Source organism: Rousettus aegyptiacus, unplaced genomic scaffold (assembly GCF_014176215.1).
Source record: "Rousettus aegyptiacus isolate mRouAeg1 unplaced genomic scaffold, mRouAeg1.p scaffold_m13_p_5, whole genome shotgun sequence".
NCBI lineage: Eukaryota > Metazoa > Chordata > Mammalia > Chiroptera > Pteropodidae > Rousettus > Rousettus aegyptiacus.
The window spans coordinates 53491399-53563487 of NW_023416308.1; the positions used below are offsets into that span (position 1 = coordinate 53491399).

General features: G+C 33.1%; 1 long non-coding RNA gene across 1 annotated transcript; it reads right to left on the minus strand.

Annotated features, from left to right (window-relative positions):
- Positions 1–28220: 28220 nt before the first annotated feature.
- On the minus strand, positions 28221–53040 carry LOC107520203. Its single transcript, XR_001599269.1, has 3 exons — positions 52835–53040; positions 52625–52694; positions 28221–28296 (listed from the first exon to the last, which is right to left on the minus strand). It is a non-coding gene; the product is annotated as an uncharacterized LOC107520203 (long non-coding RNA).
- Positions 53041–72089: the final 19049 nt, after the last annotated feature.

Here is a 72089-nt window from a genome sequence, read left to right on the forward strand (position 1 = left end):
AGAAAAAATGAAATATTGCCATTTGCGACAACGTGGATGGATATTGAGATAATCATGCTATGTGAAATAAGTCAGACAGAAAAAGCTGAGAACCATGTGATTTCACTCATATGTGGGATAAAAAACTGAAAGCAACAAATGAACAAGGCAAATGAAACTCATAGACATCAACAGTTTAGTGGTTACCGGAGAAAAAAGGGTAAGAGAAGGAGGTAGATAAGGATAAAGTAGGTAGAATATGTAGTGACAGAAGGAGATTTGACTTTGGGTGGTGAATACACAATGTAACATGCACAATGCAAAATGTATTATTGAACTGTACACTTGAAAGCTATATAATTTTATAAATCAATGTCACCCCAATAAATTTAATTTAAAAAAGACAAATTTAACTGCATTTATAAAAAATAGCTCAAAAGATCCATTTGACATCAAGTTTAAAAAGCTTAGTCACATTAAATAAACATAGCGATAAAAAGAGAAAGAAAATTTTTGAGCTTTCAAGCATATAAAATTGTAAATGCTTTTGAGACAGACAACAATAAAGACAATTGCACAAACATGTGAATGGTGTCTAAATAATACCCCAGCAGTAAGTGCTGGGTAATAAAGGCAATTTATGAGTTATCAATTTCCTCTAAAAATTAAACATGGTAGATTGGAATAAAACAGGAAATAGCTCTGCCAAGCTTTCAAAAATTCCGTTTCAAAATCAGTTCACAGAGTATTATTAGTAAGATATACTAGTGATATTAATAATAAAATACATCAATTTATTCTGGTGAAAACAAAACATTACAATATAGCTCTTACTTTTTTGGTCAAAGAAGTTTAAAATCATAAATGTGATCATGTTAGGCACAGAATCAAGCAATTTTATTAAAGAATAATGGAGCATTAGGAGCCATTTATCTGGAGGAAAACAATGTGGCATCATGGAAAAGTCACAGGCGTTGGAGGTAGACATGGGTTAGAATCTTGACCATATCATTTCCCTCAGAAGCAGACTCTAAAATAAGAATTTTAGTGCAAGGGAGATACAGGGGACACTGGTAGTGAAGTGAGGAAGTAAAAGTAGAGACAGAATGGGGCATTCTAGATAAAATGGTGAATTATTAGACCATCTCTCATAGTGGGTAGCTGGAGATTAATCTCTAAGGAAAACTCTGGGTAATGGTCCAAAACATGTGTCTCAGATTCTCTACATAGGAAGGAGGAAGCTGAAGTATTTGATGAGTGCCACTGGTTGAAGATTACCCACACAGGTGTTCATTCCTCTGTACTCCTGTGGTTGGAATAAAAGTCTATAATACATAGATGCAGATTTTTGCAGCTGAAAGGAAAAGAACACACTGACAGGCCCTAGTGTTAAGGGAGCGGCACTGAGAGTACCCTGCTAGGGGGACCTTGAACATTATTGAGCTTCATTGTGTCTTAGTTTCTCCACTATGTAAAGAGACTATAAGATCTTCCTCAATCATTACTATGGTAACTTTGTGACATATGGGAAATATCTTCCACTTAATGTTACCTACCTCCCCCGTCACCTTGCCTCCTATGCCCTTTCCACATGATCTTCCAGATGTTATAATGTGCCACAACCCCTGCATCATCCATGTCTTCTCAATACATTAATCCATCCTGAGATTACATCAGACTTTTTAAGTCATTTTTCACTAGCGACGCACAAAAAAAACCCTTCAATTAAAAAATTAAAATACAGATTTCAAAAAAACATGGTGGAGTGAAAGTCATCCCCAATTCTCTCCCCATGAAACAACAATAAGATGAACATCTAAAACTCAACAAAAACACCCAAACTGCACACCAGCACGTCTGAGTGCGGCATCTGCGCATAAAACCTACCACAGGTCAGAATCCTGGTGTCTGGCAGTGCACTGGAAGAAAAAGAAGCTGCCTCTTGCAGCTGCTAGAGCTCCCTGTAGGAGGAGGGAGGGGGATGAAGGCGTGGCAACCTCCCTGAACAACCCTATCTGGAAGTGCTAGGACTTATATCCAGCCAGCAACGGGGTCCAGCCAGGGAAGAAAGCAGAGAAGCGGGGAGAGACTGCAAAGAAACAACAGCTGATTTTTACTGGCCCCAGCTGCAGAACTGAAGCTGCACCTCAGCCTCTAATCCCCAACCCAAAGGGCCTCTCCACCCATACTCTCCAAGACCGATCACCGTGGAGTCCCAGGGGAATCTGGGCAAATGCTGCCGAGACTGTTGCTGACACTGATGGGGTCTGAAACTGCGGGTAGTGAGCATGATTAAATGTCTACAAGAAAAATTTAAAAGTGTTATTAAGACTTTATAGAAAGTAGGGATCTAAGAGGCTTATACGCCACCTACTGGAAACCAAAAGAAAAGCACCTTCTTTGCAACAGGCTAAAGAGAGAACTTCATAAAATAAATCTTTCTGGAAAAAAAGCAGAACACACTTCCATTAATGCCCAGGCAGAGACATAGCCCATTAAACACCATGAACAACCCAGATGACAAGGCATCTCAGAAAAAAAGAAAAAAATATCCAGAATATAAGATTACAGACAAAGAAATATGCAACTTAAATGACAAAGAATTCAGGATGGTACTTCTGAAAAAACTCAATGAGATCCAAAACAATTCAAATCAACAATTTTAGGAATTGAAAATTGAGCAAAGCAAAGAGATTGAAACCCTCAAAAAGAACCAAATAGAACTTCTGAAGATGAAGAACACACTGCAAGAGTTGAAAAATAAAATAGCAAGCTTGGGAAATAGAGTTAACCAAATGGAGGAAACGATCAGTGATAGCAAAGACAGAAATCTAGAAATAAATCAGAAGGAAGAAGAGAGAGGTCAAAGAATAAAAAATAATGAAAGAGAAATTCAAGAACTAGCTGATACCATCAGGAGAGGAAACAGAAGAATAATGAGCATTATTGAAGGCAAAGAAAAGGAACAGGGATTAGAAAGCATTTTCAGAGGAATAGTGGATGAGAATTTCTCAAATCTAAAAAATGAGCTGGAGTTTGGAATTCAAGAATTCAACAGAACATCAAATTATCCAAAAAAGGACTTCACCAAGCCACATTGTATTAAAATTATCAAAAATCAATGACAAAGACAGAATTCTCAAGGCAGCCAGAGAGAGAGGAAAAAAAAGGTAACTTATAAAGGTAAATCCATTAGATTATCCTCAGACTTACAAGCAAGAAAGGAATGGAATCAAATATTTAAGCTATTAAGTGAAAGGAACGACCAGCTTAGAATAATGTATCCAGCTAAGCTCATATCTAAAGGAAAAACTAAGACTTTTCTAGACGTACAAAAATTGAAGGAATTCACCATAAGGCCTTCACTACAGGAAATAATGAAAGGCGTCAGTTCACCTTTAAAAAATGACCAAAAAAATACATAATTAGGAGTAAAGTGACTATCAGGCAAATAGAATCAGAGGAGTGCAACCCTTACTAAGAACGGGGCATTGTAAACTTAAATAATAAGAAGAGAATTATAATAACAACATAGTAATGAATGTTCAGCATACACAGGAAAAACTGAGGTAACAATGACTGAAAAGGGAGGAATTCATAGATCTAAATTTGCAAAGGGGAGTGGACATAAGGCACATGCAGAAGAAAATGGATGACTATATATATATATATATACACACATACATATATATACTACCCTTTACATATTGATAATGGTACCACATGCCAGAACCAACATATATAACATAAAACAAGAAGAACCAGAGGCACAACCCACAAAAGCCAACCAAAATAAATAAAACAGAAGCACAAGGACAAAGAAGCAATGGAAACACCGAGCTACCAGAAAGCAAAAGATCAAATGGCTATAATAAGGCCTCATATTTCAATAATCACCCTAAATGTAAATACCCTGAACTCACCAATAAAAAGGCCCAGAGTTGCAGAATGGACCAAAAAAACAAAACCCAACCATGTGCTGCCTCCAGGAGACACATCTAAGCTCCAAAGACAAATACAGACTCAAAGTGAAAGGGTGGAAAATGATATTTCAAGCAAATGGCATTTGAAAAAAAGCAGGAGTAGCAGTATTAATATCAGATGAACAAGACTTCAAAATAAAAAAAATATATAAAGAAATATACTGAGGGACACTTCATAATGATAAAGGGAATCATGCACCAAGAAGATGAACACTTATTAATATCTATGCTCCCAATTAGGGAGCTCTGAATTATGTACAGCGATTACTAACAGAACTAAAGGAAGAAACAGACCAAAACACTATCATAGTAGGGGACCTAAATACTCCACTGTTGGATATGGACAGATCATCCAAACAGAAAATCAATAAGGAAATAACATATCTAAATGATACATTAGACCGACTGGACATAATTTTTATTTATAGAGCCTTCCATCCCAAAACAGCAGCTTATACATCACTAGCTATTAGGGAAATGCAAATCAAACCCACAATGAGATACCACCTCACACCTTTCAGAATAGCTGTCATCAACAGGACAAGTAATAACAAGTGTTAGGGAAGATGCAGAGAAAAAGGAACCCAAATATACTTACTGCTGGTGGACTGCAAATTGGTACAGCCACTATGGAAAATAGTATGGAGATTCCTCAAAAAACTGAGAATTGATCTACCATATTATCCAGTAATCCCTCTACTGGGTATTTACCCTAAAGACTTGAAAACCCATATCCGAAAAGATATTTGCACACCCTTGTTCATAGCAGCATTATTCACAATGGCCAGGACATGGAAGCAACCAAAGTGTCCTACAATAGATGATTGTCTAAAGAAGCTGTGGTACATTTATACAACGGAATATTACTCAGCCATAAGAAGAAATGAAATACTGTCATTTGCGACAAAATGTATGGAACTCAGGATAATTATGCTAAGCAAAATAAGCTATACAGAAAAAAAAATTGAAAATCATACGCTATCATTTATATGTGGGATATAAACCTAAAAACAACAAATGAGCAGGACAAACAAACAGAGACTCATGGACATGGTTACTAGGGAGGTGGGGGTGAGGGGGGAGGTAGATGGGGTCAAATATAGGGGCATAGAGGGAGGGTGAAGTGGGTAAAGGGGATCAAATATATGGTAGCTGAAGAAAACTGGACTTTTGGTGGTAAACACACAATAGAATATACAGATGTCAAATGGTTATGTACACCTGAAAATTATATAATTGTATTAACCAATATTACTCCACTAAACTTAATTAAAAAATAATAAAAATTAAAAATACATGAAGTACTATTAAATCAAGTATTAAATAGCTTCCCTTTGTATATTAAATATAGGGTACTATATTTATTCCTATAAAATTAATTTTGGTTTATTAATATAGTCTTTGATATCATGAATATCATATTAGATTTACCTGCAATTTTTTTTGTTTCTTCATTTGAGAGTTTCTTTTCTCCAAATTTTTGCTCCTGCTTCTCCATTGTGATTTTTCTTAATGGGTTAAACTCTCTCAAATGTTTCTCTCATTGTCTTCTCTCTTCTAAAAGAAATGCATAATCAGCTGGACAAGTCAGAATTATATTGCATGCTCTAATTTTCAAAAATTGATACTACTAGTAGCTATCCAAGTGAATAAATCCCCATCACTGCTCTATGTTCTTGCTTGTGCCTTGGTTCCTTTCTCATAGACATCACTAACTGTGACACCAATGTAGGGCAATGGATACCACCGCACTGTGGAAAAGCTCAAAAATGTCATGAGCCCTCGTAACTAGGAGGATGATTTTACAGCCTTGGAGAACTTTCTGAAAGGGAGCAGGTTTATTTCCATACTTCGGAGGAGTCACTTAAGTGTTCAATTAAATTAACTTAGTTATACTTTTTGATCTAAAATGAAAAATGCTGTTCTTTTATCACATACCATAAATATTTTCAGTGTCATTCATAAGATTTTAAAATGTTATCATGTATTACAAAAATGTATATAATTTAATAATAGCCCTATTGTTAGTATTTTAACAGAAAAAAAATTTTAAAGAGCAAATAACTAGAGGCAATTTGAAAGAAAATTAAAAATTTTATTACAGAATGATGTAGTTAAGGGCTGCAAAAGACATCACACATACAAGGGAAACAAGGATATGCTTATACCTAGAAGCTCTCTTTGGTACCCTGTTCGTTCGGCAGCATCCAAAATCTGTAAATATTAGTCACAGAAAGTAACAAAATAGTAAATAGTAACAGTTGGTTTGGTCTCCTGCTCTCTTGAATCTTAACATATTTACTTTTAAGGTTAAGTAAAAAGTAACTAAACAAGAATAGGTAGTTTTGCCATTTGTTCTAACAAAGAGTTTGCAATCATAATTAGGATTCTTGTCATTAGCTTTACTAAGTGAAAGTCTATTACCTAGCAGTATTCAGATTTGAGTCATGAGGGCTTCCTAATAAATCCAACAAAGAAAACTGGTACATTAAAAAGAGATGCCACTGAATCAAGAACTTATTTGTCAAGGAAAAAAACTAGATTCAGCAGGAAATGAGTTGAGAGAAAAAAATTAAGCCAAGTATCTTAAATAGGAGCCTTTTATAAGTGCCAGAGATTTTAGTGTAAATTCAAGGTTACAAGAACATATTACTGTCCCTTTACTTCATGAACACATGTGAGGAAACATACATAAATTTATTTTTGAAGGTTTAAATCTCTTTGACCATATTTCTTTCTGTAAAAAACACAACTGAAGTAGGTGAAAAACCAAAAGAAGAAAATAAAGTGAGGGAGTGTCACATGAGGTTGACTTATGATACAAATATTTTAATTATTTGTTGAAAAAGCAAAAATTTAAAAATATAGATTCTTAATTCAGAATTAAATACATTATTTTTATAACTATACAATTTCTCATAACACTTTATACCAAAAAATCTCTTAGTCTCTCAGGATATAGTCTTAAAATGTGTAAAATATTATCTGCATCATAAATTTGAATAGATACTCTCAAATTCCCTTCCAAAACTGCTATAGAATTTTATACTCTAATAGATTATTTGTGACAAAGTACATTTCTATAGACTTTTTCCAGATTTGGATATGACTTTTTTTCCAGTATAATGGAGAAAAAATACTATGCTATTGTTATTGTATATTTATTTTTTAAACTTCTCATTGGTGATGCTTATCAATTAATTTCTTAATTTATTCAAGAAGCATTTTGGAAACCAGTTTTCAGGCATAACATTTATTTTAAAGGATATGACACAGATGTCCTACACTAACAGGAACTCAATAAATTGTTATTGAATAAATATATAAAGTAATAGGTTATAAAAGATTTTAAATATTAGAGATATATTTTCCCTTGAATAGCTAAAGAATTTTCATTTACATTTGAAAACTGTCCTGATAGCCCTCTGAGCCAGAGTCCAACTTTCTTCACGTTAAAATAACAATAATTAAAAAATAAACTTTAGTGAGCATTCATTAAAAAATTAAACTGGGTGTACTTCTTTCTTTAATAGCAATACAATAAAGTCTCCAGGTGCATTGCATTATGTTTCACTGACTACTAAGGCCATATTAGTAATTACTTACTGATTAATTACTGATTCATTAATTAGTAATTTATATTAGCTCAATATTAGTATAAAATTAAAATCTGTTGTATTTATTGACAAGCTAACTTAGAAAACTATATAACTATGTGCATATGTATATTACAAATAAATATATGCATAGATATATTTAATGAAAATTAAGTAAAATGGGTTTTACTGCTAAAGTCTTCCTCCATTACAGTATGGCCTTTGTCCTAACATCTTTAATCTTTAACGCTCCTAAAAGATATACTCATAAATTTCACTTTCTTTTTTTTCCACCTAATTCTCATCTCCTCTAACTCAACCTATGAAATTCCGATATGTTCTTTTCAAAAATAGATATAAATGACACTTCCTTCATGAAGCAGCCCTTGGTCATGTGGTTAGAATTTATTTCTCTCTCCTCTGAATCTCTTAGTCTTTTAACCATTACTGCTCTCATTGCAATCTATATAAATAGATGCATATGTATACATCTGTCTCTCACGAACATGTAAACTCGCTTAAGAATAAGAATTTTCTTATTCTATGTATACAATTCATAAGATCAAGAAATGTGTTTTATTTTTTAATCACCTCAGCATTTAACATGTGCCTAAACACTTGCAGCTTCCCAGGAATTGTTATATTCATTTAAAGTTCCTTTCAGTGTTTAGCATAATAACTAAACCTCTAGGTGTGCAAAAATGTTTATTTCACCAAGTGATCCTCTAGAAGCTAGCTAAACGTTAACGTTATAACACAGTGCAATTTGCATTGTGTGGTTTCAGTATGTGTGGTCAATAATGCTATTAAGGATTCTCTGTCTTCATAATGCCTTAAGTTGCCTTATTTTAGAACAGATAACTTTTATTTTTTAATTTGCTTCAGGGTTGCTGAAAATAAAAATAGCCTGAAGATTATGATGAGACATCATGTTGAGACATTTACTTCTGTGGCATGAATCAACTGCATTCTTGATTCAATAAATGCTCACAGCGTAAGATTAAAGCAGATAACTAGGTTTTCAATGCGATATGCAAAGAATCTTTAGTCCTGAGAGTGTGCAGCTTAAAAAATGTTACGTAGCTCGTTTGACATTCAAATTAAGTATCTCCCTACTTGATTACAGGAGTATAGTTCTGAGTTCCCAGCTTCTTTCAGAATGTTTAGTTGAAAACAATTCATAAGGAAAAAAAATCAATACATTAGATATAGTGGACATGTATTTATTTGACTGCCCAGCATCATTCCATAAACATTTATCTACCCACTACTCTTGGTGCAGCTAATGAAGAAAATGCAGCAGCAAAGAAAAGGATCAAAGCTCCTACTCTCATGGAGAGTCTCTCATAAAAATAGAGCACAGTAAAAGGACAAAGAGTGCCAGGGATGAGGCATGGGAGTGTTACATTTGGATAGATTCATCAGGGAAAGCTCATTTGATACGATGATATTTGTGGCAAGCACCTGAAGGAAAGGAGAAAATCATGCAAATATTATGAATAGTGTGGGACAGCAGGGGTTTGAGAAACCAGAGATAATTGCAAAAGAGAACATTCATATAATGACTTCATTATAGAAGTGGTATTGACATGTCTGTGAGATAGTAAAATCTGAGTGGCTAGAATGCATTAAGTGGGGAGATGTAAAATGGCAGAATAAAACATCGGAGCACAAACAGGCACCAGACCTATTCAGGTGATATAGGTCTGCTGAGGATCTATGTTTCTTCTGAGTGATATAAGAAGCCATTGGAAGATTTTGAACTGAGGAGCAGCATAACATAATTTATAGTTTCAAAGATCTCTCATATTCCTGTATAGGGTATGTCCTGTATTGGGACAAGAACAGAAGGAAATAATTTTAAAAGGCTATTGGAACTTCTAGGTTGAGAGATGAAGGTGTCTTGGTTCAAGGTGGTAGTAATGGAGGTAGTTAGAAATAGTAAGACACTGAACATATTTTCAAAGTAGCTGAAAATTTTTGTTCCTTGAAAGTTTGAATATGGAGTATGAGTGAAAAATGGAAATCAAGGTCTAGGTGGAGGGCCAGAGGAGGGGAGAACAATTTGGGGGATTGTTTTTTGAACTATATAGATATCTGACCAAGGTACTGTATACTTAAAATTAATTTAAATAAATTTTAAAAAATTGATTTCGAACAGTAAAAAAATACCAGAAAATAAAGAACTAAAAGGGTTTTTAATTGAGCTAGTGGTAGAATGGAGTAGATACAGTTAAAACGAGAGGTATGGGAACAACAGGAGTTTATGGCTAGGAATTAGATGAGTGTTATTGGCACAGTTATGGTATGTAAATATGTGAGACTGAATCCAATCTCCCAGGAAGTGAAAGTAGATAGAAAAGACCGAATGTCCAAGGACTTGCAGCATTGCAATGATTAGAGGTTGGCAAGATAGGAATAATGGAGAAAAGGAGACAAACACTAGCCAGTGAAGTGGAGAGAAATCAAAGCTAAATTAAAAAAAAATGTCAGCAACATATCAACTTTATCACATACTGTGGATGACTTGAGTAAAACAAGGACAGATTATTGCTGATTAGATTAGACAACATGTAGGTCATTAGGAAATACAAAAAGTTTCATGGATACACATGAAAGCCTCACTAGATTGAATTCAAAAGACAAGAGAGGCGATAAAGTGACTACAGATGTATTACAGGTTTGTAAGGAGTTTTTTGTTTGTTTATTTATTATGGTGACATTGGTTAACAAAATCCAATGTTTCAAGTATACAATTCAACAGTAAATCATATATATACACACACACATATACATATACATATATACATGTGTGTGTGTGTGCGTGTGTGTGTATATATTCGCACTCACATTGTGTTCACTGCCCATAGTTAGATTTCTTTCTGTCACCACACATTTGACCCCTTTATCCCATCTACCTCTCCCCTCCCCTACCACTCTGGTAACCACTACTCTATAGTCCGTGTCCATGAGTCTCGGTTTGTTTGCCCTGCTCATTTGTTGCTTTTAGGTTTATATCCCACGTATAAGTGATATCATGTGATTTTCAACGTTTTCTGTTGGGCTTATTTCTTTCACCATGATTATCTCAAATACCACCTATGTTATCACAAATGACAGTATTTCATCTCTTCTTATAGCTGACTAATATCCCATTGTATATATGGACCTCATCTTCTTTATCCAATCATCTACTGTAGGATACTTTGGTTGCTTCCATGTCCTGGCCACTGTGAATAATGCTGCTATAAACATCAGTGTGCATATATCTTTAAGGATATATGTTTTCAAGTTTTTGGAGTAGATACCCAGTAGAGAGATTGCTGAATCATATGGTAGATTAATTCTTAGTTTTTTGAGGAACCTCCATACTGTTTTCCATGGTGGTTGCACCAATTTGCAGTTCCACCAGCAGTGTTACGAGGGTTCCTTTTTCTCTGCATCCTCTCCAACATTTGTTATTATTTGTCCTGTTGATTATAGCTATTCTAATAGGTATGAGATGGTATCTCATTGTAGTTTTGATTTGCATTTCCCTAATAGCTAGTGATGTTGAATATCTTTTCATGTATCTGTTGGCCATTTGTATGTCTTTTTGGAAGAAGTGTCTGTTCGGGTCCTCTGACCATGTTTTAATTGGATTTTTATTTTTGTTATTGAGTTGTATAAGTTCTTTATATATTTTGGGTATTAGGCCCTTTTTGGAGGTTTTGCTTGCAAATATATTTTCCCATTGGAATGGTTGTCTCTTTGCCTTGCTGATGGTTTCTTTGGCTGTTCAGAAGCTTTCTTAATTTGATATAGTCCAATTAAATTGTTTTTGCTTTTACTTCCCTTACTTTTGAGATCAAATTCATAAAATTTTCATTAAGTCTAGGAGTTTAGTTCCTGTGTTTTCTTCTATGCAGTTTATTGTTTCAGGTCTTATATTTAGGTCCTTAATTCATTTTGAGTTAATTTTGGTGTGTAGTGATAGACAAAAGTCTACTTTCATTCTTTGGCAGGTGGCTTTCCAGTTTTCCCAGCACCATTTATTGAAGAGGTTTTCCTTTCTCTGCTGTTTTGGCTCCTTTGTTGAAAATTATCTGCCCATATAAATGAGGGTTTACTTCTGGACTCTCAATTCAGTTCCACTGGGTCTGTGTGTCTGTTTTTCTGCTAATACCATGCCGTATTGATTACTATCATTACGTAGTATAATTTGAAGCTGGGTAGAGTGATTCCTCCAGCCTTGATTTTTCTCAGGATGACTTTGGAAATTCAGGGTCTTTTGAGCTTCCATACAAATCTGATGATTTTTTGTTCTATTTCTTTAAAAAGTGCTGTTAGAATTTTGATGGGGATTGCATTAAATCTGTATAATGCTTTAGGTAATAAGGTCATTTTAGCTATGTTGATTCTTCCAGTCCAAGAACATGAAATATCTTAGGTTTATTCCTAGGTATTTTTATTCTTTTTATTGCAATTGCAAAAGAAATTGCTTTTTTCCACTTTTTTTTTGACAATTCATTATTATAGGAACTCTATGGATTTTTGAACATTGATTTTGTATCTGAAACTTTATTGCATTTGCTTATTATTTCTAGTAGTGTTCTTGCAAAGTCTTTAGTGTTTTCTACGGAGAATTATATATTCTGCAAATAGTGACAGTTTGACTTCTTTGTTCCCTTTTTGAATTTTGAATGCCTTTTATTTCTTTCTCTTTCCTGATTGTACTCACTTGGACCACCAAGTTATACTAAATAACAGTGGTGATAGTGCACAGCATTGTCTTTTTCCTAATCTTAGAGGAAAGGTTTGTAGTTTTTGACCATTAAGTATAATGTTGGCTGAGGGTTTGTCATATGTGGCCTTTATTATGCTAAGGTATTTTCCTTCCATACCAATTTTTTAGGTGGTTTGATCATAAATGGATGCTGTATTTTTTTGAAGGCTTTTTCTGCATCTATTGATATGATCATATGATTCTGATTTTTTAATTTGTTTATGTGGTGTATCACATTCATTGATTTGTGTATGCTGAACTATCCCTGTTCCCCTGGGATGAAGCCCACTTGATCATGGTATATAATCTTTTAAATACGTTGCTTATTCAGTTTGCTGGTATCTTATTTAGGATTTTTGCACCTGTGTTTATATGAGATAATGTTGTATAGTTTTCTTTTTTTGTGTTATCATTGCCAGGTTTTAGTATCAAGGTAATAGTAGCCTCATAAAATTAGTTAGGAAGTATTGCTTCCTCTTCTATTTTTTGGAAGAGTATGAGGAGAATATGTATTGAATCTTCTTTGAATGTTTGGTAGAATTCAATGGTGAAGTCATTTGGTCCTGGACTTTATCTTTTTGGCAGGTTTTTGATGAATGTTTCAAGTTCTATACTCCTGATAGGTCTGTTGCGATTTTCTAGTTCTTCAGTCTAGAAAGGGTGTATATTTCTGACTTGTCCCTTTCTTCTAGGTTGTTAAATTTGGTGCTATATACTTTTTCACAGTATTCTTGCATTATCCTTTGTATTCCTGCAGTATCTGTCATTTCTCCTCTTTCATTCCTGGTTTTGCGTCCTTTCTCTTTTTTCTTTAGTGAGTCTAGCCAGGAGTTTGTCAATTTTATCAAACTTTTCAAAGAACCAGCTCTCTGTTGCATTTCTTTCTTTCTGTTCTCAATTTTATTTAATTCTGCTCTAATTTTGATTCTTTTCTTCAGCTAATTTTAAGCTTCATTTGCTCTTCTTTTTCTAGGTTTTTTTGTTTTTTGTTTTGTTTTTGTTTTTAAGATGAAGTGTTAGGTTGTTTATTTGGGCTTGTTATTTTCTGAGATAGGCCTGTATTAAAATGAACTTTCTTATTACTGCTTTTACCATGTCCCAAAAATTATGATACATTGTACTATCATTATCATTCGTTTCTATGCATCTCTTGATCTCTCCTTTTATTTCTTCTCTGACCCAGTCATTCTTCTGTAGCATGTTGTTTAATCTCCATGTATTTGTGGTTCTTCCTGCTTTCCTTTTATAGCTGATCTCAAGCCTCAAAGCATTATGATTAGAGAATATGATTGGTATGATTTCAATTCTCTTATATTTGTTAAGGCTATCTCTGTGTCCAGTGTGTGGTCAATCTCTACGAATGTTCCATGTGCACTAGAGAAGAATGTATAAGCAGTTGTTTTAGGATGAAAGGTTCTGTGTATTTCTATTATATCCAGTTGATCTAAACTGTCACTTAAGGATATTATTTCCTTATCGATTTTATGTTTGGATGATTTGTACATATCCGATAGTGCAGTATTTAGGTCCCCTACTCTGATAGTGTTTTGGTCTGTTTTTCTCCTTAGTTCTGTTAGTAATTGCTTTATATATTTCAGGGCTCCCCAACTGGGAGCATAGATATTAATAAGTGTTCTGTCTTCTTGGTGCATGATTCCCTTTATCATTATGAAGTATCCCTCAGTACCTTTCTTTACCTTTTTTATTTTGAAGTCTATTTTATATGATAATAGTACCAGTATTCCCACTTTTCTCTGAATGCCATTTGCTTGAAATATCATTTTCTACCCTTTCACTTTGAGTCTACATTTGTCTTTGGTACTGAGATGTGTCTCTTGGAGGTAGCATATGGTTGGGTTTTGTTTTTTGATACAATCTGCAACTCTGGGCCTTTTTATTGGTCAGTTCAGGGCATTTACATTTAGGGTGATTTTTGACACATAAAGTTTTCCTGTAGCCATTTTATCCTTTATTTTCTGGTAGCTCGGTGTTTCCATTTTTTCCTTGTCTTTGCATTTATGTCTGTTTTTTTTTATTATTTGGTTGGGTTTTGTGGATTTTCCCCTTGTCCTTCTTGTTTTACTTTATGTACTTAAGTTCTGGATCTTTAGTGTGTGGTTGCTATTAAGAACATGTAAAGGGTAGTTTTACCTCTATCTATCTATCTATCTATCTATCTATCTATCTATCTATCTATCTATCATCTCTATATATATTAGTCCATTTTCTTCAATGTGTGCCTTATCCCCATTTCCTTCACAAATTTAAATCGATTTCTCCCCTTTTCTGTTGTCGTTGTCCCAAATTGTTCCTATGTAACTGAATGTTCGTTTTTATCTTGCAATAGTAATTCTCTTCTTATTGTTAAACTTATAATACCCGATTCTTAATAAGGGTTGCACTACTCTGCTTCTGTCTGCCTGCCAGTCACCTTACTCATAGTTGTGGTGTTTTTTTTTTTTTTTTTTTTGTCATTTTGTATTAGGTGATAAAGAGTTTTATAAAAATAAAATACATAGAGGCAGAGAACTGTAGTGACAGGTAGTTCAATTGGATGTTTAGTTAAGAGATTATTTTTTTGTTTGTTTCAATATTTCTCATAGATATTATAACATATTTATACAATCATAGGCATTATCCAATTCAGGGGAAATAATGGTAATACAAAAAAGATAGGGAATAATTATAACTTCAGGATCAAATTCCTTGGATAATTGAGACAGAACCCAATGCTCATTCGAAAGGGCTTGCTATAAACAGAAGAACAAATAATCCATACATCAAGACAGGAAGCCAGAATACATGGATTCAGATATAAGTATACAAGCAGATTCAGTGGTGTGAGCTCATCTAAGTTCTCTTCTGATTGCTTCTCCTGCTGTTTATTTTTTTGTTTTGTTTTTGTTTTTTGTTCTTCATTTTTAAACTAGTGAGATTTGAGACCAAGCTATCAGGTGAGAATAGAAACCAGGGTGTATTAGAGATCTGAAGACAGGTTATGTTGTATTAAATAGCTGCCTAAATAAGTGAGCAAATCAATGAACCAGAGTTAAATCTTCAGAGAGTGAAACAAAAGTGTAGAGGGTCAGGTACAGATTTGTTTCATGGGCTATAGTGGAAACAAGGCTTTTAGCCCCAGTGAGTGTTTAGGGATTACTGGCTCCAGGGACCTGATAGTAAGAGTGTAGTGTTGGCTTCCTAGGCAGGACAACCCTCTGGCAAGATCTTGGTTATGCCTTTCTTCCTTTAGGAACCCCCAAACCTGATTCTCCAGAATTCAGGCAAAACCCACGATTTACTGAACACTCACACTCAATGTCTTCTTACTCTTTACAAAAACCTGAATTACTTTTCGTTATTTGCAACTAATAACCTTATGTAAACTTGCTTATGTAAAATCTATTTCACAAAAAAACTATTTTATGTAAAATCATTGAGGAGTTACTCAATAATTGTGGCAAATATCTGGGTCCCTAAAAGGGATTTTATCATAAACTAATAAACCATAATTATCTGGTCCTTTACAATATTTTTTTTAATCCAATTAACTGGACATCCTTTTTCAGTTAGATAATTTTCTAAAACAGTTTGTGTATGAGTGACTCTAAAACTATGAGCATTACAAAGATATCAGGTGGTATGTTTAGGAAGTTAACTATCACTGTCAGGCATGAAATGAAATTTTAATCAAATCCTACAGAGAATTTTGTAAGTAGGTCAAGAAAGAAACATATTTCCCTCTAATGAGCTGTATCATGTAAACCACTCCCAAAGAGCATACAGGGAAAGGCACCCTGGGTATAAGTATAAGTATTAGTTATTACTATCTAAGGTAAATATTTCAGTAGGGAACTCCTGAAAATTGCATCACTTATAGTTTAAAACTGAGAAGAGTGAGAAAGCTAAATATAATTCAAGCCCACAGATGTACTATAAGCAGGAACGATAACAATTTTTTAAATACTAGATTGATCTCCAATTAACCCACATAGTGTTTTCATTATATGGAAGTGTCAGAAATTGGCTCATATATCACATTTCCTTTATTTTCCAGGACAATCCAGATTCCCTAAATTTTATCCCATTCCTGCATTTTTCCCCTTTCACAGCACGAATTAAAAGGGTCTAAAAATTTCTATACTTCTTATGCCAAACTATTATCTCTAAACAGCCTGTAGAAAACAGAAAAACACCACATTTTTTATCATATTATCATCTAGTTTAAAAATTTATAAACTGTGATTTTTCCCCATAAAAATGTATTTTAAAATTGCACAGGCACCGTCAGTCTAGTATTCAACAGTAGTGCTGTCACCAGTTGTCCATAGTAGAATTCACTGGCTCTTAAGTCATTCTTGAATAAATACCTGCTTTCAGGCTTCTCCAAAAGGAGGATGACCTTTTTAGTTCTATTTAAAATGTTTTTTCACTTACTTCACATCCTTTTTCAAAAAAATATTCTATCTAATTATAAAAATGTTTATTTCAACAAGAAGGACATCTTTACTTGAAGTGTAATCAATAGAACATTAATTTGACTTTCTAAGCAAAAGTCCTGATAGAAAAAGGGAAAAGTGGGCCCAGGCAAAATTGTTAACTGGAATGCAATTTGACTTCAGTGTGGGGCCAATCTTCTATCTGTGGCTACCCCACTGTTAGTGGTTTGAGGACAACTTCTACTGTACTAAACTAAAACTTGTCACTCTTAGAGTGGCATCTCATATTCCGAAATTTATATATTCCATTCTCTACCCTATTCCCATTCATTAAAGTTATTTCAGCTGACTCTTTAAAATAATAATTGCCAATATTGCCTGAGTTCTTATCTTATGCCAGATAGTCTTGTGTTTTACATGAACCAGATAATTTAATGACCATAACCATCCTGTGAGTAGCTACAATTATTCCTAGTTTATACATGAAGACTCTGTGTTCTAGTTTATAAAACTGAATTTGGGAATTTAGGGGGGGGGACCACACTTCTATAGTGTTTCTAAAGTATAGTATTTTTCATATTGTTTGTGGATTAAAACTTTTGTGAATAAATAAAGATACTAGATGAATGTATGTGTCTCAGCTTTTTTGCCCAAAACACATGAAGAGGACTTTAAAAACAGTTAAAATTAAAATGTTTTTGTTAAGACTACTTCTTTATAGAAATAGCAATCTGCATTTCTCTGAATCATTCTTTAAAAAAAAAATATGTTGCTCTTTTCCTAAACTTCTGTTGTCAAAAGGTTCCAAGTATTCAAATACTAGAATGCCATGTTCAGATTGAAATGCCCTTGCAAAGCACTTTCTGTATAGGGTTTATGTGGTTTGTAAATAGGCCAATGTAGAGGGAAAATTCACTTTCTAGCCAGGATTTTTCTCCAAATGAGGTCACCTTTCTTTAATTCTCTGAAGATAAAATCTAAGAAAACTATATTTGGTCAGGCCAACTCAAATGGCAGACCAGAAAAGCAGCTGTAAAACTCAGCCTGACAGGGTTGCCACAGTTCATTTTAGTTCTGTGTACCTACTTTCTACCCACCTGACTTTATCACAGAGAAAATCCACAGGGAACCAGGTGGGGGAAAAAAATGATATGGTCTCTGATCATTTGATCTATTTTGTATTAGCCTAAGCTAAACTTTATATTTTTACTCCTGTACTAAAACCCTTATCAGCAAAATGAGTTCTACATTTCTAATGTGCATTTTTTTCTGGCAAAATATAACCTGATTTTATCTACTCCCATGATTCAGTCTCATTTTGACTATAAAAATTTGAAAGATAAAATAATTTATTATTTTCTCTAAAGGTACAACTGCTCAGTACAAAAAATAATCAGCTGCTTCATACAATCAGTTCAAATAATTTAAATAAACAAGACTAAAATCTGAACATCTTCTGTTTGTAAATTTTCTCTATGAGTTTTTAAATTGGCATATTGTGTGATAGAAAACAATCTAAACATAATAGCTAATATCCTTTCTCTTTATGTCAATCTGAGAAAGGAACTATGTATATGAATAAAGAACCAGCTATTGTGTAGCATGAAAATGACAACAAACCTCTTAATACTGATCTGGACATCTGGTCAATTGGATGGCTACAGGAACAGAATTTTTAGTGTATAGGTACAACCTAAGGGAACTCTTTATATATATCATTAAATACCACACATTGTTCTTGAAGGGGTTCTAACACAATAAAAACACAAAAATAGAAACATTTCCGAAAATTACCAATGTGAAGACTCAATATTTTTTGGTAATTTCATAAAACAAAGATAACTTGCAGTAATAATCCTGCCCTATAAAGACAGCTTAGATGTACCATTAAAAAAAAACAATTATGCTAGGGTATTTCCAGTGAAGGAAATGGATTACAAAGACTTTTTGATGATGGACTTATTAGTTTCCAAAATGTCATTTCTTATCTTGATTTGTGGTTTTCAGAAACATTTTCAAGTCAGGATTAAATGCTTGTGTAGTATTTGCCTATTCTCTAGGAATGAATTTTTTTTTTACCCCCTTTACTATATAATAATTCCATAAAAATGAATGTATAAAATTATATCTTAAAAGTCTAAATAATTAGGGACATAGTTTGTTTGATTCTATTATTTGGTGGTAAAAAGACAACCTTTATGAAGTAATCTTTCCATAAATGCACACACTTAATTTTACGAGACAGCTTCCCTTTTGAAGAGTTTGAATAATCTGAGAAGAATGTGTAAACTATAAACACATCTATATTTGTATATATTTGTACATATTTTTATTTGTAATATCCCCTTACATCTTGATAAGTTTTTTTCTCTTCTCATAATGTACCTTTTCTTTACTATACACTATGTCTCTACAGATATACCGAGCTTCGTTTCCTCCCATTTTTGAATTAAGTAAAAATAAACCTAATATTCTTTATTCCATCACAAAATCATTTATTTAAAATCTCTTGTTTTCCTCTGTGAACCACTATTAAAATTGAGCAGCAACACTAAAATATAAACTAAATTTGTCAGTGGGGAAAGACAGTATTTTTTTATGATTTTACTTTTCTCTTTAACAAAATCACTCTTAAAAAGAGCTATGGTCTCAATTCTGGTTGCAAATTAGATATATCTAAAAAGTTTATTAACTGCTATGAGCCCCATCCCAGAAAAACCCCAGAATCTTGAGGCATGAAGCCCTGGCATTGGTATTTTTAAATTTCTTCCCAGGTGGATAATAACATATAGGCAGGTTTGATAATCACAAATAAAGATATCAAGCATACCTAGCTGATCGAAATTATTATAAGTGAAATCAAAGATCTACTTGTCACATCTATATTGTCTCTATATCATAGCTAAGCAAGTTAAAATTCATTTCATTAGGATTTGTAATTATAAGTCAGCACCAAAATTTAAGTGCCCATGAATTTTAACATACCTTTGTGATGGGCCACTGTACACCAACATATGTGTAAAATCATAGAGAAGGAATTCATTTGCTATGATTTTTACCTTTATTTTCTCTCATTAATTCTTATAATCTATACAAATACATCAGGAGGAAGAAATGTTTCCATAATGTTAAAAACATCTTCTAAATTTCTTCTTTTTCTTTGAATAAATTTCAGAATATAAATAGCAAAGTCTCACTTCAGACAATGACTTCTTAATATAAAAAGAAATCTTTATAGAATTTTTGTGTTGATAATCTATACCACTGTTGCTAAAGCTGTTGTGCATTTTTGCTCATAATTAAAAGTAAGCATAAATTTTATGAACTACAAAACACTGTTGAGGCTTTGAAATCTGATTTATCAATCAAACCCTCTCTCAAACCTCTCAATCTCCACAAAATTTCTCTCACACACTCGCCACACACACTCACATCCACAGCCACTCACATCCATACATCCATACACTCACATTTGATTTTCTTTTTTTGATTCTAACTTTTTACCTGGTAATTCTGAGCCAGTCCTCAGTGTAGACAATCTCTCCTCTTTTTACAATATTATTATTTTTCTTAGTTTAATTAACGTAGGTCAGAATTTTCCAAAGGAAAAATAGCTATCAAGAATCAATACAGTGCAATGGAAAGAGTATGTAATTAAGTCCTTGCTCTGAATTTTCACTTTATGATCATAAACAAGTCAAATAAAATTGCAGAAACTCTATTTCTTCATCTATAAAGTGAAGCTAAAATTAAATCTCCCCTGTCTGCCTTATAGAAATTGTGATAAGAACAAACTAAATAATTTCCCTGTGAACATCAATGTGTTGGTGAATTTTTATTGTGATTTAATTATTTTTAAAAGATTTAATAATGGAGGCAACCTAAATTCTAATTTCTTAATTTACTTCATTTGTGTGTGTGTATACACACAATAAGAAGAACACAAAAATTTAAATCACCCACAGCTTGTACCTATAAGTGTAATTGGGAAAAAGTTCACTGTGATAGTAAATTTACATGTAACTGGAGAGATAAAAACCTAAAAGCAAAAGAGCAGACTCAAGAGATCGCAACAGAGCAGAGAGTCAAATAGGACTTGTCTTTAAGACAGGAAAGTATGTCAAGGTTATGGTTTTATAAGAAACACTAAGAATTTGTTCCCAGAAGTGAGACTATAATATTGAGTGGCTTCCCTAAATGTGAAATTTTTCTCTTTATAAGATACTATGATAAAAATAAAAAAACAATTCAGAGAAGGTGAGAAAATATTCATAAAATATATCAAAAGATTAAACCCAGAATGTGAATAGTAATTATAAGACACAAACCCAACACAACCATGAGCAAAAATTTCAACAGATATTTCATCAAAGTGGATTTATTAAGGGCCAATAAACACACATAAAAAGCTGCTCAATATCACTGGTCATTGGGAAAATGAAAATTCAAAGCACAATATGACACTATTCACACCTATTAAAAAGGTTGAAATTTAAAGGCCTAACAATGACAAGTATTGATATGGACATGATAATTGCCTTACACTGAGAGAAATATAAAATATTTCAAAAACTTTGGAAAAAAGTTTGGCAGTTTCTTATAAGTTAAATATACATTTGCTATATAACTCAGAAATTTCACTCTTAATTTTTAACCAAAAAAAATAAAAATTCTCATAAAGATATATAAATGAATGTCATGGCACTTTTATTCATAATAATTAAACCTTGGAAATAACCTAAATGTCCATCAACAGCTAAAAAGATAAACAAATTAAGAGTATTTTCATACAATGAAATACTATTTAACAATAAAAGGGCAGGAGACCGCACTGACGTGAGCATAGTATTAATGAATCTTGAACATATTATTTTCGGTAAAAAGAAAAAAGCAGACTTAAAAGACTATATAACATATTATTCCATTTATATGAAGTTCCAGAAATGGCGAACTAACTAGAAGCAAACTGGTGTGGGCTTGGATCAATCTAAGGGGAACAGGGAATTTTTTTTGGGGGGGGTAAAGGGGAAAGATAGAAAAGTTCTACAGTTTGCTTGTACTGGTATTAGCAAGTGTATAAATCTGTCACAACATATCAAGTGTAAAGTTAAAATGGATACATTTTATTGTAAATAAGCTATGCCTCAATAAAGTTGATTTATAGAACTCTTTTTTGGAAAGAAGTAAACAGTACTATAATTTTATTATCTAACAAATTAGAACTGAGGCCAAAGACATATCAGTTATCAATATCTATGAACCAAAACACAACTTTTATAAAGCAGAAATTACAAGAGCTAAAAGAGAAAATTTACAGAATGGCACTAATAATTGGAGTTATGCCACTCTCAGTTCAAGACTCATCATATGGACAAAAAACTGTAAAAGATATAGAAAACTTAAAGTACATAATCGGTAGGATAGATATTACACATTCCTATGATGAAGTATATACTTTTAAGTCCACGCTAAATATTTTTTTAAATTGAACACTTTTTTGGTCTTAAAAAACTCAAAAAATCCCATAAATTAAAAATTGTAGAAGTCTAATCCAAAGAAAGAAAAACTAAAGAAACCATTTTTCTTAAAAATTTATATGTGTTTTTGGAGTGTGTGTTAGCTTGATCCACAGAGATATAAAAACTAATATTGTAGCCTTTTTAGAAAATAATTTTAAAGATAAAACAAATAACCTATGAAATAAAATTAAAGTGGTAATAACAAGACTCATAATTTTAAATACTTAAAACAAGTTGGAAAGAAATAAAAATGAACTAAATAATCAGTTAAAATTTTTGAATATGAAGATAGAAAACAATAATATGAACAAAGAAAGAGAGCAGAAAAATAGATAGAAAATAGAAAAGTGGTTAGAAATGAAAAAATCCAATAAAATAATCAAATCACCAAGTTGTTTCCTAGAAAAAGTCACTGAACTAAGTAAATAGGTAGCTAATCTAATTAAAAATAAGTAAAAATTAATTAACTTAAAAAATTGATGAGTAAAATAAACATTGAAACAGATTTAAAAGTCTATACTGTGTTCATCTATCAAATGTACTTGAAAACCTATAAAAATGGATAAGATTAAAGAAGATAGAAGATTATAGTTTACCAGAATTGAACAATTGTAGAAAGTAGAAATTGTAGAAATTTCTATTAAAAAATAGAAAATTTCTAAAAATCTACTGCAACACCTGACCCAGAGAATTTCATAGTGGAATTCTATGAAATCTTCAATGACCAGATAGTCCAAGGACTCTTTAAAATCTTCCAACAAAAGAAAAACAAATTTTCCAAAACTTCTCGGTTGGTAACTAACTATAACACCAATACTCAAATCTGATAAATATTGCTCAATATAAATAAAATAATTAAAGGGCCATCTAAATAATAAAGGTCTATGTAATAAAAATATGCACAATTTTAAATAGAATATGAGCAAACAGAACTGAATAGTGTATAATAGTACACCACAAAATGATAATCTTGATCATGTGGAGTTTATTCCAGAATTACAAGGTTAGCTCAATACATATTAAAAAAAAATGATTAATATACTTCTGAAATTAAAAAATAATATGACAAACATATTAAAAGGACATTCAACAAATCCAACACCCGTTCTTGATTAAAAATAAACAAATTTTCTTATTTAATGGCGAAACACTAAATTTCTTTTAAATCAAAAATAAGACAAGAATGTTTGATAACATTGTTCTTAGACATTTTATTGAAGATTTTAGTCAAAGCAATCAGTCAAGAGAAAACGATGAGAACATGTATATTGGAAAGGAAGTGGAGCACTAAAGCTTTCTCCATGTGCTAGAGTTATGCTATTACACCTGGAAAACCCAACAGACTTAGCAGAGAGAAAAAATGTACGTCCGTTCTAATTGTTAGTAAGTTCTTTATACTGAGAAAAAAATTGTGTCTCCTTAACAATTGGCAGTAGTCCTCACTTTGCTCTATGAATCTATATAGAGGAAGTCTCAATAATCTGTCACATGATAGTTTAAGAATTTGAAAAAAAAAAAAAAGTGAAAATCTTCACCTTTCCCCAAAGTCTGTTGTTTTTCAAGGATGCCTGAATCTTTCAAACAGTACTTATATAGTTATTGGTCTCCTGCTCCTCCTCCTCCTTTTTCAATGAACTATTTTGCTAAGATTCCTCTTAAAGTATTGCCACAAGCCTAGGACAACATTTAGTGAGTATGTTGCTCAGCATGCACTGAAAGCTGGCCTGTTATCACTGCTCTACTGAATCTGAAAATGAGCATATAACTTATTCAAACTGTGGCACTTTTAGGAGTGAAAAAGGATGTTATTAATAATTATGCTGGAACAATGGGAACAAAATGAGTGTCTTTTCAAACAGAGATCTATGACTCCTCCCTTACTAAGCTGCATTCTGTATTTCTATTGATGTATCTTTCATTAGCCTTCTCATTTCCTGGGAAGTATGCTATGTATAGGCTAAAAAAATCCAATCTGGCATATTTTGTATTGACAAGAATGAGTGACCTTGAAAAAATTTCATTTATTTCAGTTTTCTTATCTATAAAAACTAAAATAAATTTTGAAGCATTTGTGAAATAGAAACTTCATGTAAAAAATTAGAATGTCACAATTATTGAAGGCCTTCAAGTGACAGCCACTTCACATTATCTCTAGTCCTCACAAGGACACTGTAGGAGATTTACAATGAAAGAACTGAGGTTCAGAGATAACAGGCTCAAGCTACAACTGATAGAAAGTAATGAGAGTAAGCTATGCTTGACTTTTTTGTCTCTTTTAAAAATTTTAGGATAACTCAAATATTCAAAAATAACAGAGAATAATATAAGCATACATGCACTGACCATTCATCTATAATAAATCATAATATTTTGCTATGATTGCTTTAGTTATGTATTTTTTTTAAGAAACAAGCACATAAGAACAGGTGAAATTTCTCTGAATTTCTTTTCAATTATATTCACCTTCCCTAGAAGTAACCACCAGTGGTTCCATAAACCACTATACAGGTCACTATGCAGGTCACTTGTTTTGTGACATTATACAACTGAACGACACCTTATCCATTCTATAGTGATTTGCATTTTTTCGACTTTATACTTTTACATTTATCCACTCAATAGATGAGGCTCTAACCTAATCATCCTTTTTCTGTATTTATCCATTATCTTGTTGAACATTTAAGTTGCTTTCAGTGTTTAATAACTGAAACAAAAGACAGATGAATACTCATGGAAATGTCTCCTCTTGCATACAGGTTCAAACCTCTGAGCCAGCTACTTCCCTCATCCTTCATAGAACTGAATCTGAAACTTCCACCCATTTCCCCAGTTCGAGATAGAAACAAACATTCTGCAGGGAGTATATGCTGGTTGTAGGTAGCACAAGTCACAATTACCCCTACTCGACATGGAAGGAATAACAGCCATGCCATAATCTCTACCATAAATCCTTACAGAAAATGTCTCATACTGAATAGAAGTCATTCCAAATGTACATAGATCTGCAGACATAGACATGTATACACTCTTGTCCCTTACTAGTTTCTGTAGTTCTCTGTGTTTCTACCTGGTCCTTATTAAGAAATAAGTAAATTATCTGATCAAGGGAATAGTCAAGATGGAAAATTACAGGCTTTGGTAAAGAAATAACCTTAAAATTCAATATATCAATTTATGGAAATTGCCTTTTCTAGTCATTGCCTGAGCTCTAATGAAATGCAACAATGATTATTTTTATTTATTTATGTTCCTAATATTTCACATCCCTTGATCATATTTCAGAATATTCAGAATATGACAGGTACATTAATTATGATGGTAGAGAACAGTTACTGCATGCTGATATTTTAAAAGGACTTCACATCATGAAATGTATGTTATTAGCTTTGTAATGGAAAGAACCAGAATTAAATTACTATAGAAAAAAGATTGCTGGACCCAAGAGTACTATTTAGTTTTCTTGAAAAGTAAGTCAATCATGGAATGAATATAAAGTCTAGAGATGAGTAGATTTAAATACAAAACAAAATACCTTGCAAAAATTTATATTTTTAGTGGTTTTGTTATTACTTCATTCAGTATGCCATGACTGCTAAAGTCTGAGATGAGCTTTAATGCATAACGGTAGGCAGGTCCTCACATACTAGTCATGGCAGAGTGTAAAGCTTACAAATGGTAGTAGCTACTCAAAAGAGGTGTAATGAGAATGACAGAGCAAAACAGTGATAAGACTTCAAAAGAATATAAAGCTCCTATGAGATTTTGGATCTTTGCAAGGGGATTAAAGGTATGCGAACTAAAAAAGTGGCATAGTAGAAGACATCCCTGGTTTTGCTACTCTAGGCAGAAACATTCTTTTACATATTGGATCTTTAATCATCCACATAAACATATCTGTTCATAGTTCTGTAATCTGATCATAGTCCTGTTTCATGTCTGTCTCTGCTTTATAACTCTCATTCCCTAAAGAAACTTTGGAAAGTTTGGATATTTAGATCTCATTAGAAGATATCGGTTATTTGAATAGGTTGTTTGTCATGTGTAGGGTTTTGGTTCTGGTTAATGGTGGGGAGGGGGAAGAAAGAGAAAGATGAGTTTAATGTGTAGTATGTTAATTCATGTCAGTTTTCTACTGACAGATAATGATAGACCTGGATGAACATATATTTCTCCACAATGGTTAACAAGATTAACATGTAAGGAACATCTATTTATGACAACAAAATAAAGATGTAGAAGACTCGAAAGAATAAAAAAAAAATATTTGCAGATTGTTCTTTTTACAAATAGGCTCTTAAAGAATATTCATTCAATGGTAAAAAAAAAAAAAAAGGGGGGGTAATGACCTGTAAAAGAAATAAAATAGAAGAGAAAATGTCCTGATTTAAGAGTGTCCTGAGTTCTAATTCTAGTTCTACCTTCAAATATCAACGGAATTTTGAAATGTCACTTCTTGGGGTCACCTTCCCTAATCTGAAATACAAAGCTGCTAAAAAAGATGGTTTCTAAGATTTCTCTACTCTGACACTATGATACTGTGAACACCCTGATATGTCTTCGTGTGTTTGGTCTCAAGATAAGAGTTTATATACAGGACATTTGATGAAACTCATGTTTTATACTTTGTCAAGGAAAGGATAAGTAAAACCAAATAGGAAAAATCTAGCTGTAACAGGCTAACTACTAATGAACAACCCAGAGACAGCTACATTTTTATATCCACGTCATTGACCTCAATAATGATTTTTTTTTGTTAAGTTCCTAACTTCTTTTCTAATCAATGTAAGGGAAGAAACAGAGGCCTAATATTTTACTTAGGTCCTAACAAACTTAATGCAAGATGATATTTGGATTTTCCCTTATCATATATCCTTTTTTTAGTAAAAACTCATGAAACTTGGAAAAATTATTTCAGTGATTTATTTCATATTAGGTCATAATAAACTAAGCTTAACATTTTAGTTGATTTATGAATATAACCAAATGATGTGAGAAAATGAAGTAGAGATTGATGGTTTTGAAATTTTGATGCTAAAACACTTTCAATGAAATATTATTCTCTCCTGAAAAACAGCAGCCCATAAGAAAAAAAATATATATACTCAAATTGAGAGATCTTTAGGTTTTGATAGGAAATCAATGCTACACTTTAAATTAACTTATAAAATGTTTTAAAATAATTTTCGTGCTCTTTATTATAATTTCATTACTATGATCTTTCTTTGCTAATTATTGGAATTTCTTTTAGGTGATTAACAGTTCTTTTGAAAAATTCTGGCCAACTTGAGTGTTTCTGAAAATGTGGTTATATTGTCCTGACTAATGTGCAATGCAACGGTGGAAAATACGGACAATGTCCTTTGCACCATCATAAAAGTTACACTTATAATGTTAGACTTTTTTCCTTAATATCTGAACTTAGTTCTTTATGCAAAGAGATCATGAAGCTTACCTTAAGATAATTTAAAACATTTTTCCTGTAGAAATGTCTTACATATACCAAGTAACAATTTTATAATGAGCCCCCATGTATCTATCAGAGATTATCAATGTGATTCCTTACTTTATCATGATTATTCTTTAAATATGAAACATCATATGTCGATTCTCATGAAGAGAAGAATATATAAGATTTTGAAAGAAAGGCAGAAGATTTCTCTTAGATATGCTCAGGTTTAGGAAATTAACATAGTGAGTACAACACAGTGAAAGAACACTGGACCAGAAACCATGAGACTGGGGCTCTGGGTTTAGGATAGTCATTTGACAGTATTATGGACATGAAATTTCTATAACTTCTCATTGTTCTTATCCAAATAATGGAGGTAATATTAGCATCCTACTGATCTCACAGAGTGTTGTGAAGATAAATAGACTTCACAGCATTATGGAAATATCTCCAAAATAGCACTTAGCAAACTGCACTATATTCATTTACTTACCTGCCTTCTGCACTAGACTGAAAGTGTTCTTGATCAGGAATTATGTCTGATGCTTCTTTATCTCTCAATGTGTTGCCTGAAACACAATAGGTTTAATAAATCATTGTTGAGTGAATAAGTACTTTAACCAAATGAGTTCTATATAGCAGGCTATGGAAATGTTCAAAGAATATCAAATGATCACCCTCCCCCCGCCGCAAAAAAAAAAAAAAAAAAAAAAAAAACTATCACTGCTAAAACTTGCATATTGGGTGGTCAGCCAGGTTCCCTCTCATATGAAATTAATGAACCCAAAATGAGGACATGCAAACTAATAAATAAGCAATTAATTGGTGAAGAAAGAAAATCAGCAGCTCAATGATGTGGCTATAACTGGTGAAGAAAGAAAATAATAGAATTTTAAAATATTTTCATCAAAGCTATAAAAATAGTGTTTCTGACATTTAATATTCTGATTGAAATTTGAATTTTTGTATTTCAGATGAACATGTCTCAGAAAGAGTGGTCATTCCTGAAGCTGCAAGTACCTCACACTGCCACATGTTTTCAGAATATTGTCACACATTGTAAACCATCAAATATATTAATAGATCTTTTTATCAAGTTTAAAAAAATCAATCCTCCAAAAATAGACAATTAGCTTTATAATAATTTTACAAAGAAACTATACATTAAAGATAATTCCTATAATGCAAATGAAAGCAAAGAGGAAGAGTTGATGTTTCTCTTTGTATCAAAATGAGTTTCTTGCCAGCCACATTATGAAATAAAAACAATAAATACTTAACCATTCTATAAAGAAGTTAAATAAAAAGGTTCTAAAGTATCTAGGGCACCATTAGAAATATAAATTTACAAATACTAGTATTGATTATGTATGATTAACACATAAAAATTCATTTTAAAATATTGTTCATATTTTTATGCATTTGTAATGTATGTAAAATATTGATACAATATAAATTTTACAATAGTGGCAGTAACATGATTTAGAGATAAATACATGTTAGGACTAAGTGTAAAAATTCTTTTTACTGATAGAGTTAAAACTTGTAGACTTCTGAGAAAAAAGTGACAATGACAGCTACCAACTGTTGGTCATATACTGATACTATAAAACGGTGTCCCCCATTATCTTAATCTTCATGATTTTCTATCAATATTATCACTTTATTTTTTAAATGCATAAAATTTGATACATCATAATCATACTTATACCAATTAGATAAGTTGTTATAATAATGAAATTAACATTCATAAACTCGTGACCTAAAAAAAAGAATACTACCCATAACTTTTAAGACACTACTATGCACCTTCCTCCCTTTGTGTCAAACCCACAATGACCACAATCATGAAATTCAGTGCTGGTAATTACTGTGCCATCTTTAAAACCTGTATGTGTATATCCCTAAATACTGTATTTCATTTTATATGCTAGTATACTGTATCTAGGCTTCTATAACTTACCTTTCACTTGTGTTCCCATAATCATTTCACAAATATTTCTTATTAATTTGTAGTGTTATATGTTATATGTGACTGTAAGTACCAAAAGGAACTGCTTCTATTTTTTTCCTATTTCTATTTTTTTCTGTTACATTCACTGCTGCTCTGAACGTTTTTGCGTATTTTTCAGTACATAAATGTGATAGCAAATTTATGGTATATTTCTAGTCTAGTAAAGAAATGACCAGAGAGTAAGAAATAAGCACGCTCAATTTTACAAATAATGCCAAAAGTTTTTTTTTTTTTTTTTCCAAATCGATTAGACCACTTAACACTCTAACAAAGTCAGGTATCTTTATTTTTGCTTACTCAATGGGTTCTCACATGTTCTTAATTTCATTTCTCTTTGTACTAATAGAGGTTAGGATCTTTTCATATACGTCTCATTTCTTTACCATAAAAATTTTTAGAGAATCTAACTTTTTAATTTTTATTATATCGGTAGTCATATTTGGTATTGTTTCTCTGTCCCTTCCTTTCTCTCTTCCCGCCCCCACCTTAATTCATTTTACTAGTTCAATTTTTTTCTTATTAAACATTGATTTCAATTTAATTGACCTCAGTCTTCAGCTTTATAATTTTCTTTCTTCTAATACTTAGGCTTATTATACTATATTATTCTTGTAAAAATAACAATCTAACAGACTGAATATATTTTATGATTACTAGAAATATCCAGAATTGGTAAATCCATTAAGACTGAAAGTAGGTTGGTGGTTTCCAGGGACTCAGTGAAGGGAAGGGAAGAATGGGAAGTAACTGCTTAATATGTAGAGATTTTCTTTTAGAGGTATTGAAAATGATTTGGAACTAGATAAAGTGGTTGTACAACATTGTGAATGTACTAAAACGCAACTGAACTGTTAACTTTAAAATGACTAATTTTATGCTATATGGTTTTCACCTCAATAAAACATAATTTAATTGAACTATTAGTTTATTAATTTTCAACCTTTATGTTTTCTAATAGAGCTATTACTGCTATATATGTTTCCCTAAAATATTGCTTTTGCTGTATTACTGTAATTTTAAAATATATTGATATCATATAATTCTAAGTATTTTCAAAAATTCCATTGAGTTAATATTTGACTCATGTATTTAACCACTGAAACTCTATGTACCCCTTTAAAATGCTTAGTGATTTGTAGGCACTGGCTATTTAATTCCTGAAAGAATATGAGATAAGTGTTATTTCCCCCATTAAGTTGCCTATATAAGAACCTCCCATGCACAAATGTTTAAATCCAGCTACTTTGCATCATCAAATCCAGAGTTCTGTTGTACATACATACAGAAGTTACTGAAAGGCTTCAATGTAAAGGAGTATCATTGTGTAATCAGAGTCCTGTTCTGAGGGAATTTGTATTTTCCAGGCATAAAACTGTAGTGCCATCTCCTTAATATAATTTTTAAAAGCTATCAAAGATACTTACAAAACATTTCTCAGCTATCTTCTTTGATCCTTTGGATTCATCTTTTATCTAAACCAGATTAAAATGTACCAAATGCAGTGTTGGTTTTTAACAAATATGCACTGAATATATTATGTAATGGAGAAAGGCTTAGAAATGATTTTATATTTTGCAAATAAACATGATTGTTCTGTGTTTAAAATGTAAGATCCTTAACAAAAGTAAAAATAAAATTGAAAAAGTCCCTTAATTTTCCCTTTCTTCCACATATGCATTTTACAGGACATTCAGTTTTCTTGGGAGCAGAAACTTTCAGGATTCGTCATGATTACTCGGAAAAACTCCAACAGTCTCTCACCCTCTCCACAGATCCTTTGCTACCGGTGTTGGATCTGCTATGACTGAAGACAGTTTGATCCTAAGTTTACGTTACATTTACTCCTTCTGACTGTTGTTTCTTTAAGTGCAAATTTTCTTTACCAGATCAATAATTTCAATGGGAGCAGTGCAAACATGTGAAAGAGAAGACAGAACTAAAGTAATTAAATAACTGACTTTTTTTTCTCTACAAAGTGTTTCTAAAAGTGTAGATGTTATCTTTGGATATGTTTATGCCTCATTCCTATTCACAGCTAATAATGATATTGGATTGTTCACTGAATGAGGAATATATAAATTCCCTATTAAGTCAGTCCAGATTACACTAAGAAGAGAATCATCAAGATGATTTTCTAAATATTCCGAATTCAATGTTAGCCATTACACTATATGTTAGCCATATACTAGACAAATTAGATAATATCCATTCAAAGAATATAATTTAACAAAAGTTTTGAAAATAATTAGTTAAGTTTCATTCATAGCCATGTATCTAATTTCATTTATTTACTTATTATTGCTTATTCAGTGATAAATATATTGTTCTAATAGAAAATAAAAGCTATTGTGAGAATTGCTTATTTGAGAAACCAGTTTTTAATTGCAAATCTATAGTTAAAGTTTGCTAGTCTGAAAATAATGTTTAATAATGACTAATATTGATTTTGCTTCTAGAATAAATCAGTAAGAAACACAGATTGCATATTCACTTCACTGTGCTAAACACTGCATTGTCCAGTCAATTCTTATATTCATTTACACACAAAAAAAAATCCTTACCTGGAAATATCTTATTCGATACAGCCTACATTTTCCAGGGCTTCACATTTTACAAACCCGTTTATGTGGAGTCATGTAATAAAAAACATTGTTTGCTACTGCTTGCTCTTGTTTCCCTTGCTTTTTCCAGTGTTTAAAGAGAAAACATTAGCAGTGCATGAACCAGCAAAAGAGAGTGTTATTATATACTGATGTATTTAGTCTCATAGTCATGCACTTGCAAAAGTAACTCCCAGGAATAAATGTTTCTAAAATGAACCCAACATGAAAAGAACATTAAAGTGCTATCAACTTTAAATTTTGGAAAATACCTTAGAAATGATCACATCAAATACTCCCTCAATTTATAAATGAGGAAACTCATCTATATCATGCATTACTGGTATAGCCAAAGTTTTTGTAAAATTTATTCAATACGCATCCTGTTACCTCATTTTAGATAGAAGCAGAAGGCCTCATTCAGACTTTTTAACTCTCTTTATTCTTACAAGTGAAAATAGCTCAATACTCAACAAAAATTTATTAAGAAGCTCTTTTTTATTAAATTTATTGGGGTAATATTGGTTAATGAAAATACATAGATTTCAAATGTAAAATTCAATAATTCATATGTATATTGCATAGTGTGTTCAACTGCCAAAGTTAAATTTCCTTTTGTTATCATATATTTGAATATAAATTCAGGAATATTTTGTTAAAAAGCTCTTTTGTGCCAGCTTCTAGAAAACAACGAGAAAGTACCACATCTTGCCTTAAGAAGAGTTCATTGTGTGCGGCATACAATAGTTACTGAAAATATTATAAGTGATCTATAATGAACTTGTACAAAGTGCTATGAGAACAGTGGGTGTTACTCCTTTTTGAAGGTAAATTGCTTGAGGGCTTATATCTTTTCATATTCAGACATCTAACAGCGCCTGTTACATACTTGTTACTCAATAAATATTTGGGCATTTAACAAATCTGAAGGTTTCCCTCTTGGTAAACTTTATGACATGTAAACGATATAGGACAAAATCTTGATTTGGCTAAACAAGTTTATAGTTTGAATAAACCAAACTTTGTAAAGTATAAATAATTTCATGTGCTTGTTGAGATTATGAGCAATGAATGCATTTTTGTAAGATAATAATAACAACATACTAATCTTTTGTCTTTCTTAAAACTAAAATTTTAGGATTTAGCGTTTTAATTCTTTGAAAGCTTTTAAAAGCTTTATAAACTTTTTCAATTTAACTGACAGATACAGTGAGTTAGTTGTTACAAAGCATTGTGGTCCTATTGACAAATGAAGGTTTTCTTTCCTTCCCTACCCTGCAACCTCAGTTTTCTTTACAAGTAGAAAGGTCAATATACTTTTAAAGATCCTCACCTACCACAGTATTCCCTAGAAAAATGTCACTCACACAAGTTGGATGAAAAAATTTTACAAATATCAAGACTCGAATAGGTGGTCTTATTTTATAGATCTTGATAAATCTCTCTAGTCAAACCTTCCCCTCTCCATCTTTTATTTTTCATACAGGCACTCAGTTTAGGAGACACATCAAGGCCTTCCAAGAGCAGAGGGTGGTTTTGCCTAACAAACTTTCTGGGATTCAATGTTTAAGTAATGGAGGATTTCCTTAGGCACCATAATCATTCTCATACCTCATTGTGTTTGCTCACTTACCATGTTCCATGCATATGCTGAGCATTTTGCATGGATTATTGTATTTCAATCTCGTAACAACCCTATAAAGTTGCTATCATTATTATTTGGGGTTCGAGGAGTTAAATGTGTGCAAGTCAAATGGCAACTATTAAACTGAACTGGAATACTCAAACTCTCCAGCTTGGCTTCAATGTCAGTTGCTTAATCCCTACATTACACTGGCTCCTTTCTAGATTATGGAATCTAAGCTATAGAGTTAAGAAAATACCAGGGATTATGGAATAAACTTTATTTTAGAACAATGCTGGGATATTTGCCTATTTATTCCACATGCGATATTCCTCAGGAGTGATGGTGACAGGAATGGAGAAACTTTCATTAGTCAATGCCATATGACTCCCTTCCCCTCTTATCACTCATGCTGTTTGCTGTACTAAGTTGGTTAGTACTTTCTTAAGAGGGCTATATTAGTGAATACTATAATAAGAAAAGAGAAAAATCAACAGGTTGTTCTAGGAAGGTGAATCTGACAAGTGCCTGAAAATTAAACCAATTAAGCCTATCTTACAAGGTAAAAATGATATAGTGGTGTGATTCTTTCAGTTAAATCAGGATTTCAACCAAAAACGCTATGAGTATGTGCTGGCCCCCTACATGAAAATCCAATTTTGAAAGGAACCATGCGTCCTTTAAATTTACTTTGTAAATAAAAGTATAATTCTTAACATAAGGAAAAATCATTAAGGCAGCTGTGCCTTACCTGTATTAAGGACAAATAAGTAAATGTGTCTGAATGTTGTTCACTTAATAAGCAAAATTTATAAGAATATGTGTAGTGTTGAGTGGCTGTAATATCAAAGTAATCGTGATTTTCAATTATCTCACTTACGAGGTTATTCCAAAGCATACTGTACAATTTTATCATAAACTAAGGACAAATGATTCCATTTAGGTATAGTTAAAAAATATGAATGATTTATTTCAAGAACATTAAAACTTTTTCAATGACCATCCTTTATATTTTATTATGCAATTGTGCCTCGGTAATACAAATCACACAGAATGTTACCCTAATTCTCTATGAAATTTTGATATAGAATGGATCATATTTATTTTCCTGGCCTACCTGTCATATACAAGCAACAGGACCATAAATTTCAGAATCTTTACACTAACGGTATATAATCAAAGAAAATTAAATTGGAGGTACATACACTGCACCTAGAATCCAAAATCGTTAGGTAAGATCAATTAAAGACCAGGCTTTGCCATTTAATAGATCTGTGATTATGAATATGTACACTTTCCTCACAGGGCTCTAGAATGGGTAAATAAATTTGACGATCTCTTATAACACTGGAATTCTACAAACTCTGAATATTTGGAGCTTATATAACTGAACTCTGAATGTCAAGTTATAACCCAAGTCTATGTGTTACAACATATTTTCTAAATAGTCTGTTTTCAGTAAACAAGACTGTAACTGTGAAATCTACACGAAAATCAGACTTGTAAACCAAACACTTAACTTGTAGAATTATCATCAGACAGTAGATAAATAATCCTCACTGGCAGAACAACAGTAATTGGGTTAGCACCTACATTTTCAGGTGGAAACTAATCCTGCCCTGACATTACTGAGCAAAGTAATTAGGAAACCTCTCAATCTGCACAAAATCTACATCATGTATGTGGAGTACTAGAAAATGAAAAGTTTTTTAATTAAACTTGGCATTTATGATCTTGCAGCTGCTCCTTTTCATTTCCTATAAAGTGCCTTGATTTTGATACCAGGAGGGATAGAGGTCTCTTAACATAATTCCAGAAAGAAGGTTATATTTGGTTACAAACAAAGGAATTACTAGCTTAATCAGAATAAAAGCTTCCCTAAGGCACAGCTCAGGTAAAACTTTTTGGGGAGGGGGGAATTCAATTAAGTTCCGTCAAGGTTAATGAAGTGAAATTATTTGCATATATTGTAATAAAAGAAGATAAATCATGACCAAGACCATAGAATAAACAGAAAAAGCAATTGTGGACTTTCCAAATACGCGTAGTCCAGAATCTCAGAGACTTTGTAGGTTTTGCAGTTGTTTTAAAGAGGCTGAATCAGGCGTTAGCTAAGTATAGGCTTTTTGCTACTACCTGCGCTGGTTAATAGAAGGTGAACTGGCCAGATCAAAGACACCCATTCAGGTAGCCAGAATCGCAACTAAAAGACAGTTTACACAAAATTTCCAAAGAGAATCAAAGGAAGTTAATCCTATTTGGATGGAAGAGGCAAGGGAACCAAAGGAAATGTGTGAAAAACTTGCAAGCAATGTATCAAGTCTTTGTTACTACATTATCAGTAATTATGTTGATGAAAAGGTAAACCCTAAATTATGCTGTGAAAATGGTGAATAAAAACAAAACACTGACTAGAATGCTCCTAGGTTAATGATTAATGCCTATTAAATGTAACCAAATACTACTGAATTAACAATGTACAAATATATAAAGGGAAAGAAACATTGTCCAATGAAAAGAAGTACACAGAAATATTTAAGTGTCATTCTGGAGTATTAGGAATGGGATTTTTTACTTTTTTCTGTAATTTCCAGGTTTTCAAACTTTTGTTTGCAAGATCTTGTAATATGAAAATATACTTTGCATTTCAGAATACGTATGAGCTATTTACCCAAATAGAGGAGAGAGTGCAAGAACTAAAAACAAAACAAAACAAAGCCTTTCTATGACACATTATGTTAGGATGAAAAACATTTAGGTAAGGAAAAATTCTAAGAATAAAATCAGGAAGAATGATACCTGGGAGTTTTCTTCAGACTCTGATACACTGCAAAACTTATGATTTTATTGCTGAATTGTTGAATCTAAAAAAGTATGCTTTATTTAATCAAGACTAGCTTGTTTATAATTTAAGTTTCAACAATTTCTCAATCTCTGTGGTTTGTTATGAGCAATGCACACATACAAGATCCAGATAAGATTTTCTTTTGCAATTCAAAAATTCATATAAGTATATGATTAGAGGCCCCAAGCAGTTTTATTTTGGGTTCTAAGCTGCACATTTTTAAGTTCCTTAGGGGTATTTAACTTCAAAGACTTCAAAAGCAGATCACTGTGGTCTAATAAAATCTTGGTGGTACTTTTAAGTCTTTCTCAGAATCCCTTTAAAGGCGAATTCAATTACTTTATGCTTTTACAATCAAAATTGCTATTTTCTTTCTTATTCTGTTATGTCAGTATTGGAAGTTTTACCACTTTATCATTGTATTTTTCTGAGATTAGAAAGTTCATTCACTTAAAGCTGTTCTTTGAAAAATGTCTGTAAAATCACTATGAAACATCAATAGAAGGTCAATTAACAATTTATTTTCTAAACCCAACAACAGGAAAAATCATTCATTCACAGTGACATGACCAAAGTTACAGACTTGAAATTTTTATGCTGTTGAGAAAACGACAGCTGTATTTTCAACATAACTATGAAGAATAAGAGTTTCGAAGTAAGACAGATCTGGGTTCAAATCTGTTTCCAGTTTATAAACTGCATGACCTTAGGCACATTTCATTATTGGTAGACTAGGAGCAATGGCGTTGCTTCATTTATTATTTTAAGTATTAAATGAGCTAATACATTTAAAATAATTATCAAACTGCCTGATACCCAAATTTAATAAAGGGTCACTATCTTTGTTGTTATTATTATTGTCATTAATATTGCTGAGTGATATTTTATGCATATTTGCTTCACATGAAATGGCACTAAATAACGTTTAAAGTAAAATTGCTTTACACTCCCCCTACTTATATAGCTTCTTTCCACATTCAATGAATGGATGTGGCTGCTTTCCTGCGGCTGGAATATCATTTACATCTCAGACAATGAGTCTACTTGGAATCCTAAGGAAATGGCCATCCTGGCTGGGAATGAGGATTAAGGAACAGGGTGTCCTACTCTTTTGTCAGGAGGACAAAATACCTTACCACCTACCAAATGTAAAATTGTTAGGTCAGTAATCCTAAATGTCAGCAAACACCTGAGTATCAGAAAGAACTGCAAAAGGAGCAGCATCAGTTGCATGTACTGGCTACCTCAAAGTAATAAAGATAAAGAGAGATCGCAGCACACAGAACAAAATCAAGAAAGAATTAAAACTCCATGCATAAATAGAGTTAAGAAAACATAGAGCTATCCCTTGGATTCAGGAAAGATTGTCCACTGTAATTAATTTATAAGGAACCAACTAGAATTTTCGGAGTAAAAGTATGCTTATAAGGATTTAATCAAGGGCAGAAAAACCTTAATGATAAAAGAACTAAAAATTGAGTATCAGGATATACAGATAGATATATAGATATTCTCAGTTATTGTTTACCACAATCTTATCAGATAGGTAATTGAATTCTAGCTTTTAAATGAAGAAAACAAGTTTCCTAAAAATGCAAGGTATCGTGCAGTCTCCCAAGTGAAAAATGTGAGAAACAATATTTAAATTTCATTTCTTAATTTCCAAACCATCACCATCTCTAGAAAATAACTGAACAATTAATAAGAAGCTGGAGCATTGAAGGGCCCTGAAACATTCCTAAGAGGGATAGAGAAAAACAATTTTGACTCTAGAGAGCCCATGATAAGACAGAAATTCCTCTTATAATCATAGACTAGCACTACCTGATTACCAGCTCCTCAATGGAAGAACTGAACAGGAATGGGTGGTTTTCGGCATATTGGACCCAATACCCTTTACCATAGCAAAGATTTTATATAACCAACCTCTTTCTTTTACTGTGCTGAAATAAAATTAGTAGGTAACTTCTCACTTAATTTCTTAAAAGGAAATTAATATTATGTTCTTATTCTAACCTACAGGAGAAATACATAAAAATCATTTAGAATAAAATAATATGTATTATATTGTGTGAATCATCAGACATGACTATTCTACATAATATGATGGAATAGTCACAGGGGTATGACAGCTCCAAATACAGAGTGATAAAAATTAACTTACTGACAAGTTAAATGGCACACGTGGCTTGCTATCTACCCATAGACAATTCTTAGAAGAATTTCAACCACTAAAAAATTTTTGCTCTTTCAATCTGTATGGTGACTGCATCCTTGAAAATTTAGTGTAATTAAAACCACATAAAACAAAAACAAAAACAAATCATTGTGTACCTATATGTAAGTGGAGTTAGGCTGTTAAGCTCAGACAATAGTGAAAAAGTTTTTCACCATTATGTATACCTCAATTTCAAACTTCATCAGGTTACATGGAAATTCTTTGTTTTATGAAACTGCCACAAGAATTGCAGGAAGTCAAAAACCCTTGCCAAACATTCCCCTCTACCTCTGCCAGCACCAAGAGCACCAAATGCTAGATGTATCCTTTATAATCATTGTTACAACTAAAAAGTCATTCACATTTCTCTAAATCACCATCTGGTGGTAGAAACTGTCATTTTATTATGTCATGAAACAATTCATATGGCATTGAGGTGATCTGATTTGCCTAGTTTAATATCTCATTGATGACTAACTGAAAGAAATGGACTTTGAAGTTATACAGCCCTGAATTCAAATCCCAGCTCTGGAGCTCACTGTCTTATGATCTTAGGCTAGTTGTTTTACCTTTCTGAACCTGCTTCCTCATTGAGAAATGAGAATACAACCATCTCACAAAATTTTGTGATGAAATAAAATAATAAATAATATAGGGATTGGACAATGCCTACCATGATTGCTCAATAAATCATGATTGCTGATATTATGTGATATACCATTAACCATTACAATAAAATATTAAAAATATCTTCAGTACCCTAGAGAGTTTGGAGTTGCTTCCTAGGTTGGGCCTGGCCGGGTGACCTGACATGAAGTAGGGGCACCTGAGGCACAGTAATGGGATCATTAATTTATGTTAGGAAGTTATGATAAATCACTCTTGTCTTTATTCCGTAATTTTTAAAACCCAATATGACTGATAGACTTCCTATAGACATGAACCCCTCTCTTCAAAAAGAAAAATTACTTTTGTAATACAGCTGCTGCTTCTTTATTTTCGTGATTTTTTTTTCTTAAATTAAAACAATTCAATAGGGGATTAGAATACATTTTGAAGTACAAAGTTATTTCCAGAAACAGCAGGAGTGGATGTGTAAAATCTATGAACCATGGACATGCTTATAGACACAGTGAAATACCTAATAATACTGCAATTGTTAAAGCTTTCAAAATAATCTGGCAAAATATGCTATCAACTTTGTTGTTTTACTTTGTAATTGGCTTTAGGATACCAAAGACTTTATTTCTTCTTTTCTCATTCTTAGGAAGATTAGTATTTTTTTCATTCAATAGAATTTCCATTATTTTTATTTTAGGTCTCCACAGTAAAACAATAGAAATAAAAAAATTATTTTGGAGATAATGAAGAAATAAATGAAATAGTCATATCTGACTAGGTCAAAGTGATTTTTTTAAGTTAATTTGCATTTCAATAGAATAGGCAGTCTATGGTAAAAATGATTTCCATTCAACAGAATAGGCAGGGCATGATAAAATGATTTCTATGCAATCCAATATCTTACAATATTAAAATACCTGAAAAAAATAAGCAACATAGGATGATATTAATTTCCTAATAATTAATTTTACTGTTGTTTTAACAAGTAAAAAGCTAATCTATGATGGGGAAGTAACATTTTAGTTAAATAAGCCATATGGAAAATATTTTCTTGAAAATACCACCAAACTATCCATATGAGGTAATGCCATCACCCTAGTTCATTCACAGGAATGAAGGGTAATTTGTAGGACTAGGAGGGTAAGATTGAAGGCTTTTGGAGAATCATAAGGATGGTGCAGAGGAAAAGAAGGCATTGAGCTTTGCACTTACCTCTTGGGAGTGTTTATTAACCAGAGCATATATCCTAAACTAATTCCCTATTCATCAAGCTGTAGAAAACTGTTTTTCAATTAATGTCCACTCCCATGACATATTGTTTTATAATCAAAGGTATAAGCATAAAGGCAGTATGAATGGTTATTTTGTGTTCCACATAAGCAGAAATGTAAAACATATATTTTTACTTAATTTATTTGTATAATTTAACATTTTTTATGATCGTATGTGAAGCGTGTAGACATACCAGTTGTATAGCATCAGTAAGAGAACCAAGTCCCACACTACCACATCTGCCTCAGACTAAGGCTCCGAATAAGATATAAGTACTGTAATGCCCAATAACGCATCACAATAAAGCAGTCTGCCCTCCTATTTGGTGCTTCTTTTGTCCAACCTTTGAAAACAATAATAAAAATTATGAAAGGCAATTAAGAAGAGAAATAGGTTAAAATAAAGATATGATAGATTCCTTTTTAATTGACAATAATATAAAAATTAAGATAATTTAGCAACTAGTAATTTTTTTTTCTTATTACAGCTTGATGTGTGATTATTTGGGCATTGTTTTCCCAAGATTTTTTCTACATAAGTGAATTAATTACAAAACAGAAATTTCTAATGATCTTGGAGCCTATCTTCAAAAGTACTATTTTGCTTCCTAAATTACTTAATTAAAATCTCCACAATTTCCTAAAAGGCCTTAAGAAGCAATACAGAAATGCATCCTAGTATACAAAACAAATACTTTAAAGCTCAGTGAGGCATGTGAAATCCAAGAATGTTATAAAGCCCAGGGGTTAGCTTCAAAGATCAAGCCTACTGCAATTGTGCATGTCGGCTGGCAGGTAACCTAGAAAAATTTTTACTTTTCACTGTATCTGTACTTTACCTTTTATACTTCTGCTCTTGGAAATGATATATTTTCTACAACTGATTCTTAGAGAGGCAAAAAAAGTGTAACATTACACAAAAGAAACAAACTCTTTCATTTAGAAGAATGCAATTCCTTTCACACTATCAGTTCAAACATACAAGGCACATATAAAGAGACCCTGGCTATCTCTCTGGTTATAGAATTTGGAGACAGGAACCTGCTGTCTCAGTTTGCCTTTACTTCTAACTGTTCAGTCCAGGAGAACTCAATTAACAAATTTGGGCCTCACTGCTCCCCATGGAGAAGGACAAGCTTTTTAAAAAGGCTTTTAAAAACCTAGAGAAAAAACTCTTCTTTTTTTTTTTTGTACTTATTTATATTAAGTTTTCAGTGAGTTTTGGGTATATAGAGAGAATTTTTCAGAACTTATCAAAATATGAACTATCAGTGATCAATCTAGATTCAATGAAATCAGTAATATCCCAAGATTCTCTTTAGTTAATAAGTTTTCCTATTCTTCCTAAGGAGGACAGCTTATACAAAAACAAGTACTTCTAGAACATTGGAGAGTGGTAAAATAGCAGCATTTATTTACTCAATAATTATATTAAAATACTGTTAAACAAATTAAAAGTCATCCTGCAGTCATCAAAAGATTAAAGAGTAAAATAAAATTAGATTCCCAAAAGATGTGAGGAAAATTTGGAGCATGAATTAGAATAGGGAGAAAGACTGAAAAACAATGTAATTTAACCATTTAAGCAATAAGAATGATATAGAAACTAGAGCAATAAGAAATGAGGGTAATATGGGTGAGGGGCTCCCGGTTTTCAACAGAAACATGGGAAAACAATAATTTTATGTCCTCTTATAGTTAGCATCAAGTTCAGAATATTTCTCACACATTTACCATAAAAGGTGATGTATGTCACAATGTCCTCTCAAAGAATCTGCATAATCTGGCTTTGAATCTAATTGAACTTTTTCATAATTCCTTTAAGAAACCCTACAAGGAGCAAAGGGATATTATCTGTAACTGTGAAACATAGCAGTAGAAGCAGGTCCGCATCAGCTGCCACTGTCACCAGCACATACAGAATCAAGCTTTCCAGTTGTGTCCCTTCTTGTCTCTCTACCTATTCACTCCTTGCATTATCAAGAGTCCTACTCACTGTCACAACTCCAGCAATGATTTTGTACAGATCCCAAGAAAATGACCATCAGAGAATTTTATCTGGACCCTCAGTTCCTTCGTTCTACCTCCCAGTATAGCCTTACCACACCAGTCATTCAATTCTGCAATGGAGCCCTCAGCATGGAACTCTATGACTTACTTCGGCCCAGTCCGCCCCCTCCTCCTGATTCTGGCATACTCCAGACTGCTATGATCCTGTAACAGTGAGGCTCAAAGATCACCACAGTTTTCAACCTCATAGACCCTTCAGGATCAGGATACTAGTCTTTCAAAACATGCTCAAAAACATGTTCATAAAATTGTATTGAATCCGCACTGTATCAGTTTGCTACCTAGCCATCTACATCTCCCAGTTAACTACTGCCAGATTTTTAATTTTGAATTTTTGAAGAGTCTGACTCTCAGTTTTTATACACAAATGAGGTCCCAGCTCCCCTATGACTATGACTATATCTAGATCATCTTTCTTAGTATTTGACTCTCATCTATACCTACTTATCTTTAGTAGTCCCTTCTACTTATTGATAAATTATGAAGACCTTTTTCTGCTATGTAAGCATCATACCTTGATGTCTCCCTGATGGATCCTTGGGATCTGATTGGTTAAGATAGAACAAAACACCTCCTTTCTCTATTAGGTCTCCAGAAATGTTTCCTTGAATATTCGAGTTGGAATTCCTCTTGCATTAGGGGCTACCTAAAGTTAATGACTCAACAATTATCGAGCTCTACTACTGTGCCTAGGATTCTTTTAGGAAGTAAGAGTTAGAAATAGGAATAAGATACAGACTTTGACCTGGTAAAGAAGAAAAACACATAAAAAGCAATTATACAACAATTATAAAAAATAGCGGTTGAGAACCAACTGTTGGGTTAGGAGAGGACATACCCTATCTTTATGGTCACAAAGGCTCCTGTAGACGACAAACTGAAAGAATGAGTAGGAAAAAAATGACACCCGCAGGAGAGGACAGGATGATCATCAATACTAAAGCAAGAAATAGCATAGAACTTATGGAAACTTCTAAACAGTATTGCTTGGAACATAAAGTGTGAGACAATGATAAGTGATGGGACCAGAAGTACTAAATCATGGAAAGCCTACAATACTATTCTAGAGCCTCAAATGGACTTTAGTTACAGCAACGGTAAAAAATTAGAGGTTCTGCTTGATAGGGTTACTTAGGTCAACAGTTAGTTTATCTGTAGCCTCAAAATTCCCCCTCTGATAATTGTTAGTTTTGGTGAGACAAAGTAAGAGCTATAATTTTAAATCCTGTATTTTTGTAATTGTCTTTGTTTATTAAATTCAAGATATGATGTATGGTTTGCTAACAGTAACTATAATGATTTATAACCTCCCCAAAGGCGTGAAGCAAGGTTGTGTTAAGTGAACACTTTATGCAATCTATTTTACTCAGGAATGCATGACAAACCACAAGAACCCTAAAAGCCGGTTTTACAATATACTTCTAGTCCTCCAGGAAATTCTTCCAGCTCATTTAGACAGTCATTTAGGGACTGATTGCTTATGACTATGCTCTGGAAATGCAAGCTCAAGCAAATATCAGGCCAAACATATGTAAAAGCTTACTAAATAATGACATGAAAGAGAAGAAAGACCTCTATGCTAAGTCAGCATAGTGCTATGAACTACAGTGAACCACAAGCTAACTAAGGTCAAATAGTAGCTGAATAAAAAATGTTTCATCTAAAGATCTTTACCATGCACAAGGATCAGAACCTTCCTCTGACACATTTACAATGCACTGCTGAAAAACCCATCCTGGATCTATTCTTTCTCATTAAATATCACATCTTCAGCTTAGAATTTAAGAGCTATATTAACCTTTCTATATATCCATAATACTTCATTATATGCCAACTGGATCCTCCTTGTACTCTAATCAAACATTTACTTACCCAAACCAACTCACTTAAAATATACATGAATGCCTACATGTACATACACACACACACACACACACACACACACACACACACACAATGCTAATTCCCACCACTTTAATACATTATGTGTTCTATAGTTTTGTGTAATCACTTGTATAATTAACTCATACAAAAGATTTAACTGAGCTCTCCTTTTTTATATGAAGCCGTTTTATGTTATAAAAAGGACATAAGAAATCCTGGATCCTATTGTCATTTTTATTTATAAATGTACCCTACTTTGTGTTCTGGGGGATGTTATTTAAAAATGTACAGTGTATTTTTCCCATTCTATAAAAGGAAACTGATAACAGAATTAATTAATAGGAAGATTATGATGAGGACTGAATGGGTAAATAAGTGAGAAATTGTTTACTACTGGGCTTGGAAAATGGCAAATGTCCAGTAAACATTAGATGAACAGGAATAAATTATCTTATAGAAAACTTGCATTCATTCAAATGATAAGCATTTACTGAGTGTGCCTATTCTATGCCAGATACTGTTCTAGATGCTAGAGACAGGGGAAATAAATGGTATGATTCCTGTCTTCAAAATGATTCACCTCTTTTGGCCCATTCAATTAGGGGAAAAAAGCATGTGTGTGGGTGTGTGTGTATATGTACGTGTGTGTGTGTGTATATATATATATATATATATACACATGTATATGTGTGTGTAGATATATATATATATATATTTAGATGAGAGAGATTTGTAACATTAATGATTTTTTAAATTGTATTTTCAATTCTGACCCATTTATACTGAGAACTAAGATATATTGAATATAATCAAGGAGAAAATAATCCAAAGATAATACTGCTTGCTTTTGATTAAAATTGTTCCACTAAGGAATTATCTATTATTGTTTTCCACAAACTACAGCTATTAGAAATTACAAGTCAACATAAATCTCTTCTATTGCTCTGTTCATCCTGCATCACCCTATTCCAATGACTACTAGGAATAACATCAAAGAATCTTCTTCCTAGTGGACCATGAAATTAAAGCTCAGTAAACTGAAACAGCCAGTGGGTTTCTTTGATGGGTAAGGCCCAGTCTGTGAAGTCAGCAAAAACTAACACCTCTAGCGAAATAATATCGAACTCATGATATAAGGATAGCCTAATGCTAAGGAGAGGCGGCCAAATGTACTCAGAGTAAAGCCTGAGGGGTTTGAGTAGGATACTCAGAGAGTACATGAAAGAAAGCATACCAAGAAATTTACCTGCCATTGTAAATACAATTTTTAAATAATAAAAAATATGGCTTTTTTCCAGAAGAAGAGCTAAAGAAAGCCTTCTAAATACAGAATTGCTACTTGTCGTGGTCACAGGAAAATCTCTTTAATAGTCCCATGATACTTAGGACTTAAACTTTTGGTATTTATGTGTACAATCATGATATTGCATATCATTTTTCTTTATCGATTCAATTTTACAATAATAGAGAATTGGTTTACAATTTATTATTTACTGAGCTCTCAATATATGCCAAACCCCGCCTAATGACTGTATGTGTGTGTATTCATTTAATTTTTATAACAACCCTATGACATAGGCATGTAATTATCTTTATTCTACCAAAGGGAAGACTAAAGCACAGGAAAATTAAGTAATTAAGTAATTAGTCTATGGTCACACAGCTAATATATGACCAAACCAGTATTTAAACCAAGGCAGTTCTACTCCAGAGTTTTCACTCTTAATCACTATTCGCCTATTAAGCACCTACTGCTTACTAGGCTATGTCAAATGTCAAAGGTCCACAGATGAATAAATGTAATGTTTTCCCTTGAGGATATGCAGTCTCATAGAATAAGAGAGTAGGTAATTTTGAGGTGTATTAAAATGTAAAATATGCTATCACAGCAGTATATGCTAGGTTCGACAAAGCTACAAAGGAGAGAGCAATTAATTCTACCTATGGAAGTACAGATGGTCAAGTAAATCTTGAGTTAACCATCGAAATAAGTCTTCTTATTAAAATAGTTCTGCCTTTAGTAAGAAAGAACAACATTTATTGAATGTGTCCCTATGCCACACACTATTCTAAGCACTTCACATAAAACAGCTTACTTAGTGCCCATAAAAACCTTATGAATTAAAAATTTTTCCAGGTACAGAATTTGAGGTACAGAATGCCAGAGTAACTTGAACAAAGTACAAAGGTTTAGGTCCTAGACTGAAACCCAAGAAGTCTGATTCCAGCATCTGAGCTCTTAAATACTATCTTAACTATACCTTTAGAACAAAGAACATACTGTATAGAGACTGTATCAAACTGTAATTGACAACATTGGTTCTAAGTATTCTTGTGACTTCAAAGAGAGTAATTAGAATACATAAGATCTAAAATGCCTGCTTTCCTTCATGCTAGAATCTATTTTAAAATAGCCTAATATAGTATTGAGAGATAAAGCCAATTGTTGTTTTTCTCTAACATATAGTAGAACTGATAGGCAACTGCTAAGAATCCTAAGGAGTTATAAATGAATAAAGAATGAAGAAGATAGTACTTCCTGAGCATCAATGTTTCAGGTGCTGTACACATTTAATCAATCTAATTTAATCCTACAAAGAGCTACCATTATGTTATATATATTAAAAACAGAAATCAGATTATTTACAAAGGATCTTATACCTAATAGATCCAGAGTTCAAATACAGGTTCATGTTACTCATAAAAAAAAAAAAGTTATACATTACTGCTGTTTATCTGGAAATCTAAATGCTGAAAGCATCAGAACAAAGTCCAGAACTGTTACCCAAAAGTTATCATAAGCTGTGTTTAAAATCATTGTAAATTAAAGCAGAACTTGTTGTATTTGAAGCATGAAGTAATGGTACAATCTACCTCCCTGGGAAGATCTATCAGGGACAATTCAGTATCTCAGTCGCTTCATGATCATCCATGTAATAGACTGGATAATGAATCAGATAATCCATTGTAATGAATTACTGCAATGATGTCACAGAGGCATCACTAATAATTCACAGGTTCAAGGTTATTTAGTACTCCAGGTTCAAGGTTATTTGTTTTCACTAAAAGCAGTGTTATTTTATCATTGTAAATCTTCGGGTTTGAGATGTATGAAGTCTAGTTACATCATTTATTTCAAATAGGCCAGACCCCAAGCTATACTATAACAATGGAAAATTAAAAAACAAAACAAAACAAAACAAAATGGGGGAAATAACTAAAAGAGAAATAAAATGGGACTAAAGATGGCAAAATAAATTAGTATTACAAAATTTCCCTTCATTAAAACATAGATATAATTATTTTTTACATATGCAGCAATTAAATAAGGAAAAGGAAAAAATCCTTATGACAGGAGGTTTATAATCATGGCCATGAAAAGAATGATAACACGGCCATTTCACATTTCAACATTCTTGTCCCTACTTCCAGAAGCAATGCTGAACAAAAAGGTTTAATAGACAAAATTCTGAGAGTTTTAATGAATACCCTCCAATGTGTAGATATAGGCCAAAGGAGAAAATAGGAAATTCTAAAAACTAAATAAATAAGGCAAATCACTGATACTGGAAACCCCTACATGTCACAAAAGAATCTTAGTAAAAGGAATGATAACTAAGACTTATCGGCTTCCAGGCCCCAGTTTGTAGAGGTGTACCCTCATGAAGCACTGCCTGGAATGACAGCAATTAGGATCTCAGAACAGAGAGCAGATGCTAGGTATTCAGTAGACCAAATACTTTCTTTCCATACTCATTTACCCTCACACTATGAAATAGTGTCTTCGAAGTAGTCAGATTAAGCACAAGCGAGATGAAAATAAATGTAATGCCAACTACACACATGCCGCAGCAAAAATGCAAAATAAAAATATAACAGCAGACAAATGAAAAAAGAAAAACCAGTTGAGAAAAAAAGATAAACAAGAGAAGTAGATTTTTTGCAATTGTCTCATGTTAGATAAATGCTCAAATACATAAATATATATATTTAAAAAAATCTCAAGAAAGAAAACAATAAAATGTGACGAAGTAAGTTGTAGACTAAAGGAAAATGTTGAGAACAAATACAGCACCATTTCTTACTTAATAAATTAGAAACAAAAAGAAACAATAGACGTTTCTAAAAATCAAATTAATAGTATGGAGACTAGGTAAAGTTAATCTCAGTGATTGCAGAAGTAAAAATAAATAAAAAAATAAAAACAACTAGAAAGATGACTATTGCTAGGCAGATAGAGTGAGGATGACTAACATGAAGATAATTATTATATTTTAAATAAAAGGTGTCTAACACATCTAATAGGAGAAGTGATCAGAGATGCCCACTGAAACAGGAAGAACTGAACTGGCAACATATGATAATAGAATGTACCAGTCAAAGGTAGATAAGTTAATTTCAAGATAAATTCTGGTTAAATTAATGAAATGCAAAGATAAAGTGTTAATGAGCAAGAGAACTATAAAAATGTATGAGGATGTTAATTAATTCACCTATCATAACAAATATTTAAAGCATGAGATTAAAAAAAAAATGATCCTCACTTCTTAATGATTTTTATAATCTCTTTTCTTAAGAGGGGTCCTTTATAAAATATTAACTTGGGTTGAATAAACATTTATATGAACTTCATTAATTTCATCAATTATACTTTGGTTTCCTTTCATCCGTTAGATTTACATAAAATCAAATCTATTGCTTTTTATTTTAAAACCATATGAAATAATTTCTTGTAAGATTATTTTCCTTTCTAGTTATTGATCCATTATTTCTAACACATATTCAAAGAGAGAATTCTGAAATAATATTCAAAAAATGTTAACACAGTTATTTCTTGGTAATGAGACTTTTTGGTGTCTAAGACTCACTGCTTCCCTTTTTACAATTTTCAGTATTATAAAAAAAATACATTTCACTGAGAATTTATTCATTTGTTTATTTTAAGGAAAACATTTATATAGTGCTTACTATGTTCCAGGGATTATTCTAAGTGCTTTATAAACATTAATTCAATTTTCATAACAAAATTATAAAATATTATACCCATTTTTTTTATGAAGAAACTGGCCACAGAAAGGTTAAGTGCTTTCCTCAAGGTCACCCATGCAGAAAGTGGCAGAGTCTGGATTCAAATCTAAGCACTTGGCTCCAAAGACTATACTACTTTTACATACTATTCTGTGCTGACTCTAATAAATCATTTTAATAAAGCCTGTAGTTTTAAAAAGTGGTTTAAAAGGCTATATAGTACAGAAAGTCAGCACTTAAAAATTCTGAATACAAGAATTATAGTACTAATCAGTCATCTTCAACATCTAGTGACAATTTTTGATTCCCTCAGCTTAGTCTTTGTGAATAATTGTTACCTATAATTCTCAAGATCTGAAAAATTTAAACCCCTATCAAATGGTAATAAGGTGAAGACACAGTTTGGGAAGTAATAAAGTGATTTAATAACCAGATGCATCTTATGAAGACAAGTATTCCTATATTCTGGAGATGTCTACATATACAAATCAATTTGACTCAATTCTGATGAAATAAAATAACTTATTTTTATATTCATTTAAATTTAACTTTCTGCATGGGTATTATGTAATAACTGAATGATTACATTTTTCCATTGGGCGTTTAAACAGATACAACCTGATTCAGGAAGGAAAAAAAGTTACTTTGACACTTCATCAATCAATTACTATTTATTAAGTTTTCACCAAATGCTGAGTCTTCTACTGTACTAATTTCACCCATGGCTTCAGATCCTGAAACAAGAATGCGCTCCTTGGAATAGTAATAAAGGGAGTGACTTTATTGAGAATTATTCTATGAATGGCATAAAACTTTTATCATTTAAAATATTTTATGTTGTTTTAAAAATACTTTATGTTTCTGTGCAAAATTAAAGCATATTGTCATAATTTATATTTCATTCTGGTATTTCTCAATTAGCTATAATTTTATTGATTGTTAACAATATCCCACTTTTAATAGGAAAATAATGTATATTTCATTCTGTGAAGTGTTAAAATGCTAGAAAGTTATTTAATAATATAAAAGATATCACTGAATATAGTTCTTTAGATGTCACCTTTGATGCTGGAATTATGTCTAACTTTTAGGGGCTTTTGATCTCCATTTTACTTCAAAAGCTCACATTGTTCATAATATGCTTTTGAAATTTCAAAATAAAAATGGATAGAAAAATAAGAATACTTAAAATTGAAAATGTAATTTAACATTCGGTTGTAATGGCCCAGTATGCTACTGGCATCCATGAGATGAAAAACATAGTAACAATTTTAAACATTTGTGTATACATCAGTGCCAAGTGCCTTTGTCATGTTCAATGCAAAAATAAATAAGTAAGTAAATAAATAAATAAATAAATAAATAAATAGCTGACAGATAGCTAGCTAGCTAGCTAGCTAGATAGATAGATGATAGATAGATAAAAAAGAAAAAAGCTTCATAATGGTGAGTTACCAATCTTAAACTTCGAATGGGCAAGAGCAGCCCATAAATACCCTGAATCCAGAAGTTTCATTGGACTACATCCAAAACAAAAACTGAGAAGAGCAAAAGGATTAAAATGAGAACAGATGTTATACGTGTTAAAAAATGAGAGAGTGGAATCAAGAATCAATAACACTCAGCGGGAATAAAAGTGAAATGTGTATAAGTTAGGAGTAATCAAAGGAAGCCAAATAAATTACACAACTACAATGAAACATTAGTTATCCAAGGCTTGTTTAAAGGATTATCCATCATGTAATGCATGAGTTTCAGGATCTTTACAGATGTAGAATTGATACAGATATCATAAAATCTATCTTCCACAGGTTCTTTGTCCCTACCCCCACTCAAATCACACAAACATGCAAATTGTATAAGAACTATATTGAAATTCATTGCATTGGACTAAAGAAACTAGTTGTTTCACATTTTAGACATGTTTGTCTTCCCAGTTTAAAATTCTCTACCTCATCTTTCTGGGAAACTGCTGATCATCCTTCAACCAGTGCAAGTGCTGCTCTGTAAAATCTCCAAAAGTTCTCTACTCCTGAATTTGAAATGATCTTTTCTACTTTATGGATCCCACTGTATCCTGCATGTACCTTTTTTACTGTATACATCATGCCATGTTCACGATTATTTATAATGTGTGTTCTCTACTGGGTTCTGCAGTTAGATGTCACATATTTGTATAATTTTCCGACATGCCAGGTGCCTGTGACACATAAGACACATTAGTTGGCACATAAGAGTCTCTCAATACTAGAATTAGTAAACTTGATAAAAATCTATGGGGAATCTCTATCGATAAAATAAAAAGGAAAGTATGTTAGCGATCAAACCCTGAACCAATATCTTTTACATATCTTGATAACTTATTTTGTATTTTAATAGTATAGGAACAAACAGTAGAGTGAGGTTATTGGAGGAGGTCATCAAAAGAATGTGACTGCAGGTTGACTAGCAAGCTGTACCCACGCAGTTAGAGGTTTTTCACCCTCTCCCCTGTTTTTGGAATTTATGTTCTGCCCACCATTCTCACACTAGGAGCTGTTTTAAGGAGACAGCCTTAATAGAGTAAGGTGTTGAGACCATCTGAACTGAATACGTGATTAAACTCAGTTAAGACCTCTATATAAACTTTCGAGGATTCTGACAGTTGGGTGCAGAGACCTATTCCTTTTTCAGTGTCCAAGATAAGCCTCATATGTAAGTTCCCGGTGCTTATTAAACCTACCTCTTATCCATCAGGAGTGATCTGCCTCTTCCCTCTCTCCTTGTTCCAACTTCAGTTTTCAGCTGGGAAGCTTCCAAGATTTCGAATCAACAGAGGTTAAAAAAAAAAAGAAGTTATTTCAGAGTTCCGCATGAATAAACAACTGGAATCACACACATACACACACACACAAAATCACAATGAATATATGTTGAGGCCTACGTAGCATACCTAGAACAAGGAGAATTAATTACTCTGCTCTTCACGGCAAATGTTCTAGGGACAGGCAGAGATGTTATTCGCGGAGAAATTTTTTGACTCTTAAATTGCTGAGAAGGAAAACTGGCCCCAATGATAGCAGCATCCACGATGAGGAGTTCTTGGTGTCTCAGAACCAGCTGTGGACTGTGTACGCAGAGGAAAACCACGTTCGAATTAAATCGGGGACCCAGGATTCCTTCCCAGAAGCCCACGATGCTGCTCCGGGGTTTTTCGAGATCGTAGGCGGCTTGAGTTTTGCAGCTTGAGCATGCGCTCTTCGCTTACTAGGGCTGGCTTCCGGTGGTCCTCCCCTAGCACGGCGTTTGGGCCTAAGAAATTCGCTGCACCTGGCCCAGCCTCTGGGGCTCAGTGCTGCCAGAAAGTTACTGTGATCGGGGAAGGGTATGGATGGGCTACGTGTTATGAGCCAGACTCCTTAAGGATAAGACCGGGAGGAGAGGTCTTTGGCACTGGGACACGCAGGTGTTTCTCAGCCGAGGCCTCCCCTGCCAGCACCCATGACTCTGTGAGATTGGGCTTCCCCTGGAAGTGGGCAACAGCTACCTCGGCTCAGGCCAGATTTCCTTGATTTCGCTGTTTTCTGAGATGCAGTCACAGTGTATCCCAGCCCATCTTCTCCCTGTTGCTTTATCAGAACCCTCATTCACTCCCGTCGCACACCAGAAGTCACAAAGCACAACCTGCAGGCTCGAGCTGTGCCGTTTGCTTCCTGTGAGACCCCACACACCACCCACCACCCACCTCCAGGCCTTAGCCCATGGGCATCGCCTCTGATCTTCAAAAGAGACTATTTTCTGATGAAGAGAACTGGGTGAAGGAGCCAGCCCACCCATCAGAGGGTGCCAATATGCCAGCTGCGTCAGAAATAGTAATGACCCGAGGCTGCTTTTTCATGGCACATGTTTGCAGGAGAAGCAGACTTAGTTTCCTGGGATGAATTTTAGACACCTCTTAGCTGCTAAGAAAACGACTGGCCCGGATGACATTTGTATCTGTTGTTGTTGTTGTTGTTGTTTGTTTGTTTCTTTGTGTGTTTTTTTTTTTGCATTTGACTAAAGAAAACATTTTCTAATAGTTTCCTAAGGAAGGATGTATGGATGCTAAATGTTTTGAGGCTTTGCTTCTCTGAAAATTGCTCTTCGTCTTCACTGACATTTAATTAATAGTTTTCACTGGGTAAAGTACCATTTTGAAAATAATTTGCCTTCAGAAATTTGTCTCCTAGCTTCCAGCCTATAGTTGATCTCCGAATCCATTCTGATCCTTGACTCATTGTGTTGCAGCCTTCTTTTTCCCTTTCTGGAACGTTTTGAGAGTATTTTCTTTTTGTTTTTCTGAAATTTCTCTGTAATGTGCCTTGGTGATTGTTTTACACATTATGCTGAGCCTTCAATTGGCCCTTTAAATCTAGAAACTCTGGAAATTTTTCTTACTTATTCGATGAGTTCTTTTCTAAAATTTAATGTTTTTATTATATTGCTTTTTTCTTTATTCTGATGACTTTGGTTAATGAAATCCAATAAGTTTCAAATGTACAAATCAACAGTAAGTCATGTGTATATTGCATTGTGTTCACCACTCATAGTTAGATATCCTTCTGTCATCACATATTTGACCCCTTTTACCTCATCTAACTCTCCCCTCTCCCCATCCTTAGGTAACTGTCCATGTCCATTATTCTCTGTTTGTTTGATGCTTTTAGATTTATAGCCTACATTTAAGTGATAGCATGTGATTTTCAACTTTTTCTGTCTGGCTTATTTCGTTTAGCATGATTACCTCAAGATCCATCCATGTTGTCGCAAATAGCAGTATTTCATCTCTTATAGCTGAGTAATACTCCATCATGTACATGTACCAAGTCTGCGTTATCCAACCTATTGTAGAACATTTTGATTGTTTCTATGTCCTGGCCATTGTGAATAATGCTGCTATAACCAAGGGTGTGCAAATATCTTTTCGGATATGGGTTTTCAAGTCTTTGGGGTAAATACCCAGTAGAGGGGCTGCTGGATCATATGGTAGAACTATTCTTAGTTTTTTGAGAAATCTTCATACTGTTTTCTATAGTGGCTATATTAATTTACAGTCCCACCAGCAGTGTATGAAGGTTCCTTTTTTCTCCACATCCTCTTCAACACTTGTTATTACTTGTCCTGTTGATAATAGCCATTCTAACAGGTGTGAGATGGTATTTCATGCTGGTTTTGATTTGCATTTCCCTAACAGCTAGTAATGTTGACCTCTTTTTTGTGTTTTCTGTTCATTCTCCTCTTGGAATTTCTATCACTTAGATATTCAACCTCTTAAAATTACCAACTTTCTTATATTTCCTTTATCTTTTCCATCTTTATATGTTTTTTTTCTATTTAGAAAAATTTCTCAACCTTACTCATAAACTTTTTACTTGAGGTCTTTTTTTTCATATGTATGTATGTATATATAATTTTTTCCCACAAGTTTATTTTTGCTATCTGATTTTTTTGTTTGTTTCTATTGTTTTAAATTACACTCTGTCCTTATTTTATAATTAGAATAGCTCCTCATTTCTCTGATGAACTAATGATTTTTTTTCCATGCTGATGAGTTTCTGCTCCTCTGCTCTATACTCTCATTTAAGTAATTGAAACCCTTTGTACAAGTGTAGGGCTTTTGAATTATGGGCTTCACTCAAAGTCAGTAGTGCTATGCCATTTATTTAGGGACTCCAGTATATATCTTTCCTCTTGGGCTGGTTGGATTGATGAGAGAATGGTATTAAAAACTCTTGCCTAAAGATATAAGCACATCTGCCAGTGTTTTAAATAAGTGATAAGTTATTTTAAGAATAACACTGCAAATTGTTACAGAATTCTTATTGTTCACAATGTATCTTTGCCCTTTTATGACTATGACTCCACTTTTCATTATATCAAAGTCCAATGTGTTGTATTCTTGAGAAAAAGAAAAAAAAATTAAAAAAAAACACACAAAACAACTTCTGATCATCTGCTTGGTACAACAAAGGAAGATACTCATGGTATGTGAGGGAAGTGATATGGGTGTCCAACTCTTTTGAACAGTACACAATAACAGTCACACAATAAACTTGTTTCCAGAGGTATCTGGTTTTCACCAGGTCATAATTATTTAGACATTTCTGTCATGCAAGTTAGGTTGTCCTTCCATTTTCCTCATTGGGATTCAACTTGCTTTGATCTGCTACACCAGTAACCATTCTCTTTAGCTTTTACTTCTAAAGAGTACAGTGTAAACAGAGAAGAAAGAGTAATTTTACAGTGTAGAAACTTGACAAACAATATTTAGGCAAATGATAAAGGTCAATATCAGTAGTTTAAGTCATGTTGATAGTATGAACTGATAAAATATGATGAAAATGACTCTTCTGTGGTCTAATATTTAATATTAATTCATCTGCTCCATGGATCTGTGATGACCCTATGACTATCACTGGAACTTCTTCAACCCACACACAACCTCTTTCTGTTTCTGTGAATGATAGCAAAGCAGGTGGGTGAATCAGAGTAATGAAAAGAGTCATAGTCCATAAATGGGCCACACTAGGACATAATAAACCTAGAGTAGCCTACTTTAAATTAGTTAATGAGAATTCTGCAGAAACTGGAAATCTAAGCAAGAAGTTACTGGGTGAACCAAAAATAGACATAAATTTTAGAATGAATCTTGGGGAACGATATTACATTTTAAATGTACATTTACTATAATTTGACTAGACTTTGAGGGTGAGGGTGACCTTGCTTAATTGAGTGTACTGAAGTCTGTCATCCTTAATTGTTGTAACACTCAATGGAATAAACTTTTTTGAATAACCACTCTGTGTCCTATTTGTTTAATATGATCTCTACTATACTTGATACTAAATTTACAAGAAAATGCATATATGAAAAATTCTTTCGATTGAGTGGTAAATGAAGAATGCTCCTAAAATTAAGAATGCACTGTGTACTTGTTCTGCCTTAGGCCATAGGTAAACATCCTGACTCCTCAGTTTTTGCTAGGAGTACTTCCATCCAATAAAAGAACACATGCACCAATGCCTTTTAAAAGTACTTCCTTAGTGGCAAATAAATACTGATTGTCTCACTGGAATCCAAAAAAAAAAAAAAAAATTATTCCTATATATATAGTGCTAAATAATGCCCTTAGAGTAATTTGGTAGAGTCACTTAGAATAGCCATCAAGACTACAGAATAGCAATTTCAAATATCTTTCATCTTAAAACAAAAAGACATCAGAATTCCACATTGTACAAGCAGTTGGTACCACTTCACTGTAAAAAATAGTAAGAATTCCTAAGGACACGTTCTATATTTAACTTTTCATTATTGAATACTTCTGTTTAACTTTGCTGTTTCATAATGCATATGACCATATTATCCCTTTGGGTCCCGCTGTGGTTCCCATCTCATCTCTCCTCTTACTCTAAAAGTTAGTTCTCTCCATCTGTACATCTACATATAAATATGCTTATACATCACATATTAAGACCTTTTGTTTCCCATTGTTCAGTCCTTCTTTTACATCCACCAAACCATTCTCTATATTCAAGTTTAAACTCTTATTTTCACCTTTTGGAGACTCTAGCTAAATAAATTGTCTCAACAGAAGTTAAGATTTTGTCTAATGAAAGCTCAAATTTACTTCATAGTTTACAGATAATAAAGGTTATACAGAATGTTTTGCTATTTGGATGCTTACATTTGTAAATAAAGTGAAGGAAATAGACATTTTTGTTCAGCGTGTGATCAATTTACTACCCGACAAGTTATAAATACATAAAAGAATTTCTATAATCTCAAATACTGTGTTGACATTGAGTTCAAATTTACTGAGTATATGTTCTGCCCTAGGCCATAGTTAAATTTATTAATCAATGCTTTTCTCTAAGGAAAGATATACCTTAATATGTGTTAATTCAGGAAAATTCCTAAGACTGAAATAAAATATTACTGTGTGTGTGGCCATTTAATCCACTGACCAAGGTCACTTTATGAAAGAAGAATTTTTTGAAATAACTTAAAAGGCACTAAAAAATTCTTAACTTAGATGGAATACTATCTGATCATATTTCTTTTATGTCACTTTCTAAACTATTCCCAGCCTCTTTCATCCCAATCTCACTGGTTTAATAATTCCTGAAATCAGTTCATACCAAGAGTTCAGCCAGATGCTGATCTCTAACAAATCGCTTCTCAAAGGAATGGTAGGTAGGAAATTGCTCTTTATTTTAGCTTTAGTACTAGTCTCATCTTTAGGGATTGTTAGGAGTTGAGTCATTATTTTCCCTTATCTGCCCTCAGACACATCTGTTACTCATCAGCCAGACTGGCTCCCATTGTAACAGAGTTCACAATTGCCCACGAAGAAGAAAGTCATTCTCAGCAAATGCAAAGACTGAAAATGTGGCAGAATTTTAAGCATAAGGAAACGTTATTGACAAAGTTCTCCTTAAGAGACAAGCTGTCAGGAATATTTTCCTAAATCCAACATCACCTTTACTGAATTAAAAGTAAAATCCTACAATTTTCACAGTATCTGACATTACAAACTGTGGGAAGTTCTGTGAATGTGTGAGGCTTCAGAGCTTCCAACAAAGATAAATGCTGTTGGTAGCAATTATATAGAATGTGAGTATGTAAAGTTAAAAAAAAAAATCACCAGTATAAAATGACAGTGTGAGGGGTTTTAGGAAGGGGGTGAGTCAAGTTTCAGATGAGCTCAGTGTCAGCCATATAACATGGACTTTTCATGTACAGTGTCATTTAATGGAGCAATCCTATAAGTACCACTATAGCCATTTTGCAGATATGGAAGTAGTCTTAGGCTAAATAACTAGAAGTTGTCAAGTCAGTATAATTGATTCTCATTATTCATAATAGTCATGTTCTGTAAAGTTGCTGTGACCACTACATTAGCAAATATGGAACTCTTACTCCTAGGGGAAAGACTGGGTTAGGTTCCTGCAAGCCTCTGGTCACAACATTTTTGTCAAATGATAAATACATAATTTTGTCTTAGGTGTGTTTCTGTTTAAAGATAACTTATTTAATATACATTGTTGATTTATTAACATTTAATTTATGGCCAACAGTATGAGAACTCATGCCTGAATTAAGCTTATCTAACACACTTATTTTTCCTCTGTGAGGTACATTGCAGCCTTCTTGCTCTTAAGAACACCAGGCAGCACTTCAGCACTATGCTCAGGGCCGAACAGAGAAGTTACCAACAAAAACCACAATATAAGAAAGCCATGGCACTAAATAGACCACAAAATGGACATTTGTTTACAGTTTGAGAGCTGAACCAAGAAGGCAAATTATCATCTTGTTCAACCTTAGCTAGGAACATGCTCTTTAGGCAACTTTAATTTTTCACTCCGCACTTGTTTGTTAACGGCCGCGAAAGTGCCATAAATATTGATTTGAGGGTTACTTATCAATTTTAGCAAGTAGGCAAATTTTAAAATACGGAATCCACATATAATGATAATAACTATATTTGACATTAGATCTATTGAACACTAGTGCACATCCGCTTTTTTTGGTTCCCCATCTGTCTTTTCTTGGTTATAAAAGTAACGAACTTGTATGTAGAAAAATAAAGCCATACAAAAAGTAATGTCAAGATGTTCTTTTAATCAATGAAAATTATATCATCACAAATCAGTGTCTTTCTATGTATATGTATATATTTGCATATATACATAATGCTCATAAAACATTTTGCCTTAAGAATTCTGAAAATAATTGTAGAGCTCTGTTTCTTCAATATTGAGTATAGTTATGTATCATCTATTTAAACGGTTGCATAACATGTTTTCACTAATCTGCTAATGAACATACAAGTTGTTTCTAATTTTTATGTATTCTGATCACTATGATGAAAATTCTCAATATCTCTGTATATATCTGATTATTTTTACAATAATTTCCTAAAAGTGCAAGTCAGATTTAAATACCTATTAAACTGAACTCAAGAAATGTTTTCCCCAGTTTTAAGCCATGCTCTATCTACCGTCCCATGCACTGCAGTGTCTGTTTTCCTGTTTAACTTGATGTTGGGAGTTCTTACCTAAGTGGGCAGCATACTCTATAGCTCTATCACAGGATTCACAACCAACTGTCCATAGGTAACACAGTACTGAGTAAATAAGCACCAGAATAATCACAAGAATATTTCAGTTAAAGAGCCAACACTGATGGATTGTGGGAAGGTGGCAGTGATGACAGCATAACTTTTGAATTTCTCCAGATCCCCATATAATATAACAGAGAAGCTAGGTTACAAAATCAAAACTCCATGGAGAGCAAAAACAACAAAACTAGGGGAATAAGTATCAAAATCCAAGCAGGTTCTCTGCTTCAATACTTGAATGCCGTTAGTATATGTGTGTAAGAAAACAAGAAACAAACCAAGGAGGCTTATAGACCTCAAATAGAAGAATCCAAAAAAAGCAACATGTATTCCCTGCAAAGCATATCAATTCAATTTGAGAAAGGCAGCTAAAATGGGAGGAACCTTTCCCATTCTTATGTCAAGTGAGTTTCAGGGGTCCACTGTAAAATGGGAAATGAGAATTCTACTAGCATTTATGAAACTTCAAAACTGGATTTTTGCCTTTTTTTTTTTTCCAGGGCAGGACCTAACACTGGAGAAAGCCTACTAGGAGTAGATTCAAAATCTAGCTCATCAGGGACAATGGAGATACAAGAAAGAGAATGTCCAGGAAAAAGAGGGGGAGATGAAGGTAAAACAGTTTGGAATTCTCACAAAGAAAATCTCCATATTTCTGAACACTATACCAAACAATGTAAGTTCTATGAAGTTTGAAAAGCTTTCCTGAACCACACCCCTTTCTAAAGTTGAGCAAAAGTAATATGGTAAAATGAACAACAAAAATGCATGAAGGTTAAATCCCAGACATAGCATAAAAATAAAGGATGCAAGACAACTAGAACTTCTATCAATAAGCACACCTAGCATCCAGAAAAATATACTAAAAAATCAGACCAAAAGTGTAACTATTATTTCAGAATGAGCTAAATTACGACTTATAAACATATATGAGATGGCAGAACACAGGAAAGAATAGATAAGAAAGCAAGAAAAAACACTTCTGGTGGAAAGAATAAAGTGGAAGGAATACAGTAATTAATGCATCAGATAATACCTTAAGAAATGAAGAAAATAATTAAAATTTAAAAAGCATGAAATGATAAGTATTTTTAAAGAAAGGTACAAATACTAATGGTAGTTCAAAATGATTCAACATACAGAAAAGTCTCTGAAGAAGGAAGCTAAAGGACAAATACTAAACACTATAATTTAAAAAATTTTCTTGAAATATTTTAAACTATGTGTTAAACTATGTGAAAGACTACACCACATAGCTGAAAAATCCATGGCTGGTCAGAAAAATATGTGTATATTCTAGTAAATTTTTAAAATTTAATAGAAAAAAAGATCTTAGGGGTGAGGGCATGTGACTTCTAAAGGAAAGAAAATGAATTGATTATCATCAGACTTTTCATCAGTCTTAATTTATGCCAAAAGAAAATGGGAGTTGCATATTTTAAATTCTCAGGGGTTGTAGGAGGAGACAGCATGATCCCAGGATGTCATATTCTGAAAAACTCTTTAATATTAAGAGCATAATGTTATTAACTTTCCAGGATTCAGAAAACATTATTGCTAAGAGCCATTCCTGAGAAACCTGTTAGTAGATGAGCACCAGACAATCAAAACTACTAGAGAGTCAGTGACGCAACTGGTAGTAGTAATTGTTAAACACACAGTTAGTTGTAGATTAAGAAAAATGAAGGTTCGAAAGGAAAGAGGTTGCCTGGAATGATAAACACAGAAAGTGTAGCTCATGAGAGCCATTTGTGCACATTTCTTTGCAGCTCTTTTTCAATGAATTCACCTTGGTAGCTTGAAATTAGCCATTCATGGCAAGGAGATTGGCAAATGCTCCAAGATCAAGGTGCCAGGATGGTTAGTGTCTGATGAAATCTCTTTCCTTGAGTTACAAATAGCCACCTTGTCCTTTCATAATTGTATTATCTTTCTGCAGTGTGTAAGAGATGAAAAGGCTTAAGAGAGAAGGAGAGGGGAACAGGATGAGAGGGAGAAAGAGAGAGAGATCATGCCAATATATCTTGTAAGGACTATACCATGAACGTACAACTTGTAGGTAAAGAACAAGATAGAAACTTAATGGACACATTAAAGTCTAAATTTTAAAATGGCAAGTTTAAAGTATGATATCTAGGAGTACATGCCTGGGTTAAAACACACACACACAAAAGTGATTACGATAAAAGTCAAAATGCTGGTTATGTACGGAGAGAAGGAAGGTTAAAACTAGTATGGATCTTAGGAAAGGGACTTCTAGAGTGACTGTCAAAGTTACATTTCTTTTTTTATATAAGAATTTATTAATTTTTTATGGTGATGTTGGTTAACAAAATCCAATAAGATTCAGCTGTATACTTTAACTGTAAGGCATATATACGTATATACATATACATACATACATACATTTACACTGTGTATTCACCTCCCATAGTAAGATTTCTTTCTGTCACCACATATTTGACCCCCTTTACCCTATCTGCCTCCCCACTTCCCCCTACCCTCTGGTAACCACTAGTCTATTGTCCATGTCCATGAGTCTGTTTGTCCTGTTCATTTGTCGCTTTTAGGTTTATATCCCACATATAAGTGATATCATGTGATTTTCGACTTTTTCTGTTGGATTTATTTTGCTTAGCATTATCTCAAGGATGATTCATGTTGTTGCAAGTGGCAGTATTTCATCTCTTTTTATGGCTGAGTAATATTCCATTGTATATACATACCACAGCTTCTTTAGCCAGTCATCTATTGTAGGACACTTCGGTTGCTTCCATGCCCTGGCCACTGTAAATAATGCTGCTATGAACATGGGTGTGCAAATATCTTTTTGGATATGGGTTTTCAAGTCTTTGGGGGTAAATTCCCAGTAGAAGGATTGCTGCATCATATGGTAGATCAATTCTTAGTTTTTTTGAGGAAATTCCATACTTCTTTCCATAGTGGCTGTACCAATTTGCAGTTCCACCAGCAGTGTATGAGGGTTCCTTTTTCTTTGCATCTTCTCAAAAATTTATTACTTCTTCTGTCAATAACAGCCATTCTACCAGGTATGAGATGGCATTTCATTGTGGTTTTTATTTACATTTCCCTAATAGCTAGTGATGTTGAACATCTTTTCACATATTTGTTGGCCACTTGTGTGTCCTCTAGGGAGAAGTATCTGTTCAGATCCTCTGCCCATTTTTTGATTGGATTGGTTTTTTTTGTTGTTATTGAGATGACAAAGTTACATTTCTTGACCTATTGGTTTCAATATACATTTGATTTGTGTGGTTTTCTGTATTTTTGTTTTATCTTACAACAAATGCTTTTAAAAAGGAGCTAATATTTCCAAGTGTATGACTAATCTCCCAAAAAATCTTGGCAAGAATATGAAGAAATATGAATATCAAACTAGTAAAATATGAATATCAAGCTAATATTTATTGCAATAATATGCTTATAAAATGCAATAATTGAATTAAACTATTAAAATGACTCTTACAAGATGACAAAACAATTAACTGAAGTGTAAAATTTTCCAGCAGAGATGTCTTTTTAAATGCAATCTTGCTAGATAGTAAACTAATCAAATTTCATTAAATTGACTTTCTTTTTGCTGAATTGATTGAATTAATTATTGTTTAGCATATTTGATACAAAGAATCAAAGACTTGACTAATGTGCCTTTCGTAATATTGTCCACACTCTGGTATTTTTTAAATGAATAACACCAGAAATATTATGGAAATTAACATAATCACACATATAAAACTTAATAAAATATAAAACACCCCTACTATAAGGAGAATTCTTCTCAGAGGGGTCATCCAATTAATATCATAATCTATAGTTCTTCAACTAGGTTTATCCACACCTAGACAATAGACTAAGCTGAAATGGTTTCCATCCCCAAAGTCTGGGGAAAATATTTCCAACTGCAAGCTAATTTAGTAACTGAGATAATGTTATAGGTCAAGTAACAGAGGAATTAAAGTGTTGGCTTCCGTTTCATTCTTCACCACTCACCATTTCCATTGCCACCTGCAGTGGACCCAATGCCAGACTGTTATGGAAGTTGAATCTAAAGTTGTGTTTTATAGGTAGGATTTTGGGAGGAACGGCAGGGAGACAATCAGATAAAATAATCACAGCAGCCAAGTCAAGAGCACAGCAGAAGAAAGGCATCTTGGCCTAAGACTGGTAGCCTCCAGTAGAGCCTGACTACGCCACCAAATTAACGGCTTCAGTAGATCATTAGCGATCTACTGAAGCCCTAACGAAGCTAAGGAAGCATATTGGCAAAGAGATTCCTACTTAAGGTCAAATTCGTGGAATCTTACCAGTTTTCTAGTGGTCTCACCCTGGAAAATGCTGAGATAATTTATAAAATTCTGAGCTCTCCAGAATTTAGGACTTTATATTACTGTGGAAGTTTGCCTATTTTTTTTCCTTCTAAATATCTATTCATTATATCGTGCTTTAGTCCCCACCACCACTTATCTATTGCTTATTCATTCTGTGTTTACTTAGCTCTGCTGCTTCTAAGTCACTCTCATTGCCTTAATCATGGCAGTCTTGCTTCTGTGAATCACCTTCCTACCAATGTCACCACTGGTAGTAAAATGCAGTATCTCAGGGATAATTATTGTTTCGCATTTATATTATTATAACTTTGCATTTATATAGCCTCTTTTATCTGATACTTTATTCACAACAAGCCTTTTCTGGTGATTCTTGCTAAGCATATTTTAAAAATCAGAGCATTGCATAAAGAAATGCAAAAACGGTTTTCATGGATCATTTCACTGCATCTCTTTATTTTCAGATATGGAAACTGAGTCCAAGAAAGGTTGACTGAATTTCCCAAAGACACTTGTTTTGTACCAAGCCAAAATTAAAGAATAATTTTCTTGACTTTGCCACCACAAATAAATTTTTGAAATAAGGCAAAATACAAATGCATTAATAAATAAATGAACCAATTAATAAGCTAATGCATTATGACATAATCTAGAGGAAAAGATGTATAATTGTAGATACAGCTTACTGAATAAGACGTTAAAATGACATCCTCTGAGGACAGCTGTTACCTGAATTTGTTTATTTTGAGTGCAAGAGGCTTAACGGATAAAGTCTCCCAGATAGAAATCTGTACCTATAACATGTCTCAGGATGGGAGACAACGTGGAGAATCTTTCACTTTAAGGATTGCCAGACCAAGTTTTCTCTGTTGGCCCACAGCACTATGTCCTGCATTCATCTCTTTAGGGTTGTCTTCCTATTATAGAGCTGTTAATACTCAGTTAGTCAAGGTATGTACCAGTTTTTAAGTTTTAGTTTTTAAATGACTTTTTTGATGTCTTCGATGTGTTATTTGGAAATGCTTGCCACCTGCTTTGCTTGTTAACTTTTGTAAGTGATTTCCTTTCCTTCTTTGTGTAATTTTCCACAATTTTTTTCCTGGCAGACAGGCTTTTATTTAAAAATAAAAGTTGCTGAAATGGCAAACTGCTCATTGGCTCAAGTTGCAAATAGTTTCTCATTGGGCAGAAATATGACCTCATAGTACTTTTAGTGTAAAACTTTAAACTTATACTTGGTTGCAACAGCTAGAGAATGTCTGGTTATTTCATTTCTTTATATAGCAAGCATAAGAAGAATATTATTATAAGTGTTGTTTTTTCATTTAAATTTAGAAATGAAAGAAAATGTACTTGATCTCTTTAAGAGTAAATACTAAAAATTCATCAATTGCATTATTTTAGGAAACATAATTTGTGTGATATACCATTTTAGGGTGCTGAATATTTATATACCATCCATAAGTCGAGACACAGCTCAAATCTCACATACTCCAAAAAATCTCTCCCATTTTGGACTATTCCAATCCACAAAATTTGACTGAGTTTATCCTCTTACTACTAGTTCATTTTTAATTGTTTCAGTTTTGTTTCCCCAATTAGATTGTAAACACCTGTAGGTCGTAAATTATATACTATCTCTTTTGCAGATATGCAGTGCTTACCAAAGAGTTAACTACACAACAGATATCTAATAAATACCAATTTTAAGTGCTTAGTATATAATTTACAACCTACAGGTGTTTACAATCTATTTGGAGTAGGTGAGATTTGAGCTGTGTCTTGACTTATGGATGGTATTTAAATATTCAGGTAGTAAGCATGCTAAATAAGGAAGATTATACGGGGTAGGGGGGGCAGGAAATCACAGGAAGGGGAAACAGGCATGTTGAATGTTGGAGATGGTGAGATTCTCCAACTGACTGAAGCTGCATTTCATAGAATAATGGGAAATTATTAATGTCCTTGAAAGCCTGCCTATGACTTAGAGAATTCCACCTACTTTTATATCCTTGTCACCTAACTATTCAATACTCATTTAGTTAAAGTGATCTAAGAGATATGTTAGTTCTATTTGTTCATTTTACAAAAAGTGGAATTGAGGACCAGAGAGGTCAAGGTATTTGAACAAGATCTTACTCATGGTAAATTTTACACACTCATCACTCTCTCTCACCTACACTACCATTTCCAGAACCAGAAAGTTCCAGATGGTGGAAGTCATTTTTAATTTTACTCACCCAAAATCTACTAGAAGCTTGTTGTGAAGTTTCAGTTGAAGGTAATATATAGGCAGAAAAAAGTTAAATATGTTTAGAAATCCTTGTTCAAAAGGAAGAGAACTGCTTCAAATGAGAAGATACGACTGACTTAATTTTTTGCATGATCTACAGTTCAAAGAAGATGATAATGTTAAAGGACAGAGAGTTCAAGCCCCTCTGGCAGCTTTTCTCCTAAGAAAAAGAGGTAAAACAAATCAGCTCAACTAGCGTATGCTAAGTAATGGGATGAAAATGTCAAAGATGGCCAGACTGACCACTTTCTGTCCTTAAAATCATATTGTTTATGCCCATCAGAGTTTGGAGGAGGAAGCTATTCATTGTAAACCTTTATGTCTTCTCAAAGAAATCCAAGAGTATTTATGTGAAATGGAAAATACCCTAACATCATTAGCTAATTGCTCCACATCCTTCCAGAAATCTAGCTTTTTTTTTGTGAACATAGCAGAATGTGATGAAAGCAGTAGTTTCCAGATCCCTTGACATTTTTATGATGACTATCAGGTTGATGAACTGAATTTCTTTATAGCCACATGTTTGTTTTTCATATTGTACAAAACAGCTTTTATAGTATCCATTTTTTTCAAGGTAAATCTCATGTTACTCTTTTTACTTCAAATTAATAGTTCCTTAAAGCTTAGCTCCATCTTTGTTGCATTATTATTTGTTTTTATCTTTCCCTATTTGCCTGACAAATTGTTGAACGAATGAACTAATAGTGAAACTAATGAACCTGTAACACACTGAAATTTGACTATCCAGATGTCATCTGCTGCTAAAGAGTACTTTCTGTGTTTAGTTTTGGCCCTGCTGTTTTGATTTTGTTGTATCCACATTGCCTAGTATCAGACTGTAATCAAAAATATTTGTCGACTGAATTGTTTAGAACTATGTTCTTATAAATAAAGCACAAGGAATGCCTGGTAGAGGATGGAAGCTATAATTGCAAAGAAAAAAAATAACAATAAAATCTTCCATGCAGTGAGTCACAAGAACAGATTTACTTTCATGGCAACTGTTTCTTATAGACCTTCCAATATGCTGGTCATCCAGGGAAAATAGGTATTTCATAGGCCCAAAGAAATTTGTTGACATACCTAAGGTTACATATTCAGTAAACAAAAGTATTCAGATTCTGGATTCTTAGTTCATTGTTCTCCCTGCTGTGACATTCTATATTCCAAATTGTTTTGGGCTTCAATTGGTCCAATATTTCAGGATTTTGTCTTTATCAGAATTGATTGAAATGAAAGATAGTAGTTTCTGGATTGTGATCATTTAAATGGTGACGTGCTTGAGGAAAGAGTCATTGGAAGTTCTGAACACATTTTTTTTTTTAAATAAAAAGTGCAAATAAAATTTAACAAGAAATGTCATGAGTTAAAAAAAAATAAGATATGTCCATAGCTATTTTCATTTATTTATTTTCTCTTACAAGGAATGCCAGTCTTTGTTTATTTAAAGATATTTAACTTTTCAATTTGTTAATATCATTTATAGTCAGACCACATGATTCAGGCAAGCAATGTTAGATAAAACATCTGCAGAGCAGAATTGCTTTCCACGACTGCTATTGTTCCACAGAGATATGTCATTGACAGTATACCAGCTGGAAACCCAAATAGCAGTATGAATAAGATATATTCATGAAGGTTTTGAAAACTTTAAAACGATCCACCTGTATTTTCATTTTTAAGCTTATAATCAGGCATTGTATTTGTCTTGCTATCACAGAGATGTACATCCTCTACCAAAGCCATTTACGTGGAGACAGATGCTCTGCAGTGAACAAATATCAAAGAAATAATGAATTGGAAGTGACAAGTGCCTTCAGCCAAAGGTCCAAAGAGAATTGTCATCTTGAAATCATACATAGCAGAAAGAGCCAAAGAAAGAATTGAATGGCAAAAGTGCCAGTGTTAATCCAAAAATTAAGCTCAGGGGTTGTGTTAGGCCAAGCTAATTGAACCAGCAATCGTCTTTCTTTCATTTTGAATTAAAGGGTGCTCAAAAAGAGAGAGCATGCAGTAGTAGTCTCAACCGAATTGAGGGAAACAAGACAGCTGAATCAGCAGCAAAATCAAGAAATATTTGTTAGAGTGATGTGGATTTATTGAGCAAGATAAATGAATGTGGCTCCATTCCTATAAGAGTTTACAAACTAGGAGTGACAACACTGATCTGAAGGGAAAGAAACTATCAAACAGAAAACATCGATTGAGTGACATTAGGCTGGGGCAATTGAAACAGTTCTGCATGAAAAGCAGTTTCTTCCTGCCTTCCCAAAACTTGGAATCTAAGAAATATAATAATATCAGTATTAGAAATAACAATAGTCACTATCACTATTGATGCTGTTTCTTGAGCCATTGGCTGTTGCTAAATAATGTGCCATGTACTTTACCTGCGTTCTCTTTCAATCCTCACAACAACTATAAAAATTTATTATTGTCTTCATTTAAACAATGAAGAACCTGAGACTTAAAAGTAACCTGCTACAATCTCATAGGTAGTAAATAGGTGGGTAGATTCAAAAAAACTTCACTCTAAAACCTGTGGGCTTTTCCTCTGTCGCTGCCTCATAAATTACCACATGTATACTGAATTAAAAGAACAAGATTACTAATCCTACATGGAACTGGATAGTGAAGACAAGATATTGATTATACCACAAAATACAAAAGAACAGTCAGCACATTTACTAATAAAAGCACTATTTGAGATTGCATATGGAAGGGATAGCTAGTATATGCATTTAACCCCAACTGTAATTGCTATTGTATAAAGAATTGAATGTGCCTACAATGCAGCTTCAAGAAATGCAAAATATATTTGACTCTGCTCTCTCATAATGCCAGGCACTAGTGAGTGAAGTAAACTAAATAGGTCTTAATACAGTCAACTAATGTTTAATAATTAAAAAGAGGCGTGAAGATAACCTTAATGAATTTTCTGTTAATGTATCTCTATTTATAAAACTTCAGTCTTTAGGCAATGATAGACAAACTAAATCTAAACTAAGAGCAGGAATAATTTGTTCAGACTTTCTTGACTAATAATGAATGTATACTACATACTCAAGAAGAATGGAGGACTTGAGATAATCATGCTAAGCAAAATAAGTCAGAAAAAGTTGAAAACCTGTGATTTCACTCATCTGTGGTATATAAAATTGAAAGCAAACATGGACAAACATGACAAACAGACTCATGGACATAGACTGTGGATTAGTGGTTACTACAGGGATGAAGGTGAGTCTTAGAGATGCTAAATGATTTTACAAAGATCAGACAGCCACTAAATATGGGTATGATATTTTAATTGTTTTCTTTGGTCATAGGGGATTGCCTTAAACGTTAAAGAGGAAAAAGTGAAAGAAACAGCTCTAAGAGTTCTATTTTAGATTAATGGGACTGTCTATCAGTTAAAATTCTGGAAATCTAAAAGATGGGTAGGCCAGTTTTGCTGGATAACTTTTGTTTTGGACCAAATATGTTTATAAAAGTCATATAATGTGGCCATTACTTATTTCATTATTGTAGTTAAAATAACACTTTGTACAAAAATCATTTAGCATTTTCTCACACTCCTGTATTTGTTTGATCCCCCAGTGCTGAAGGTCATCCTAGTACATGAAGAGTTTATTACTATTTTTTTCCTGACAGAATGATTGACCATCAGCCAAAAGTCTAAAGAAAATTGCCATATAGAAATTATAGAGAGCAGCATAAGTATAAACAAGCATGTTTTATACAGGGGAGTATATAACACATAGACATGTAAAAAAAAAAAAAAACCCTCATATCCAGAGAACAAAAAATGTTTTATTCTATTCTATAATTTAAATACACAATTATCTTAACTGTGAAGTCTGAGTTCTATTTTCACTTATTATGTAGAAAAGTGCATGGGAACATCACTCATGATGTAACAGTGAGAATAAGACAGCCTACAAAATCATAATTTTTTGGAGCACATAGATAGCTGAGGTCTCAAGGCAGCCTGGCAAACTGAAATCCAAGAGGTGATACGCCCCTTGAGGAGAATAGCTTACATGGATTGTTATACCTTTGGCAGAGCATGCGTGGAAATGACGACCATAGAAGCAGGCAAGAAGAAAAATGCTAAAATTTTAGCAACTTCTTAAAGTTTGTTGACTATCCTGACTGTTTAAGATCCCCAATATCCCCAGACACAAGGAGAATCAGCACCCACTCATTCGCACCTTTCTGTGGGCCTCCACCTAGTGTCCATGAGAACTGGGGGCAGGGCAAGGAAGCTGATTAAACACACCCCTTCTCTGGACTACTATTATAGGGTTAGCATAGTTTTGAGGAGAGCAGTAGAATTTAGAGAAATCTGTCTATTTTTCACCCAACCTGAGTACAAGGTAGTGGTTAGCTATCACTGAGGAATAATCAGAAAGCATGTCATCACTGTGGATACTCCTCTGATGTGAGACAAAAGCCATTGCTACTAGAGGAAGGACACATAATTCGCCCATACCCAGGATTCTACTGATTTCAGGAAGTAGTCGACTGCTACTAAAAGAGGAAAAAGAAATCCTCCTTCCTTATATTCTGCACTGACATATTTATCATGGCTAGGAACAAGATAAGAAATGCATTATTTCCTAGGATCTTGCATTGATACAAGGAAGATTTCTCCTACCACCACAGGAATTTCATCTACCCTAGACTCCTGTTACAAAATATAGATTGGTTGCACTGAGGAAGTACATGAGATTTGCCTGCTCTCTAGACTAAGAGGTAGAAATTACTTGCACTTGAGGAGGGACAAGAATGCTGAAAAGGTCTATCCCTGCAGTTTACATGTAAACAGGCCACTAAGTCTAAGGCGAAAACAGAATAACCAAGAAATACCTCTGCCCTACAATGAAACTTCAATTTAGTATGAAGGAATAACAATATAGTATAGGGGTGGTGGGGACAGGAGAATTGTACAGGCATAAAAGAATCTGATGAAATTTAGAGGTAGAACAGGAACATTGAGAGAAACCCTATAGCACCCTGGATTTCACTTATAGTACGGGAGCAGCAGTTCACCACTAAAGGTATTTGAAGCTTGCAATGTGCTTAATGTAACTAAAGCAACAAGACACATTCAGCTCAAACACATAATATATTTCAGTCTTTCAAAGTAACAGTCTGCCAGAAAACAAGGCATGCACATTTCCAGAAAAGATGTTATTGATTTCACTCTCTACAATTTTTTACAAGAAATGCCCAAATTCAATTAAAAATTAGAAGAAACACACCCCAAAATTTTATCCATCATTAAGAGGTTAAGTAGTTATCAAAATCAAACTAGAATTTCCGATTCAGAATTTGGACCAAGGATGGTCCAAATGTCGTCAGACGGGTACTTTAACTAAGGTTAGTATGTTAAAGGATCTAGCAG